General features: G+C 43.8%; 1 long non-coding RNA gene across 2 annotated transcripts; it reads right to left on the reverse strand.

Annotated features, from left to right (window-relative positions):
• Positions 1-7,497: 7,497 nt before the first annotated feature.
• LOC101693847 lies at positions 7,498-60,444 on the reverse strand. Of its 2 annotated transcripts, XR_199700.3 has the most exons (6): positions 55,627-60,444; positions 52,217-52,356; positions 51,546-51,778; positions 50,485-50,559; positions 42,809-44,442; positions 7,498-9,396 (listed from the first exon to the last, which is right to left on the reverse strand). It is a non-coding gene; the product is annotated as an uncharacterized LOC101693847 (long non-coding RNA). The 2 variants fall into 2 exon arrangements; XR_001180051.2 differs by having other exon boundaries at positions 50,485-51,778.
• Between the last annotated feature and the right edge of the window lie 11,645 nt (positions 60,445-72,089).

Genomic DNA, 72,089 nt, shown 5'->3' on the forward strand with positions numbered 1-72,089 from the left:
TACCTACTACATTCATGAGTAAGAACAAGAACTTATTCAATACCATGATGCTATCTCCCTTACCACTGGCTAAGTAGTGCCACGTCTTGTAAGACTGCATTATCCATCTTGATTACTCCCTGTTGGGCATCATTTGCACAAGCAATCTGGCCCAGGAACAAGAAGACACAAATTCTGAAGTTTGAGGTCCTATTTGTATTCAAAGAAACAGACGAATATATATTGTCATTCTTTATCCAACCACTTAAGAATGATTAACTAGCTGGAGGAGCAAATGAGAAGAAAAAGTGAAGCCTCCATGCTTCTCAAAGGTTATCAGTATGAAGCAGAGAAGGGCCTTGGTTTATGCTGAGGGCAGAAGCATTTGTCTCCAAAGCTGAAATGATCTAACCGACAGGTATAAAATTTGATCATGGGAAGTTTGTGAAAGAACTCAAGCAGAAAGAAAAATCAAAAGCGGTAAAAATCAAGCCAAAAAAAAAAAATTTTTTTTCAGGGCTGGTCATTCCTTAAGAGGTTGCTCTGAGAAGTTTCTTGTTCTTCATAGTAGAACTAACCAGCTCCGTATTAAAAGACATAGTCACAATGTTACAGGAACCCATGGAGTCTGGAACTTTGCAAATGGTAGTCATTGGGAAAATGTTTCAAGTACCCTCACTTGATCCTGCATCATTTCACTCCATTTTCCAAATGGCTATATATTTTATCCTACTGGGGAAATTGCTTTCTGTCTCTCCCTCTCCTTTACTCTCACTTCCTGCCACAGTATAAGCAAAGGAAGAATGAATCCCTACCCTCTGTATGGTTTCAGGATCTGGACCAGAGGTTGAACCAAGGGGGAAACAACGAAATTCTCAAATGAACACTATTGACAATAATATAAAAAGACTCAAATGAGAAATGCTATCATCCAACAAAAGATATATATGACTCCTATTCAGAAAACTACCAAATATTATTATCCGAAATTTAATAAGGCCTAAATAAATCGAGGAATATTTGGCTCATGGATTGCATGGCCCAATATTAATTTGGCAATCCTCCCCAAACTGACCTGTAAATCTAATGTAATCTATATTGAAATCTAAATCCAAATCTCAGCAGCTTTATTTTGGAAATTTACAATCTAGTTTTTAAATTTACATATAAAACAAAGGGCTAAGAATAGCCATGATAACAACAAAAAGGAAGAACACTGCAAAACTTATACATAAAAATAACTATTTATATAACAGTAACAATATTTATAGTTATTATAAAATATTATAAAAATAAAAATATTTATATAACAATAACAATAAAATAATATATATAAGAATAAAATAACCAAGACATTTATAAGGCCATAGTAATTAACGATGTGGTATAGATGCAACCACAGAAAAAGAGAATAATGAAAGAGAATATAGAAACAGACTCTGTGTCCACAATCACTCAGTTTGACAAAGATGACATCAAAATGCAGTAGAGTATCTTTCCAAAAAAGGACATTAGGTCCATTAGGTATCCATAAAGAGAAAAAGTGAAGGTGTAATCATAACTCACATGATATAACAAAAGTTCACTGCAGACAGTCTATAGGTACAAACATAAAAAATAAAATAATACTTTTTTTTTAAAAAAGGACAATATTTTCACAATCTTGAAGTAAGTGAAACTTCTTAAGCAAAACAAAAATGTACCATAAAGATGAGGAAAAAATTGAAAAAGTGAATGCCATTTAAACTAAGAAATTCTGTTCATCAAGAGAGATCACTAAGACAGTGAAAAGGTAAGCCACAGAGTGGGAAAAAATAGTTCAAATACATATATGCTACAAAGAACTCATATCACATATCACACTTAAAAAATATTTGCAAGAAAGAAGTTAGGTAATCCAGTAAAAAACCCACTTCACAAAAGATGATATCCATATGACCAGTATGCACATGAAGAAATGCCTGTATCAATAGTCATAAAAAATGTAAATTAAAACCACAACATGGCTAAAATGGGAAACATGGAAAATGCCAAGTATTGGTGAAGGGTTAAGCATGTGGAGTATCCAGAACTCTCTCATACACTGAGAGATGATACAATAACTTAAAACACACACACACACACACACACACACAAACAAACACACACACACACACACACACACACACACACGGCTGTTTCTACCAAATATAAACAAATACATACCCTCTGATCCAGCGGTTCCATCCCCAAGTAGATATCCAACAAAAATGAATGCATATATTCATCAAAAGACACAGACAAGACCAATCACAAGAACATGATTCATAATTCCCCAACTAGAAAATCCCCAAACACTGATCAACAGCATAACTCGTACATTGGAAAACTGTATTATGGTGTTAATTTTAAGACAGCTATTATAAGAACAGTGATGACTGAAAGGGAGCATAAGGGAGACTTCTTGGATGTTAGCAGAAGGTATGCTCTTGATGTGGCTGCTGTTACACTTTGATCTCACTTGTGAAAATTCTTTGAGCAAATACACATTCATTAACTATGTATTTTTCCATTTTTATGCTATATTTCATTAAGAAGTTTTCAATACTGGCAATAAAAGGGGCAAAGAATGAAGAGGAAGCAGTGCTTGCAGATGCTCAGAAAATAAATGAACTGAAACAAGTCCAACATTTGCCACTATTTTTCTGCCAACTGGACATGACTTCACGTGATGTGCCAAACAGAGAGCAGCCCCGTCCTGAAGCAGTTCAGACATCAGTACCAAACTATGATAAGGCCCACAGATGCAAAATTCTCCCATTCTCTCTTGGGGTTTGGGGCAGACACTAGAAAATGTTTTCCCAGTCTGGTGAACAGGACTGTTCTGCTAGCATACTGTTTTTGGTTTGGAATGGTCTATCTACCTACACACATATTCTCAATGACATCATCCAATCTCATGGTTTCAAATGACATCTAAATGTCGATGACTCCAAAATGTATAAAACCAACTAAGAACTCTCCACTGAACTTCAGATTTGTACAGGTTAAGTCATACAAAACTGCCATTTCTTAAAGGTCAAAACTGGGCGATTTCATGTAGCTCAACTTAAAAATCAACTGCTTAATTTATATTTATAAAACTCATCTCTAATACAACTTACCCAAAACCAAATCTTTCCCTCCTACATGTTGCCACTGACATACATGACAATCTCATCCTTCCTTTGCTCTGGCCAAAAACCTTAGAGTCATCATGACTCCTCTCCATCTCTAAGACCATATACCCAATCCATCAATAAGTCAACCCTGTCAGGCCTACCTTCAAAAGAGACCCGGAATCAGACAACTTCTCAACAACCTGCACACTATTGCCTCTTGGTCTAAGCCACCATCACTAACTAAATGACTTTTTGCAATGATTCTCTCTGTGTCCTCCTTCCTCCCTCAACCTCTAACTTAGTTCATCCCAGCAGCCAGAGTCATGCTTCAAACTGTTAGGTCACCATAAACAAAGGAAAGACAACCACAGGCTAGAAAACCCTTGTGTGTGTGCGTGTGTGTGTGTGTGTTTACATTGGAAAAGATGAATATTCAAGATAACTAAAGACCATTGCCAAAACAGGTAAAATTTAAAATAGATACATAGAATCCTATGCTTTGTTTAGTTTTTAAATGAAGGCATTGGCTCAGGATAGGGAGTTCTTAGAGCAAGTCTTGGATTAAAGACTAACTTAGGAGCAATTCTTAGATAAAAGACCACAAACTTAACTATAAATCAATATGTCATCTGCCTTACAAAAGAGAAGCAGATGAAAATTTCAGTCACAGTAAAAGAAGAGCACTATTAAAAACTATACTGTTCAGATTATACCCAGAGCACTGAGGTTTTTATAATTAGCAAATACACAATTTTTTAACTAAAAATTTAAAAAAGAAAAAAAAAAAAAGGAAAATGTACCTGAGCCTGAAATCTGTCTGTGTCGAGGGGCGAGGTGTCCAATCTGTTAAAACACTTATTATCCAACTTGCAGAGAAAATGTTAAGTCCCATTGTGTCATTCTCCTGCTAAAAATCCTCCAGTGTTTCCCTATCCCAGAGTAAAAGCCAAAGCCCTACAAATGCCCACAAGGCCATACAGCCTCAGGCCCTCCCCGCCCCTCCAACTCAGACCCCTCCTACTGGTCCTCTTATTCACTACACTCCAGCCACTCTGGCCATCTTGTGGTCCTCCAACATGCCAAGCAAACTCCCACCACAGCACAGTATTTGCTGTTGCTTCTGCCTGGAAACACTACCAGATAACCACCCTACTAAATCCCTCCTCTTCATCAGTTCTTTTCATCAAGAACTTTCCTAATCACCCCATTTAAAATCCAAAGCACCTCTTAACAGACACTCCTGAACAATTTCCCTATTCTATTTTTCATCATAGTTTGTATCAACATCTCACATACTATGTATTTGACTTGCCCACTGTTCTATTATAAACAAATTAAAATATAAGTTTCACAAGGACATGCATTGATTTTTTTGTTTTCTGTCATATTTCCAGTATCAGGAGCATTGCCTGGCATGTAATAGACATGAAATAAATATTTGGCACATGAATAAAGAATAGAATAAGGAAAGAACACCTCCGAAACCAGGCTCCTCCCAGGTTCCCACTCCATTATCCTTAGGAAGTGACACTTGTCCTCATGGTCCCAGATGGCCACTCAATCTTAGAACATCACATCCACATTCTAAGCAGCAGGACTGAAGAAAGAGGAAGAAAGGCATGTCCCTTTTAATTTAAGGAGACATCCCAGAAGTACCACTCGTTATTTCTGTTTATATTCCACCATCCATAACTTAAGCCATGGTTCCCCAACCTCAGCATTGCTGGCACTTGAGCCAGGTACTTCTTCACTATGGGAGGCTGTCCTTTACATGGTAGGATGTTTAGCAGCATTTCTGCTAGCATTCTACCAAATGCCAGTAGAACACACCCCTCATGCTGCCCCTGAGTTGTGAACAACTAAAATGTCTCCTCACATGGCTAGATTTCCTGTGGGAGGAGGCACAGCCTTTGGTTGAGAGCCACTGGCTTAAGCTAAGAGGTGGTAAATACCAGACGGGTAAATATCAGGTGGTGAAGTCAGGATTCTGTGTTTTAAGATAGAACAGGAAAATAAATGGTTGGTAAGTAGCTAGCACTCTCTGTTCAGAGAAAAAAAAAAAAAAAAGACTCCCTCTTCCCAGAGACAAGCACTGTTGCAAGGTTTTGGAGATAAGGTCAGAGATATTCAACGCATTTAAAAATAGTATTTTATGTACATAAAGTATGGCCTCTGTCATACTAATCTATCCTTGCATTTTTTTTTTTTAATTTAACAAGGCCATTTTTTCTGGGTGGCAATATGTCCTTTCTACCCATAATTCAGATTTTCTTTTATTTCCAAAAGGATTTCTTAAATTACATCTTCACATACTAGTTCAGTTTCCTTATTTAATTTACCCTCAGCATTGACACCAATTATGGATATAACTTCCTGTGTCAATCTTCTATATCTGTTATTTTTACTTTCATCTTTGAAGAAATGTCCACGTTAATTTACATTTCACTTTTCTGTACCTTATTTTCACTGGTGTCTATCCTTTTTAGGATATCATTCATTCCTGTGTTAAACTTATTTCTTTTTTCCATCTCTTCCCTGACCAGTGCCAAATCTTGCATCACCTCTTTCTGGGATCTCAGCTTTTTGATCCTTGTTTTCTAGCACAATTAATTCATTGCGTTATTTTTTATTAATGGTGATATATTTGACCAAATTTTTGCTTCTTGAAGGCAAGATTTTTCTGAATATTCTTTATCTGCCGTCAGTTTTTCTCCTTTTTTTTTCTTCTAGTGTCTTTGTATTGATCCTGTGGTCATTAGTTCTCCATTGTTACTCATAAGTAAGATTCAGTCCTAACCAAATTAAACATTTGCAGAACATATCTAGGGGACTCACCATGGACTATGCACCAAACTATAAAGAATCCTCTTTGTTATACGAAGTTATGAGTGGAATTAAATGTCTTAGACTCTTCTTTCCCCCAGTCAACAATGACTAGAAACCATCTGGTCTTTTCACAATACAGATTCTCTTTCTCCCACTCTACCTCCTCCGCAGTTTGTTTCCTGTCAATATGCCTCCTCTCTATAATTTCTCATTCAGTCCTGCCTGCCATCCTCTTTACCAGCAAGGCCTCGCAAAGTTCCTGCAACCAGTTCTCACATATCCTCCCTTTTCCAAACAAAAAAGACCAATACCGCTAGTTGTCATTAACATCCACTCTCTTTTCCTCTTAAAACTATCAGATTAGTAAAGGTGGCTTCACTATGTGGCTTCTTTTACTGCTTCTGGCAATCCTTCCTCAAATATTATGGTTCAGAGTTACAAATGTCTCCTTGTGTTCTTTAAGATGGAAGTTCACGGTTCTTGTTCTCCTTTTTTCGGAAATGCAAGAGTAGATACGGGAGCTACTTCACTCTATTTTAAAACTGGAAGGAGGAGATTTTCTTTTTTAAGATAGGGAAGAAATAGTTTGGAAACAGAAGGAAATATGAAAGGCGCATTCTCTACTTCCAGGCTCTGATTTATGAGCAATATAAACTTCATGTAAGAAGTCTGCAGAGTAAGCGATATTATCAGGGGACAAGTTGTTTCTTTTAGGGTAAAAATACAGCACTCAAAGATGCTGAGGATACAGAAGCATTAGCTAATGATAACCTGAGAGTTCCAAAGTCATAGATAAAGGGAAGAATTGAAAGGGCAGGGAAATGCATCGAGTGGGTCTGAAATATGTGATATTTAAGGGTCACAGTGACAATGGGTTACCTGGCAGACTAGGCTTTTGTTGTGACTGAGGAAAACTGCCAAGTGTCCTAATAGCTTCCAGAGGAAGACAGATTCATCCTTTCATACTCCATTTGAGATTAAATATATATGTATATATAACTTGGATCCAAGTTCTTACGTGCACAAAGAGCTATTGTCTTCCGAGGTCTTACCATCTCTTAGAGCCTTAATATTCAAGGACCTTCAGTTTCTCATCTCCTAAAGTCTACAGAAATCGCCCCTCTACTCCCCTCCAGTGTATTCCAAGACACTTTACTTAACTGCATCGACTAGATGAGAATAACGGAAAACAAACGCCTGGAAGAAATGTGCATTATAGGCAGCTTCTGCTTTTCACCTTGACACAACCTCTCCTGAGGTAAGGAAACCTAGCACATGGATTCCAGCTTCAGCGGGGAAATGAAAGGGGGAAACACAGGGAAAAATTCAAACTATTATGTCAGATATTACCCTGCTGCTCCCAAAATAGCCCCTTCCCTTTGATACGGCATAGAAGGTAACCCCTCCTTCCTCTGCTAGGACTACAGACAAACCCTGTATTTCATGTCTGCCGAGTAGCAACAATTTCTTGGCGGAAAGCGGGGGACCTCAGAACCTCTCTACCCCCAGACATCCTCCCTTACAGATTCCTTTTGACCCACAGTCTTTGAAAGCAAGGCTTCTCAAATGCCTTTCAGGGGAAATCTTACCCACAACTTCAAAATGTAAAACATATAAAAATTGTTGCTCTTTTGACTGAAACTGAGACTAGGACCCCAAGCTCTGTGTTCAGCGGTCCTCACCAGACAACCCCCCTCATACCCTCACCTCTCCTAGAAAACCTAGATTAGGGTGACCAACTCATCCCAGTTTGCCCAGGAACTGGTGTGTGTCACCACTAAATCCCCCAAATCCTGGAAACCCCTCAACTCCCTGCAAACTGGGATGGTTGGTCACCCAACCCTAAATACATCTTCATAATGGTTTAAAACCACTGGTTTAGGAAAAAAAAAAGTGCATATTCCTTGTCAAAAATATAAGCACTTCTAATACAAGTCACACTTTAAGCCATGATTGGTTGTTGCCAACTTGGTATGAATTAGTTCATCAGCTGCTTTCCAGATGGTAGCCAGGCAGAGAACAGGATTTCAAGAAGAAAAGGATGAGTGTGGCTGCCCTGAAAGCATGCCCTGTGGTCCTCTCATCGGAGGCCAATTCATTCACAAAGGTCTTACATCCAGTTCCCTACAGGGACACGCTGGCTGAACACCTCTGTAATTCAAACGGTACGTGGAGCCATGCCTGCCTCAAAGGAAGAAAGGAGACAGATGGTTGGGACGTGAGTACTCACCCCAAAGCCTACATCCCCTCCATGCCCACGTAGTGTGTTCTCTCCCCACAGGAGGAAATACACAGTCAGAAATGTAGACCAGACTAAAACTAAGGGCCCACGTGGGGATTGGCCCGCACTGTGTTAGAACAGTGCTCTAACTGAACTAACCAGCCATAGAGAAGCCTGTGTAATTGACTTGGAAAGACTTTCAGGCACAGGAGTCTCTCACAGCAGCTGGAACCGAGGCCCAACCCAGAGAACGAGCACCCAGCAGAGAAAGAGACCGTTCAAAGACACCCAGATGATCCCCTTTGTTGGCAAAGTTGTCCAGATGCTTATGCAGCTTTAATTAAGCCCACTTCTAATTAATCTGTGACCTTACTCAAACCAACTGTTTCCCTGAACCTCTAGCCTCTCTAGATTCAAATGCCCTTTCCCTCCAAGTAGAATTTGAGGTCTGTTTTTCTTATTAAGTTTAATTGAAAGATGACTGAAGCGTGGTCTTTCATAAACAGGGAATTCTGCCCCCCAAACAGAACCTGTAGTACAGAGGGGTGGCTAAAAGGCAGCAGAGACATGATACAGCTTCCACAGTCTGAACACTGATGAAAGATGGGGGCCGGCAAGGGCCACTTCAAAGACAACCCGTCGGAGCTCAAACACTTGACACACTGAAAGCAGCATGCTGTGTTTAGAACAGACACACTCCGCGTGGCAGCAGTGAGGCCACAGGGAGAGGGGCCGAGGCCATGAAGTCGTGGGACAGAGAAACAGCACAAACAAGAGAGCAGCAGGCAAAGGGTTAAAATTTACTCCCTGCCCTCCAACCCAGAGCTCCCCAAGTCCAGCCAGGGCACACTGTGTGCTGCAAATGACTTACCGGTGTTTTCAGGGGGTGCCTGCCCCCTCCACACAGGCTGGTGCCCGGGGGAGCTGCAGACCCCTCCAGCTGTGAGCAGTCCTCCTCGTCCTCAGCATGCCATAGGAATTTAGTTATCAGGGCATGTTACAATAAATGATGTTTGAACTGGTGTTTAAAACGTTGGGAATAGAAATAGGAACCCATGATGATCTCCACCAAACTCCAAAATGGCATCTGGGCTCCCTCTCCATCAAAACCAACGCCCCCGCCAACCACAACTTACCAACAGGGTATGGAACACATGCATGGCTCTGGCTCTTGAATCACTGTGTCTGGTAGACACCAGCAGTCTAGCATAGGGTCTGGTCTTCGAAGATCTGTTTGCAAAACATGAATGCACTTGGGTGTATTCGAGTATGTCACCTTCCCCCGAAGCTTCTATAGCTTCCTACCATTTTTAGGATGAGGACCAAAGTCTTCACTAGGACTTGCAGAACCTTCTAGAGTCTGGCAACTGAAGCAGTTAAGGAATCTTCGTTATTCACCACAGACCCCCCCCTCTCACCAGACCTGGCGGGAAATGGATGTACAGGAGGCGGTTCGGTCACTCAAAGAGCCTCTGGGAGAGACAGGGAGAGGGCTGAACAGCCAAGGCACCTAGGCTGCCACACGAAGCCCTCCCTGACCTCAGCCTCTCACACAGACTGCCCAGTTCACCCTCCCTTGCAGAGCCTGGGTTCAAGCACTTCCTCCAGCCCCGCTCCCGAAAGCTGCTTCCCCTGCGGCCACCTGCACCGAAGCTTGCGTGCTGCCGGCACCCACGACCTCGCCTCGCTCTCCTGAGGAGAAACCGCGCTGACGGCCGCCACTTACAACACGGCTGTGTCCCAGCTGCAGGGCAAGTGGGGAAACGGGAATGCTGGGGTCTCCTGAGACGCTGCAGGGAGTGATGTGGGAAATTCCCCAAATGTAGGAAGGATGACCAAAGAGCGTGGACAGGACAGTTACAAACTTGACAAATGCCCATCTGCTCCACTGCAAAACACTCCGGCTTCACCTGCCCTGATCCTTGGCACTCCAGGCTTCTCTCAGCTACTCAGAACACCACCGAACCTCCTTCAGAAGAATCACCCCCACCCCCAAGGGTGCTGCACGCCAGTCCCTGAACCTGAGCCTATCTTGCCTCCCAGGCCTAGAGCAACTCTGTAGATATAATTAAGTTAAGGACCCTGAGAAGGAGAGGTACCCTAGATTATCCCCGCGGGCCCAGTGTACTCACAGGAGGAGCGGGAGGGTCAGAGTCCAGAGATGGGACAAGCTGAGGTAATGAGTAGAGACTGGAGGGACCTCAAGGAAGGGCCACGCGCTAGGAAACGCAGGCGGCCTTGGGGAGCGGGAGAAGACGAGGGACAGACGTCCTGCTGGAGGTCCAGGAGCAGGGCAGCCTCCCAGTACTTTGACATTGCCCCATGACATCCACTTTCTTACAACCACAACTGAATGACAAGAAATTCGTATCGTTGTTTCAAGTCACTGAGCTTGCGGTGATCTGTCCCAACAGCCAGAAGGAACCAACACACTCCTGCCCTGCACACGCGGGCCCCTCTGCCTGGAGCACCTCCCCTCAGCTCACACTACTCTCTATCTCAGCTCCTTTACCCCCTCTCAGGGAAGCTGCCCCAACCTCCCAGACTAGGTCAGGTCCCCCAGTGTCCCTTCTTATAGTCCACGAACTCATACTTTAAAAGTTAACCACAGTTATAAATTTTTGTTGAAGTTACTATTCAATTCTATGCCCACCAGGCTGTCAGCTACCTAAGGACAAGGACACTTCTGTTCCGCTCCCCACTGCATCCCCGTCACTCGGCACACAACAGGTGCTCAAGCAGTGTATGCTGAAAAGATGGACAGACCTAGCACACGTGCCATGGATGTGGCAGCGAAGCATGTACTTGGCTTAAGAAGCTGCTTATTCAGGCTAAAATTAACAAGTCAGGAAATGACAGATGCTGGCGAGGATGCGGAGAAAGGGGAACCCTCCTACACTGTTGGTGGGAATGCAAGCTGGTGCAACCACTCTGGAAAACAGCATGGAGTTTCCTCAAAAAGTTAAAAATAGAGCTACCCTATGACCCAGCAATTGCACTACTGGGTATTTACCCTAAAGATACAAACGTAGTGATCTGAAGGGGCACGTGCACCCGAATGTTTATAGCAGCAATGTCTATAATACCAAACTATGGAAAGAGCCTAGATGTCCATCAACAGATGAATGGATAAAGAATGGATAAAGAAGAAGTGGTATATATATATACAATGGAATACTATGCAGCCATCAAAAGAAATGAAATCTTGCCATTTGCGTCGACGTGGATAGAACTAGAGGGTATCATGCTTAGTGAAATAAGTCAATCGGAGAAAGACAACTATCATATGATATCCCTGATATGAGGAAGTGGAGATGCAACGTGGGGGGTTAAGGGGGTAAGAGAAGAATAAATAAAACAAGATGGGATTGGGAGGGAGATAAACCATAAGTGACTCTTAATCTCACAAAACAAACTGAGGGTTGCTGGGGGGAGGGGGGGTCAGGAGAGGAGGGTTGAGCTATGGACATTCGGGAGGGTATTTGCTAGGGTGAGTGCTATGAAGTGTATAAACCTGGTGATTCAAAGACCTGTACCCCTGGGGCTAAAAAATACATTATATGTTTATTAAAAAATTAAAAAATCAAAAAATAAATAAAGTACTTGATTCTACTTATAAAAAAAACCTGCTTATTAGAAAAAGAAACGTAGACAAAGCTTATAAAAGTAAAGTGGCAAAGAGCAAGCATTTGGTGAACACTGGCTGGATGGACACATGGACGCACGGGGCCAGAGACGCCTGACTGGCTACACGGACAGACTAAAGAAGGGATGGAGTGCCCTAATAACCATACACACATTTACACACCTTGCTGGAGGATTTGTTTTACTAAGAATAACATTTGGATCAATAATTGCCCAGCTTATAAAACAATGAAGTCATGGGGAATAATGTAGAGACATGGTGACTACGGTTAATAATACTATTATTGCATATTTGGAAGAAACTAGAGGAGTGGATCTTGAAAGTTCTCATCACGGGAAAAAAATTTCACACATATATATAGTGATGGTTGCTAACTGGACCTACTGTGGTATCATTTTATAATATATACAAACATCGAGTCAGTATGATGTGCATCTGAAACCCATATAATGTTGCATGACAATTAGACCTCAAAAAAAAAAAAAAATAGATGCTATCCTCCAAACATGACCTTGACTGCTAACTGAGACTCCACTCCCGAACTGTGCTCCCAGCTGTCATTTGCTCACTGCGCTCAGAAAACCTTTACTGAACTCCTCGCATGTGGCAAGCACTTCAGAGACGCCAAAAAGAACAAGACAAGGATCTTCTGGCTGGTGAGATGACAATAACCCAGTCTTCTAGGGCAACATGTCTCATTCTTCCCTTCCTTTACTCCTCACATACTCTGTAAAAGAGACCGTTTCCTGCCTTTGCATCAGGTTGACAGCCCAGCCTCAAGGACAACTTGCTCCTGGCCCCACTCGATTGGAGAAAGAGTATATATAGGATGTTATCAGTTGGCATTCTCCAAACACTCTTTGAACAGGGATATAAAATTGTGATTCTCTTCATAAAAAAGACTTGTCCTTTCCTGAAAAAAGGACTGTTTTGCCATATAGTCCTTGAGTGTCTGTATCACAGGATCTTTAGCCCTTTCTAGAACTTTCCTCTGTTGACAGCTACCATTCTATAAAATGGAGATACAAATATTATCTTCTGTGTCCTTGCTTCTCCTCTAGTAACCCTCTGATGCCTGTCTGTGCCTGTCTGTGCCCAGACGCTTGATCTATATTCCAGTCCCGAGGGCTTAGGGAATTCTCAGGGGTTATGACTGATAGTACCTTAGGTGTTCATCCTTAAATTTTTTAATATTTCCCTAAACATTAAAGTTCTTCAAAGTTTAAAGAAATGAATGGCTAAGGTTGAACACTTAAGCATGATACCTGATGAAGAGAAAAAGACATTTTAAAGGCAATAAGTCTTCATCAGTGCCTCAAACTATCTGCCAAAGCGGACCACCACTTCCGGCACATCAGTGCACTATCCACGTCCCTAGGAAGCCCAAGGCTGAGCTCAGCTACTGGCAAAGAGGAGAGACACAATGGGGCACATGCTAGGAGCTTAATTACTAACTGGTGATTTGCTAGCAACAGAGATGTACACAAGCGAAAGTTGAGAGCACAGAAGGGCAAGGTGTGGCATCTGGTACTGGCAGACTCTGCAAAGAGCTGTGGCCTTGAGCTCTGCAGGATCAGCCTGGCTTAGGGTACTGGGGCAGGAAAGAGCAGCCAGCTCCACAGGCCGTCCTCCAAGTTCCTGGAAGGTCTTATCTTCTTTTCAGGCTTTTATAGCTAGATATTGAAGATACAGTGAGAAAATGAGACTCTATCTTTTTAACAAGGCCTTTTTAAATCTGGAAGGAACAGTCCCATTGATCAAGAAATTATTCTCATTAGTCACTTTCTATCCCATTGCCTCAGGATGACACTAGGCTGCCAGCAGAGATGTAGGGCCACAATTAATAAAATATTATTACAGATAAAGGCTGCAACCACAGAGGGTACAATTAAGATTCACACACAAGCGTGTGCACACACCCTTCCCATCAGCGTCTCCAGGCTCCATAGGAACCCTCCAAAACTAATCCAAAGGAGATTTTAAGCCTACAACTAGTTAGAATAGGTGAAATCATTTTAGCAGCCCCTTTATGAAACACACTCAGAAGACACCAGCTGAGTGAGATATGCCAGAAACAGCAAAATGTGTAAGGAGCTTAGGCTCTGAAATCAGACATAACTGGCTCTGAACTGGGTGTCTCCATTTACAAGCTGTGTGACCTTGGGCAAACTGCTTGAAGTCTCTGGGCCCGGGTTTTCTAATCACCAGAACAGGGATAATCATATTAACTTTGGACAGCTGTGGCAGAAGTTAGAGGAAATGTATTTAAAACACATATCCTAGTGCCTGTCACTTAATAAATGGTAGCAATTACTACTGGTAATAATGAGTACTGGGGAAAAAACGAGCACAGTTGTGCTTGCTCCCTCTCTGCCCCTCCCCCTCCCTCCTCCTCCCCATCTCTCCTTTTCCCTTTCCATCTCTCTCTTTCTCTGTCTCTCTCTTGTCCTCCCTCCCTCCCTCCCTCCTCCATTTCCTCTCTCTCCCCCTGAAGCGGTACCTACCACCGTCCCACTGCTATTTTCCCCACCGGATGCCTACACGACCAGTCTCTCAAAAAGAATTTATCATCCAGGACCAGGTGCTGAGCAATAAACTAGGTCATGTTCGAGACACCACTATTACTGTTGTCAGCAATAACTGATTTCAGCTTTCTGACATAAATTTGGCTGTTTTGTGTCCTGCTGCCATCAGGGAGCAATCTTATAATGGGGACCCTCCCCACCCTAATGGAAACGTTTGGGGGAAGTGGGAGGTCATCGCTACAAAGTGGGCATAGAACAGAACAGCTGGAAGCGGCCTCCCTAATTGGTAGCTTCCCGTATTATGACAGGTTTGAGGCAGATTATGACAACAAAAAGGGCACATGCAGGGAGTGACAGACAGCACTTCCTTGGATGGAAGCTTCTACAGGATTCCAGATGTAGCTGCTCCCTTTAACCTGCATGTTCAGAGCAGCTCCAAAGTACCCTTCCCTGGGACCCCCAGGGCCATAGATCATTGTCAGTTTGGCTGCCAAGTCCAGCTCTACAGAGGCACCTGGGGGAAGACAGGACAACTAATGAGAGCAGGACAATCAAGGGGAAAGACACCTGGGCTGGGCGCCAACTGGCCTGGGGTCTGGCTCCTGTCCTGCCACCCGGGGAACTTCTGGCAAGTCCTCATCCCTGCAACTGAAGGCTGCAGTTTCCCGCCAACAGAAAGGCCGTTCTGAGCTCATCATCTTTCTACGAAAGGAATGTGGTCATGGGTGCTCACTTGGCTTACCTGTAGTTTCTACTTCCTCCACACTGAGATAGATACATATATATACACGTGTGTGTGTGTGTGTGTGTGTGTGTGTGTATGTATATATATGGCGGGGGAAGGGGAGGATGTAATTTTTGAGGTTTCTTCTGATTATCACTCAGTTCCTGTCTGCCCCAGGGCTAATACACATACATACACACACACACACACACACATACACACACACACACTAGAGGTACAGAGAGAGAAAAATAACTAAAATACTACACTTTGGTTTTTTTTTTCAATTGATTGATTTTAAGGAAGAGAGAAGGGACAGAGGGAGAGGGAGACAAAGAGAAGCAGACTCCTCACTGAATGCAGAGCCAGACAGGGCTCAATTTCATGACCCCGAGATAATGACCTGAGCCAAAATCAATAGTCGCCCGCAGAACCAACTGAGCTACCCAGGTTCCCCTGAAACTAATGTTAATTAGGCACATCCTACATGTCAAGCACTGTGTTAAATGCTTACATTCATTATCACATTTAATCCTGCCAACAATGCTGAGAAAGAGTTGACTGGACAAACCTGCTATTTGCTGCCAGCATTCATTTCCCCCTGCCTCCTGGTAACAGTGCTCTTAACAACTGATGAGAAACCAAGATGGCTACATGCCTCACCATCTCCCCCCAAATGGTTTTCTGGCATTGCCCTCAGCCCCAGCTGTAGAAGTGAATCTTGACTGGATTCATTGGTCAATATATGCCTCCTGCCCACAGTGATTACTTCAAGGGCACACAAGACCTGAGCAGTACAGTCAGAAACCTCAGGAAATCTGTCAGGGATGTAGAGATATGGTCTCCTTCTATCCTGTGGGACTTGAACATAAGCACACAGCCCCATTATGTGCTGTCAGACATTCTGGACACATAAGAGAATATACTTCCAAGAGCAACTGCTAAAGAAATAGAGCCAAGGGAAAAAAAAAAAAAAAAAAAAGAGTAACAAAATGAGGGATTCAAGATGCTAGATCAAGCCCTGCCTGAAGCTACATTTACTCCTAGAATTTACTATTTAAACGATTTGATTTGAATTTTTTAGTTTCATGCAACTAGAAGTATCCTTTCTCAATGCAAACAGGTGTTATTATTATCCCATTTTACACATTAGGAACCTGAGGGTCAAGGAGGTCAAACAACTTGCCTTTGGTCACACAACAAGTAGGTAACAGAAATATCATCTGAACACAGGTCCATTTGGGTTCAAAAGTCCACACTTTTGGGGCGCCTGGGTGGCTCGGTGGGTTAGGCTGCTGCCTTCAGCTCAGGTCATGATCTCAGGGTCCTGGGATCAAGTCCCGCATCGGGCTCTCTGCTCGGCGGGGAGCCTGCTTCCCTCTCTCTCTCTCTATGCCTGCCTTTCCATCTACTTGTGATCTCTCTCTGTCAAATAAATAAATAAAATCTTTAAAAAAAAATAAAAATAAATAAATAAATAAAGTCCACGCTTTTGAAGCACTCCACTCTGCTACCATGTAGTAGAAACAAGTGAAAATGTTTATAAAATGCAATTTTTTTTAATTTTAAAAGTAGGCTCAAAATTGTAACCTCAAACCCCCGTTGAAATGAATTTTGTTAGTAACACTTTCACAACAAGAAATCTACCCATCATGTTAATCTCATGTGGCTGTTCAACAGCGACCATCAAACCCTGGGCAGCCCCAACTCCAGTGTCCTGGCCACTGTCCCCACAGATAGCACCCTGCCCAACCTGGCCCCTCCACTCTCAGCTTGTTCCCACCTTCTTAATCACTAAGAAACTGAAGATACTGGGTATTACACCCCTCAGTTTTCCTCTTAAAACCCATTCTGGCTGTCTCTGACCTATCAAGTAAAATCTAAGTTCCTGGTCTGATAGAACTTCGTTATTAGCCTGCAATTCATGGAAACCTAACGCTCACATTTTAAGCTAAAAGGAGGTTTTGTCTGATATGACTGGGAAGTCCAAAAATGAATCTTCAGGAAGGTGGATCCAGGGACTCCAACAACATTACTGGATTCTGTCTGTCTCCCTCCATCTCACACCTTGTCTTCACCCCACCAGCAGCCTCTCTCCAACAGGGACCCAGTCAGTGGCCACAGGTCCACCTTCTTCCCAATCCGTCTGCTGCAGAGCAAAGAAAGCATCTCTTACTCGGTGACCATACATCAATCTCAGAGAAGACTTCTTGGTCTTGTCCCCGCCATGTGTCCCTCCCAACGCCAATCACACTGGGATGAAGTGGGACATCGTTACTGACAGTGCCACTGGGGCCTCCCAGGGCTGGACATTCACCAAGGGCTAGCAAATGGGCAACAGAATTACGGAGTGATTAAACAAAAGTCTAGAAGGACCCTCCTCTCCTCCGCTATCCTGACAATCTCATATTCTGTCCTAAAGATGGGCATTGCAGAGACACTAAACATCACAGTCTCCCCTAAGTTATGTGAGCTTTCATCCACCCGCACTTGGGCATAAACTATGCACTGCTGGGAGTGCCTCCAGCGCCTGGTGAATGTCCGGCTCAGATGTTTTTCCTCCAAGAATCCTTCTGTGATTTCCAAAGCAAGGTGAATCATACCCTCTTTGGGGACACCTCTGCCCCTGGCATGTGCTCTCATTGTTGCGCTTCCCACACCACACTAATATTTTGCCTACATATCTGTCTCCCAACAGACTCTAGTGTCTGTGAAGACAGAGACTGTGACATCCATCTTATTCCCAAAACGAAGCAAAATTACCCACACAGAAAAGGCACTTACTATTGTTTACTAAATGAATGATAAGTGAATTAATTAATTAACAATGACTGACTCCCCTTGGGGAAACGATTAGCATGGCTGAAGATAAGGAACACTGAATGGGAACTAGGGAACCCAACTCCTCAACCAGTTCTTCACTTACTGAGTATGAGGCCTCGAACGAGTCATTTACTACTGCTGACTATTCCATGCCTCATTTTTTAAAAGATTTTCTTTACTTGAGAGAAGGAGGGAGAAAGAGACTGTCAGGAAGAGAGGCAGAAGGACAAGAAGATGCGCCGCTGAGCAGAGAGCCCGACTGGGGCTCGATCCCAGGACCCTGAGATCATGACCTGAGCCGAAAGCAGACGCTCAACTCATCAAGCCACCCAGGCGTCCCATCTGTGCCTCATTTTTAACACAGAATAATGAGATGAGATCATCTTTACAGGAACCAAGGATCAGGATGCCACTGAGGAAAAATTACAACTTCTGAAGACTTTCAGGGAGTATTAATGACTAACAGAATTTTCCTCATATGGTTGAACAGATTCCTCTAAAAATAGGGCTGGATGGTAGTATTAAATCCAAGTTTGTTTGTTTGGTTTTTTTTCATCTTAATTGTCTCTACTTTCTAAACTTTCTACATTGACTATGCATTATCTCTGTAAAAACATTTTCGGAAGAGTAAGGTAATCAGTGAAAAATGACCTGCCTGGCAAAACATAAAAACCATGAGAAATTTCACAAAAAAAGAAGACTCTTACAGTTGGGGCATGTTAATTTGTGGTAGGCTGAGTAACAACCTCTTCCCCAACATGGGCACATCCTAATGCTCAGAAGGCGTGAGCCTTACCTTATACGGCAAAAGGAATTTGCAGAAGTGAGTAAAGATCTTGAGAGGGAGAGATTTTCTGGGATCATCCAGAGGAGCCCAAAATAATCACAGGAGTCCTTGTAAGAGGCACACAGGATGGGTCCACGTGAGAAGTGATGCTAGCAGCAGAAACTGCAAGGATGTGCTCTGAAGACGGAGAGAGAGGCCACAAGTCAAGGAACACAAGTGGCTCCTAAAAGCTAAAAAAGGCCTGGAAACATGTCCTCTTTCTAAGAACCTCCAGAAAGAACCTCCCTGACATCAGTTCAGTGTGAAGTCAGACTTCTGACCTGCAGAACAGTAAGAGTACAAACTTAATTTTAGACTACATGTTTCTTTTATTTTAAAATAAATGTTATTTAAGCCACTAAATTAATGATAATTTGAGATGACAGCCATGGAAAACTCATATGTCACTCTAGACAAAAAAGACCAACCAAAAAAGAGGGGGAAAAAAGAAGAATTATCTCTATTTTCCAAACGTGGGAAAGGAGAGAAAGCGGAGATCTTCAGCTAGATAATGGGGGGGGAGGCAGAAGGTCAGTAGTTTTCCTTCTCTCAGCATAGTGAGGTGGGGAGGAACTGAACCCAAATGAATCCAGAGAAATCCTAATTGGACATAAAGAGGAACTCGCTACTAGTCAAAGTTGGTAAGAGCTAGAATGCATTTCCGAAGGTGATTGTGCAAAAATTTCTTTAATGGGCTTCCTGAAGGAGAGTACTGGCAACAGTTAGGAATTTAATTAGATTTGCTGAAAGGCAAAATGGTGCCCTGGGGCACACTGTGCAGTTAGAGGAGGCTGTAAGTGTGCGTCTTCTGCTGGGAGGGCTGGGGAGCCAGAGCTGCCTGCGGTTTGAGTAGATGTGTTTCTCGCATAGGCATGGAAAGGGCTTGCGTAAAGCTGACCTGTCTGGCTTCTGTGTGTGGTTAGGAGAGGAAGTGTGAGCTACGAGAAAATGACCACCTATAAGGACCAGGGGGAGTTTAGGATGTTGGGAGGGGCACCCATAACTTCTTCAGAGGTCTGTGTACATGCATGTGTCAAGACCAAGCAGGTCAGTGTAAGCCCATGAACAGTATCCTCTAAGTCAAGCACAAGGGCTTCGAGGTCAGGCAGTCCTGAATCTGAACCTCAATTCTGTCGCTTACTCACGGTGCAACCTTTAGCAAGTGAACAGCTCCATGCTTCAACTTCTTCCCCAGCAAATACTACGTAATTATCCCATGAGGCTTAAATGAGGTATTACATATAGAGTAGAATGCCTAGAAAACAACAAGTCGTCATTAAAGAAAGAGTCATTATCTTTTTTACCTAGGTGTGGTCAGACCTAGCTGTGAGCTAGAGTAAGGTAAGCAGACAAGAGTGTCTTGGGGCCCGAGCAGCAGAAGACTCCCCGGGCAGAGAGAACGCGCAGCCAGGAAACAGGCAAGCGAGCAGCACCAACACTGAACATCCGTCCTCGAAGCGCCAGCATCCTGGGAGGACTCACATCCGAAGCTCGTGCAGTATCACATGCAGCCAGCTGCCCTGGGCTTGGAAGAACAAGGTGGGGATTGAGAAGCAGACCCAGTGCCCACCTGCGGCTGTTCTGAGGGCCTCCTAGGCGTTCTCATTGTGCTCTGAGCTCTCTACCGGGAGCGGCAAGTACATGACGTCGATGCCATCCTTTCCTCTCTTCCGATGCTCGTTCCCTTAACAAGTATTTGTGTGCTGTGTGCAGGGACCTAGCACTAAACACAACAGACATGAACAAATCCCTGCCCTAGCAGACTCTACAATCGAGTCTCATGGCAGACGTCACTCATCAATGAGTGGCATACTGCCCTTGTGAGCTCCAAAGCCCCTTTAGTCTTTCCCAATGCAATCTAGCTGTCCAAAGAGCCACCGCCAACCAATTAGAGTCGGTACTTAAGACGAAAACTCACTCGCATTCCAGCTTTGAGCTTATGTGATTGCTGAAGAGACACACTGATCCCTTCACAGGGGATGTCCCTGTCTCACAGCCGGGTGCTGACAGGGAAACGAGACCCCAAAACCAACCACCACCAGTGCAGAAATCGAGAATGTAATGAAATGTCTACTCTGATGACTAGCACTAAAATGGTCTTGCATATTTCACTGGTTATTACACCAGTCTAGGCTGAACTGATGAGGGCTTTATAGGTCATAATCCCAATTTCAGTCATTATATTCATGATCTCTGATTTTATAGCTCCAATCCCAGCCTTCATTCCACTACTTCACATTCTCCCCAAACACACACACACACACACACACACACACACACACGTGCTTCATCAAGGAGAAGGACAAAATGGGTGTACGCATGCACAGCTAGTGGTCACATGATGTCACAGGAAATCATCCATGACACAGAGGAGTCGGTGGGCCCAACTTCTAGACTCAGCTCTTCCACTGACTCACTATGTGGCTTTTAGATATGTTCTCCTCTGAAAAATGGGAATAATAAAATTCATATTATCGTAACTTTGCAGCTTATCTCACATAGTTCTTTCCAGACTCTGATATGATAATATGTTACACATCCAGACTTCCCACTGCCCTGCTGACACTCAGGTGCTAAGAGGAAGTAAGTCACCTCCTGCCTCCTCACTGAGCCAGAGGGACCAGGGGCACGTCAATGGTCACCGTACAGGTGGGCACATAGCATTCCCCCCGAGACAGCCCACTGAGGATGTGCTTGTCTTATGGCATCAGAGGGAAAGGAATGGGCCAGACAAAGAACATTTTAACATCCCTCTCCATCTATGAAGAGGTAGGTCCACGATTAAACCACAGAAAAGTAAAAGAGGAACATGGTTCCTGTACAGTGAGTCATAGGAAGTAGATTCACGACCCCATGGTTCCACTTTCTTGTGAAACCAGCTCTCAAGCTGAGCCCCCTAACAGCACAATACATGCCCCAACCTCCATGTGAGGATGTAATCCGGTTGCAGAAAGGAGGGGTGAGGAAGGTGAGGAAGCTGGCCTGGGACCAGGGCTTCCTGACACTCACTCCAGGTCCACACAAGCGGACCTGCCATTTGACTTTGCTCCTCTGTCTTATCTTTCCCTTCTTAGGCTTAATAAGAAACTGTTGCTCTGTTAAGCCAGAAGGCAAACAGAATAATATAAAAATACAGTGGCCAATAGCCATGAGTGGCTACTTAAATTAATTTAAATTGAATAAAATTAGATATTTTTTCAGCTGTACAGCTCAGTAGCCATATGTGGTTAATCATTGGACAGCACTGGTCTAGACCCCCTAGAAGTGGTGAACGTACCACATATATATTTCAATTGCTTTACAATGAGCTACATTTTTATTAGAAAAATCTGTGGAAAACAAGGAAGACACTCCCCGGGCACAACAAGAAATATTGTTTAAAGGGAAGTGCAATTGCAGGAGACAATATCTACAAAATAGATTAGGAGAAAATTGTTAATATGCTTCATAAATTAACCTAAGTGCTGGAAAAACCTTAATGATAGATCATTCAAGGTAAAGAAATTAAAATGACAACAAAATATATGAGATGATCATCAGCATATCAATAATTTTAAAAATGAAAATAAAAGCGGGGCACCTGGGTGGCTCAGTGGGTTAAAGCCTCTGCCTTCGGCTCAGGTCATGATCCTGGGGTCCCGGGATCAAGCCCCGCGTCGGGCTCTCTGCTCCGCGGGGAGCCTGCTTTCTCCCCTCTCTCTGCCTGCCTCTCTGCCTGCCTCTCTGCCTACTTGTGATTTCTCTCTCTCTGTCAAATGAATAAAATCTTTAAAAAAAAAAATGAAAATAAAAGCAATGAGGTAAAATACATGAAACCAGCAGGTTACAGAAGTGGTTTTACCAGGTGAAGACACTTTTACAAAGTAGTATCTATTGATATCATGCACATAAAATGTGAGACAGATTTAGAAATTGACATTTTTTCCAAAAACAAAGGTTTAACGTGTTCTACAAATTTTGTTATCGTGCTTTCAAAGGATGACCTTGCTTTATTTTCCTTTATCATCAATATTATTTCTGTATTAAACCTCTTCCCCACAGCCAACAAAATCAAAAGAAACAAGTCTGCTAAGCTTCTCAAAGAGCTTCTTAAAGCTACTTAAAAAGAATGTGGGATAGTTAATACGTGCGAACGTTCTGCTGGGCTTTAATTTTTTTTCTTTTCTTTGGATTTTCACATCCCATCCAAGTTGCTCAAATCCACTTGTCTATGAGAACACAGTTGAACTTGATTGGAAAAAGTACATTTTTTGATTCATAGAATTGATGAGTCTAAAAATGGGTCTCACTTCAGGTTCAGTTGGATACAGAGGCTCAAAGTATGTCATCGAGGTTTCTTCTTTCCAGTCCTAAATTGGTTTCCTGCTGGGCAATGTTTGTATCCTTTTCTCTAACAATGATCTTCCTATATACAGTCAGGAGGACGATCACCAAAGCCCCGTTTCCCAGCACCCCTGTTTAGTGATCCCAGTGAAAAGGGAGATTTTTCTCTCCTACCTTCCACAGATTAATTCTAGGTATAAAGTCTGATTGGTGCTATGATCTCATGCCTCCACACGAGGACACTTTAATTTCCAGGGAAAGGTTGTCCTCTTACACAACACCAGGGAGCACTGATCACATTCAAGTCTAGGTCAGTGGTGGCATTTGGAGTTGCTACAGTTGTGCTACAAGATAACCCTGTTCCCAAGGACAGGCCATTATGAACCTACATCATATAGGACTCCTGTGTCCAGGAGGGCAGGCTATGTCTCCAGAAGAAAGCAAATGATGGGAAAATGTTCTAGAGAGCCAAAATAAACCCATAATCCACCTCAACATATCACCCCAGAGTGAGAAGAAATGAAAAGAAAATTCTACACCGACCCTGCCCCCCATGCCTTCTTTGTGTATGTGAGCAGGGAGGGGCAGACACAGCATCTTTCCACCCTCAGAAGGAATCAGTATGTGTCTGCAAGATACTGCAGTGAGGAGCTGCCTTTCCTTTAAGGAAACAAGAACACACACACACACACACACACACACACACACACACGAAAAACCTTCCACTGATTTGTGATACAAATGACAAAATGCAGTCCATCTCGAAATACGGCTAGTGTCTGCTTCAGAAGCCACTTTCAGACCTGAGAACATTTTTTAAAGAGCTAAGACTCCAGAAATAAGGCACAAAGACTGGCTCATGTTCACAACATCTCACCTTTTCCAATTCACAACTCTGATGGACTCCTGGGTTTCAGAATGTGCCCTCACAAACCTGTGAATTAACCCACACCAACCCACTCCAGGGGCTGCCCTGGCAGGCCACCGGGGAGGCAGCTGGGCGAGTACAGGCCATGTCCTTGCAGGCTGCTCCTCCGACCCCAACAGTCAGCCCCTCCCACCACCACCCCCAGCTCCCCCACAGAGCTGCTGGAAGAGGTCAGCAGGCAGGGTGAGGGCAGGCACCCTCCTGTGCTTCCTGTCTCTCCACAATTAAATGGTATCTTGTTTTTGCTCCTCTGCATGTTGTGCAAAGACACACACCTAAAGTACCTGTTTAAAACTACAGATTCCTGGGGCTTTTCTCAGGCTTTCTCATACAAATACTTAGGGGCAGAGGCCCAGGAACCTATACTCGCACCCAGTCGTCTAAGTCAATTTTGACACAAGGCACTGTGTTTGAGTTCGTTCGGCCCTTGTTTGAGACTCGGCATTATGGACAGAAAATAAAATCTCAGAGCCACTCTATGCCAGGTGTCCCTCTGGGAACTCTTGCTGACTCACATCACTATTTTCTGCTGGGGACCGTTGACACTCTCAGAGCCTACTGCTAGCAACATCCCTGAGTAACTGAGTAACAGAGCTTTTGTTCATGTGGGCTGTATGTACTGATGTGTAACATATTAGCAATGGAGACGCTTCAAAATATTCAATAATCTCTTTACATGTTTACATTAATAATATATTTTCTAAAAAAAAAAAAAAAACTATACTTTCCAGAATGTAAAAAAAAATGGTGAGAGCATGGCACTGTTTGACATCTTTAGAAATCTCTTTAAGGTGTGGTTCAATAGTAGACAGCCTTCCTATATTTGCTTTTACATTTAGTCTGTTGCTACAGCACGCATCATGTTGCCTCCGGAAAACTACATTGGACACTCATGAGAGAATGAGATCAAGAAAAGCAAATGATTGTTTAGTATTATTAGAAAAGTAAGTTTGACCTTATGATGGCTTTTGAAAGGCCTTCAGGGCCCCCTGGTTGTCTCCTAATCACACTGTGTGGACTCCTGTTCTGGCCCATCTCTCACACTACGTCCCCTCCGCCTTCACACACATGCTCGTTTTTCTAATTTCAGTGTTTGTGTATTTTGATGCCTTTTTAATTTTTACAAATGTTTGACTTGTTTCCCTAATCATGTGTGTGTGTGAGTATGAAATCATTAGCTTTTAGAAACAGAAAGCCACTCAAGCTAGGTCAAACCAAGGGATTTTTATGGTGAAGATACAAGGAAATTTCCCAAAACTCCACATGGGAGGTGCCACCAGGTCCCCTGTGTTTCTTCTCGTGGCTCTGTGGGTGGCCCCGCTTCCATATTGGTATCCTCTGCCAGGCTCTTACTTTCTCAAAGGTAGACTTAGGGTTACCATAAGGCTATCTCTAATGAACCCGAGTTCCACCCGAGTTCCATGTCCAACAACTTACTAGCGAGTCTTGATTTTAAAATCCTAGATGAGAAAATCTGATTGGCTCACTGTGAAGAAGTCCCCAGGAGGAGTGGTGTAACAAATCTGATGTTTTTATTTGTATCCATTGAGGACCACACAAGTAACCAAATGGTTCTCAATTCAAAGGTGGTCTAATTAGAGATCATAAACCAGGGTTCTTGGCACACTGGGCTGTCCTGCTCAGGTTGTGTGGGTCACAAAGAAGAGAAGATGTGTGGCAAAGAGGTAATGGACATCCTTAGCAAGACAGCCAGCACTGTTCAGTGGAAATATCATATGAGCCATGTATGTAATTTAGAGATTTTTTCATAGTCACATTTAAAAAATAAAAATAAACTGGTGAAATTAATTTTAACATATCTTAACCCAACATATCCAAATATTATTTCAACATATAATCAGTATTTTTAAAAAGCAATAGTGAGAAATTTCACATCTTTTTCTACAATAATCTTCAAAATCAAGTGTGCATAAGATATACCCTCAGTGGTACACTAAAATTTTCACCAGAATTACCTGATCTGTATTTAGAGCTCACAAAATTTACAACTGAAAAAGCAAACCCATGTACCTAAGTTGTTCCAGACATACTTAGAACTTCCCTTGTAGCTGCATCAAATATCAGTTTTAAATGTTTAATTAATTGTAACATAATTCAATTAAATTAAAAATTCAGTTTTTCAGCTGTATTAGCCACATTTTAAGTGCTTAATAGCCACATGTGAGTAGGGGCTACATTTCAGACATAGCACATGAAGGCTGAGAGCCAGAACCTGTTCTCATCCATTCTTTTGTGCCCCCAAAGCCAGCAGAGACCTGCCTGGCCAGGTATACCCAACAAGCACGGGGGGATGGAAACTGTCCAAGTTAGAAGCACTCAAGTCTAATTGCGGAAGAACCCTTAAAAGCTGCATGTCAATGTTTTGCTTTAACAAATCACATTATTTCAAATTCATTAAAGAACCTTGTTAGTTAAAGGACTCCTATTGTGATTTAACTCATTTATCAAATAAATCACCTTTCAGTCATTTGTGTAAAAAAAAAAAAACTTCTTATATCAAGTTTAAGCAACGCATAGACATACAGAAAAACCAACTGAAGGCTCTTTGACAAGTGGGTAACCTAAGAAGCCATAAGCCACATCCTACACCTTCATGAAGTTGAAGTGAGTTTTTACAAAAGTCCTTGACAACCTGAAACAAAAAGGTGTGATTTCTGGTTCTGGTTAGCTGGTGCTGGCTCTACAGCTTATGCGAGTCCCCCCACTCTCACCCCCGCCCAACCTCGCCTGCTGTGAGTGGGGATGAAAAACATGAACAAAGATTGGTTGGTGAGCTAACAGCCTTAAGCTCTTTCCAACAGATGGCACTGTAATCAAAAGGACTGCTCCACGATGCCACAAATCAGATTTCCGCAAGGATCTCAGAAATCTGATGCCTTTACATCTGTCCATTATATTCCAAAGCTGGCCTATAGGTACATAGCCCATTTTGACTGAAGTGAATTATTTAAAGCCTCCCTTTGCTCAATCAAATAAGCATTTGAATGTTTAGGGATACCCGAACAACCTGCTCCTTTGTTCCTTCCGTCATTCATTTATTCATCAAACCCTCTTTGAGTGCTGTCAATGGCAGACGCCAAGCCAGGGGGATAGAGACACGAGAAAAATAAGAAAAGATCCTGACTGTAGGAGCTCACAACCAGTTAGGAAAATCAGGTGTACACATAAATAACTGAAAAACACTGAGATTTAGTACTGTGAATGAGACAGTTCTGTCAGGAAGATGGGGAAGAGAATAGAGGAAGGTTTGTGCATAGAAATAATCTTCAGATGGACGTAGAGATGTGGAGAGCTGTCTCTAGACAGACGGGAAGAGGGGAGTGGAGGGTGAACATCCCTTCAGTGGTTACAAGAGACAAAGTCTCCTGCCTGGTCTCCCTGCTTCCACTCTAGCCCCACCATGGTCTGGTCACCAGTCACACAGTTGAAGGCATGATCCTTGTAAAAAGTCCATCAGATTCCATCACTCCCTGATCTCAAAGTTTCAACAGCTTCCTTACACACCTGGAATAAAATTCCAAGTCCTTGCCACAGACCAAGGACCTTACATGATGGGTCCTTGCTATATTAGAAATCTCCCCCCTTCCTTCCATGCCTCCTGGGCTCACCACTTAGGCCACAGTGGCCTCCTTTATGATTTTCAAACATGCCCAGGCAAGCTCTCATCTCGGAACCTTCGCTAACGGCCTTCTTTGGCAATCCTACATAGAACAGAACTCTCCCATCATTCAGGCCCCTTGCCCTGCTTTATTTCTCCACACAGCACTCAGGACTATGACATTAGATCACAAATTTGGCTATTTTCTTGTGTACTATCTTCCTTCCCTCTCAGAATGTAAGCACCATGAGCATAGGAGCTCGATCTCTTTTGTTCACAAGTTATATCACCAGCTCCTGGAAGGTCCCTAGCACAAGTCAGGCTCCCCAGAAGAATTTGTAGAATGAATAAATAATTGAATGAACTGAGGGGAAAATATGCACATTTCAAGAGGTTGCAAGTACCCAGCATGACCAGTATACGAGTGGGGAAAGTGGCAGGCAGGAGCAGCTAGAAAGGGCTAGGTGCTCAGTGACCAGGTCAAGAAGGTTCCTGAACTCCTGACTAAGGGTTAGTGCTGTATTCTGAGGACTAAAGAGAGCTTGTGAAGTAAAGCTTGTGAAGGAAGAAGGACGCCTGGGTAGCTCAGTTGGTTAAGCAGCTGCCTTCGGCTCAGGTCATGACCCCAGCGTCCTGGGATCGAGTCCCACATCAGGCTCCTTGCTCAGCAGGGAGCCTGCTTCTCCCTCTGCCTCTGCCGCCATTCTATCTGCCTGTGCTCGCTCTCTCCCCTTCTCTCTCTGATAAATAAATAAAAATCTTTAAAAAAAAAAAAAAAAAAGCTTGTGAAGGAAGAGAATGACACAATCACAGCTGCAGAGTTAGAACACAAGTCAAGCTGCCATGTGGCAGGGAGGGACCGTAGGCAAAGAGGCATCAAGTTTGCTCATCTGTAAAATGGACATAACAACATCATCCCGGTCAGCGGCTACGGTGGATAGCATTAACTGAGCATTAACTACAGCAGCTACATGAGCTGAGGACATTAGTGCGTGCAAAAGACCGAACACAGTACCCAGCAAGAGGAAGCGATCAATAAATGGTATCCATCGCCACGCATGTTGAGGAAGCTCGGAGAATGATGTCCAGACTTCTGCTCAGGTGACTGACTGCTCAGAGCATGGTACCTCTGATCCCGATAGGACCTACAGAAGGAAAAACTCATTCCTCGGAACAGAGAATAAATCCTGTTTGGGGCAAGTGCCGTTTGAAACAGCTGTCGGATATCCAGGAGGTGAGACCCAGTGAGCAGTCTAATGTAAAGGTCTCCAGCTCAAAGAGGAAGTTTAAACCAAAAAGCCCCAACAAGAAATCATCTTACTGAGTTTTGAAAAGCAAACTACCATTGCAACAGTTGACTCCAATTCTGAGCCTCTCAGTAACTCCTGCAGATGTTCACATCGTCCTCCTTTGCATCTCGTCCAGACACAGAGGAAAGAGTTCCATGCACTCAGGCTCCTCCACATCCTTCTCCAAGCCCTCTCCACTTCCCTATTTTCCAGTGTGCCTCTGTAAGAAAGAGCCGAATAAGCTCCAGGAGTCTACACATTACAGCTAAGAGACTTCTTAGCTTTGAAGGCATTTTTTTTTTCTCTAAGCTGAGTGAATTTTAAAACTCACCATGTTCCACTGCTACTCCTGCTTCTAGAATCTGAGCATGTGTGCATGAAGTAGGGTCTAAGGTGCTGGGGGATACGAGTCTGTGTCGAGTGCCCTGAGGCTACAGGTGTGAGGAGACCAGGAAGGGTAGAGATGTGGGTGGCTCTGGAGGTGGTACAGAAAAAAGAGGCTTGGCTCTGGGCCACCGAAAGAGCAGTGGAACCAGGGCCACACAAGCATGTATGCATTCATGCAGTCATTCAACAAACAGCACGTAAACCGTGCTTCCTGCAGAGGAAGTAACAGTAAACCAGAGAGACCGTGGTCCCTCGTGAAGCTTTGTGTCTCATCCCATTTCCCAGACCCACAGAGTTACTTAAAACACAGATCCTTCCTGTACGTTCTTCATTTTCATTTGTTCATTCAGCCAAGATTCATTGAGAGTGCGGTGCTGGTCTCTGGGGTTACAATGCTGCCTGGGATTGGACAGTTAGAATTCAGCTTGACCGTCACAGTGAGGAAAACACACTATGCCAGGAGGGGTTGTAGAAAGGGCCCCGTGATAGAATAAGTTTGTCCACACATTTCTTGAGATTGCAATCCCCATTGGTGAAAAAAAATGTCTATGTTCCCTCCCCTGAGTCTGGCCTGGTTCTGGGATTGTGTCAACCAGGACAATGTGGCAGAAGGGAAGCTTCCTCTAGGCTTTAAAAAATGGTGGTATGCTCTCTTGTGATGCTTGCTCTAGGCAACTGCCATGTGATGGGCCTGACGGGCCTCAGACTGCTGTGCTGTGAGGAAGCCCAAATTAGCTATGTGAAGGGGCTGTGGGGAGAGAGAGGCCCAGTGAGCTCTGGTTCTTCAGCCATTCCAGCCAAGTGACAACATTTAAGTGAAGAAGCCATCTTGGATATTTCATGTTGAATGGTAATTTGGCCTGAATGTTTATCTCACCTAAAATCCATAACTTAAAATCCTAATGTCCAATGTGATGGTATTAGGAGGTGGATGTTTGGAAGGTGCTTAGGTTATAAGAGTGGAGCCCTCATGCATGAAATTAGCATTCTTATAAAAAAACACCTCACAAAGCTCCCTAGCCCTTTCCACCAAGTCAGAACACAGCAAGAAGGAATCAGCTATGAACCAGGCAGAAGAGCTTCTCTGGACCTTGCTGGCACCCTGATCTTAGACTTCCAGCCTCGGGAGCAGTGAGAAATGAATTTGTTTATAAGTTGATCAGCCTGTGGTATTTTGTTACAGCATCCCAAATGGCCTGAAACAGATGGAAAGGGCCTCTCTGAGGATGTGGCATTTCGTCTGAGATCTGAGGCATGAGAAAGATTCTGACATACAAGAACGGAGAGAAAGAGCACTCCAGGCAGTGGAAAGAGATATTTGAGATCCAGAGTTGGGGCAGTTCTTGAGGTGTTCAGGCAGCTGATATCCAACCTGTGGGGCAGAATATAGGGAGGAAAGTCAAGAGCTGAAGATTAGATTGGCGAGAGTACAGGGACAGACTGGGAAGGCCTCCTCAGCCCCGGCAAGGTGTCTGAGTTGTGTTCTAAGCAGAAAGGGAACGCCTTAAACCACTCTAAACACAAAGGCAACACAATCTACGTTACATTTTTCAGAGGATCCCTGCTGCTGTTAGGCTGGCTCTGTGGGTACCAGCTCCGTGCCTTTGATCACTGCTCCACTGCAGTCCCGAGAATAGTACCTATAGAAGGTGTTCAAAAAACAAACGTTAAGTGAATGCCTTAATAAGAATAGACTGGAGAGGATAAGAGTAGATAAAGGGAGACAGTAGGGAAGCCATGCAATAATCCAGGCAAAAGACAGTGGCCGTGGCTGGAGATGAAAAGAGGAGGGGAGTGTTGAGAAATAGAGGCAGAAGAGATAAGCCGCATCTTCAGGCTCTGAGATGTATCAGTTATATCACCTTGAGCAAATCAAACTCCCTGCACTTCTAATTCTTCACCTGTAAAACCTCCGTATAAAAATCTCTAATTCACACTAGTGTAAGAAGCTCATGAAAAAATACAAAGAAAGCACTCGGTCAAACTCTGTGTTGCAAATTCACGTGAAGAGGCAGGACTATAATTATTCCATTCTTCCCCTAAGAGCCTGGTGGATTCATCAGAAACACAGTCACTGGTTTTCATCAAATCTCCTAGTGTTGTAGGGTAGCAACTACAAGAGTCCAGTCCCTCTGGTCCCTGAAGCTGGCATCATGATTTCATGAGCCTCCTGAAGCTCCCCACCATGGTCACGAGAAGCCCCTTTCCATTTAGAGCAGCAGTTCTCAAATCTGAACACGCATCAGAAGCTTCTGGAAGGCTTGTTAAAATGCAGACTGTTGAGCCTCACCTCTAGAGCCTGATGCAGCCCACCCAGGAAAAAAACCAAGAACTGGCATTTCTTTTTTTGTGTTTTTTTTTAAGATTTTATTTATTTATTTGACAGACAAAGATCACAAGTAGGAGAGATGCAGGCAGAGAGAGAGAGGAAGCAGGCTCCCTGCCAAAGCAGAGAGCCCGATGCGGGACCCGATCCCAGGACCCCGGGATCATGACCTGAGCTGAAAGCAGAGGCTTTAACCCACTGAGCCACCCAGGCGCCCCCAAAAACTGGCATTTCTAACTAGTGCCACGTGAGGCTAAAGCTACTAACATGGGGTCTCCTTTGAGAACCGAGTGAGCATACACTCAATTGCCTTTTCTGCTTGGAGGGTCTCCTATTCTCAGAGACTCCTGAGACTGCCAGGAAAATTCAAGAACCGAAAGAAAAATTTCATCCACATTTCCTCCATATTTCTTTTTTTTTTTTTTAAGATTTTATTTATTTATTTGAAAGAGAAAAAGAGATAGGGAGAGAGAGCATTAGTGGCGGAGGGCAGGGGTTGGGGAGAGAAGCAGACCCCCTGCTTAGCAGAGAACCCAACATGGGACTTGATCCCAGGGTCCTGGAATCATGATTTGTGCCAAAGGCAGATGCCCAACCAGATGAGTCACCCAGGCGTGCCTCCTCCATATTTCTTAACGAGATCTAGTGGTTCTTGTTTTAAACAACTATTTTTAAGATTTTATTTATTTATTTGACAGAGAGAGAGATCACAAGTAGGCAGAAAGGCAGGTAGAAAGAGAGAGGGGAAGCAGGCTCCCTGCTGAGCAGAGAGCCGGATGTGGGGCTCGATCCCAGGACCCTGGGATCGTCACCTGAGCCGAAGGCAGAGGCTTAACCCACTGAGCCACCCAGGTGCTCCCAAACAAATGGTATGTTTAAAAAGCCTGAAGCCGAGGGGGAGAGGGTGGCTGAGTTACGGACATCAGGGAAGGTATGTGCTATGGTGAGTGCTGTGAAGTGTATATGCCTGACAATTCACAGACCATACCCCTGGGGCAAATAAGACATTATATGTTAATTTTTTTTTAAAAATCTTTTTTTAAATAAATAAAAGCATGAAGGCAAATTGCCTAGCTTCAAAACTGTGTTGCATGACCTTGGCCTTGTACCTACCTCCTAGAATCAACACAAGGATTAGAAGTTAATACATGCAAAGCACTGAGAGCCATAGCTGGCACCCAGTAAGCACTTGATAAATGCTTGCTGTTAGCATTATTATTCCAAAGTGTGACTCATGTAATTGGTTGTTTTATGGTTTTCACATAAAAACCAATAGGAAGTTCAGCTTCACCTCTGAAAAATGCATAGGACTGCACAGCCAGCGTTTCAGGAACAAACCTCTCTCCCAGCTTCATCTCACTTGTTAACCTGTCTCTGACTTAGAGGACTCCGTTCCCTCGCGTCACTCTGTCTTATTCAATCGTTATATGACTCTCTGCTCCACGTTCTTAAACAAGGTGAGTCCTACACATAAAAAATAGTTCTCCAGTCATTTATGCAGCTTCTTGACGAATAATCAAGGTGTTTCAGGTTCAGGATCCCTACACTTCAACTTCTTTGGGAATCTGGTCATTATTGCTTTACGTTCTCAAGCACCTTAAGCCCCCAGGAATAAACGAGACGTTAGAAGCACACATAAGAATCCAGATGTGTTTAAAAAAAAAAAAGTACAGGTGTGTACACTTATTCTCCCAACCATCTTCCTGTCCTTTTGATTCTTGGAATGATGGAGAGTCTGCCATGCAGTTTTCACTGCCTTTCTCTTATGAAGACATGATTGACCTTCCATGGACAGAACAGTCTTTCCGTTGATTTTGCGGCATTCCCTCATTCAGGAAGAAGCTGAGTGTCTAGCACGTGTCACACGCTGTGCAGGGCACTGGGCAGGTGATAGCGCTTAAGACACTCTGTCCTCAAGGAATTCGGAATGTGACAAGCAAACCCATAAACAGGTAGCTATTACCATACTGCAAGACACACGCTCTGAATAAAGGTCAGCGACACTTGCTGAACACTTGGCTACGCGCCAGGCACGGTGGTAGGCATTTTACCTGAATGATCTCTTCTATCCTCCCGCTGACCCCACGAAGCAAGCACTGCCATTTCCCTCACTTTGTAGCTGCGGACGTGCAAGCACAGAGACGACAAGGTCAGACTGTAAGAGGCAGAGGCAGACTTCAAAGTCAGGCAGTCTAACCTCAGGGTCTGCACCCAGAATCTCTCTATTATGCTGCTTTTCCACAATGTAACAGGAACAACAATTGGGCAAATAAAGGTTTGAGAGATCTTTGGACCCAGTAATGCAAAGAAGTAGCAGTAGACAGAGAAATCTAATTAGTGAGGAGAGAGAGGGCAGGACCCCTGGCAAAGCAGGTTAGGTGGCAGAATTGGGGAGCATTCCCTGGCATGGAAGCATGCGCTGAGGAAAGGCTGAGTAAGCGGCCTGTGGTAATGACCCGTAGAGCGTTTGGAGGCTGGCCACTGTAGCGAACTGCAGTACCAGCTCCCAGGAGGCCAGCCGGCCCCACACAGGTAGCCGTTTAATGTAACGTTCAAAATCAGCACTTTCCACAGAGTTCATCAACAGAGCAAGGACTGCTAAGACCTAAGGCCTAAAGAGGAGCTCACCTCCAGCCCTCACAGGTGAAAAAAGACGATGGATTTCGCAGACAGGGGCTGTCTGAGACTTTGGTGTCTACCGTGTTCTGTGCTTTAATGTTGGATTTGTGACCTATAATTAACAATCTTCAAAGTCTAGTTTTGGGTCCTATTTCAGCTGCCTATTGCTACAAACCCTACCACCCCAAAGCTAAGTAGTGAAAAAGCCACCATTTTATGAAGCTCAGAGTTTCACAAGCTAGGACTTTGTGCACCCCAGAGCTGGAATGGCTTTGGGGTAGCTTGAATAACCGGAGACGGCCTGGACGATTCGCGTGGGGCCGCATGTCTGAGGCCAGAATTATGGATTCCAGATTAATTCCTAGGTTCTCTCCTACATTATACAAGCTGAGATTAAAACACCGAAGACAGCTTCTTCGTTCAGATATTGGCACTTGGCGGAAAGGCTGAATAGTCAGAGCTCACTGGGCAGCTCTCCCCAGAGCCTCTCAGGGCCTGAGCTTCCTCACAGCGTGGCAGTCTCAGAGCACTCGGACCTCTGACATGGCAGCTGGCTCCCCTCAGAGCAAACATTTCAAAAGAGACGCTGCTACTTCTTTAGAGCCTGACCGAGGCATCACGTCTGCCATATTGCACGGTCAACGCATTCTCGGAACCGAGCCAGGTGTAAGGGGAGGGGACAGAAACGTTTCCTCTTAATGGACAAGAGGGTCAAAGAATTTTTGGACATACTAACTCCCTCACAAGGCCCTTCCTCCAGACTCCACTGGTACATGCACTTGCCACACCATGACCTGTAAACTGAATTGTAACTGCCAATCTTAGCATTATAACCCCAGAGGCCAGCACAACACCCTCAAAAAAGTTCTGCTGAAAGAATGAAAGGGTGGGTGACAATTAAGAGGGCCTGCCTTATGTTTTAAATATCCCAAGGAATCTGAGGAACAGAAAACAAACTACCCAGAAATATTACTTGAATGAAATTACTAACGTTTTACTCAGGAAGGTGCCAAAGAAATGTATATTTACACTTACACTTGTATAATAGACACATTTTTGTACAGATAAATATGGTGGTTTTGTAGCTACATGAGAAAACAAAAATAACTATCCTGTAATTGTATAACTTATTATTCATACCGTGCTTGCCGTGTGCCCAACATTACGCTAAGCTCTTCACAAGAATCACCTCAGCACAGGAGGCTGAGCTCTGTTATGGACTGAACTGCACTCCCTGCCCCCAAATTCATATGTTGAAGTCCTAAACCCCACTACCCCAGAATGTGACCCTATGGGTTCTAAGATGGGTTCTTAGAGAAGCAACTGAGTTAAGATGAGGTCATTACGTGAGCACCCGTCTGATATGACTGGTGAAAAGGCAAGTATGGCACAGACACAGAGAGAAGACATGTGAAGACGCCCGTCTACAAGCCACAGGAGAGACCTTGGAAGAAACCAATGCTGCCAACACCTTGAGCTCAGGCTTCTACCTGCCAGACCTGTGAGGAAATAAACGTCCAGCGGAGAGACCACCCAGTCTGTGGCATTTCATGATGGCAACCCCACCAAACTCCTCCAAGGTCCCCGAGGCAAAGGGCAGTAATACTTACATCAAGCAGGAGAAGACCTCACTGCTTTCTCTGCCAAATGCCTAGGGAATGAAGGGAGGGTTGTGGTTTTTCCCTAAAAGCAGAAGAGTAGAACATAGACTGCAGAAGGAGATACTGGACATCAAAAAGAACCTCAGCGAGCCATCTAAGCTGTCAGAGCAGAGGGAGAAAATAAACCACTTCCAAAGTGTCAGAGGGCACGAAGGCCTATGAGCTGAGGATTGAAGGACGTGAGGACACTGGCAAAATATGGAACAAAAGGGTTTTTTTTCCCCATATAGTGGGGAATCCTGCCAATAAAACTTGCTTCTACAAAAGAAAGAACTTCATGGTTCCACCGTGGAGTGTAAAGTTCCAGAAAGCCAATATGGCCCTGATATGGGCTCAGGGATGCTTGAGCTCCCCTAGGCACCACCGGCCCCATGACTGACCCCAACAGGCAGGTGGTTCCACACCAAAGGGGGGGTGAAGAGGAAGCTGACAGTGGAAAAGGAATATGAATCAGGTTCCTGTGGCTGCTGTAACAAATTACAACAAAACTGGTGGCTGAAATACAGAAATGTATTCTCTCACTGGGCTGGAGGCCAAAAGTCCATAGATCACTGGGATGAAATCAACGTGGAGGACCTCTGGAGCCTTTAGAGAATCTGTCTCTTGACTCTTTGGCTAGTGGTGGCTTCTGGCATTCTTTGATTTATGGCTGCATCACTCCAATCTCTGCCTCTCGGTCACACTGCCTCCTCCCCTCTGTCTCTAGGTCAAATCTCTCCCTGCCTCTCCCTTACCAGGACACTTATGATGGCATCTAGGACCCAACCAGTAATCCAAGATAATCTTCGCATCTCAAAGTTCTTAACTTACACATTCTTAAGTTCTTCACTTTATACATCAGCAAAAACCCTCTTTCCACCTTTAATGTATTTTACTGATATAAAAAATGTGTAACCATAGGACAACATTTACAGGTTCCCTGTAGGAACCTGATATCTTTGGGAGCCATTACTCAGCCTACTCATCCTTCACCTCTGCCTAGCAAACAGCATTCCACCAGCTCTGGAAAAGCCATTTTTAAGGCTGGTTGGGATGCTTTTCTTGACACGTTTCTCCGTCTGCGTAGACATTTGGTGGAACACCAAAATGCTAATTTTTCTAATGATAGGATTCTAAACACCTTTCACTCACGTTACATCTTCCACCTTTTAATTATTTATCTCTAGCAGGCAGGCTCTAGGATGCAGTTCACTGTGTATACAAAACATGCGCAGCTACGCAACTTCTAATAAAGGTTTGCAAAGAGCTGCAGCTTCTCATGTTCGAATCCTCTGCAGGCTACTCCTGAAACACACAGAAAGTCGAGAAGAGTGAAGGTCTGGCACTCCGAGGCCTGAAGCCGCAGGATGGAGAGGATAACATAGGTGTGATTTTTAGGACATCAAGATGTGTCAGAGGGCGCCACGTCCATTTTACCAAAGCTAGCAACTATATCCTCACATAACTTCCTCTCCTTATGGATCTGGCTGAGAGCTGTTCAAAAGAGGAACTTGCCGGAGAAAAGAAGAAGTCATTCTCAGAACACATTGGACAGACTTGGTGACAGACAGATGCAGGCAGAGGTAACTGGCAACCTCCCAGCTTCCGGCCCCTCTTCTTGCACTGCCCCCCCCCCCAAACAAGGGTAGCCTCTAGCCAATATCTGGAGGCAGCAGCTGCCCCAGATTTCTCTCCTGGCCTCCTTTGCAGGTTCACTTCAGCATCCAGAACTCACAGGCTCTGTGATGTCCTGCAAGCTGTGTGTGACCTGCTCCCCTGTCTCCATCAGGTTCCGTGACTGCTCCTCTGGTTCTCCGATGGTGCCCTACCCTTCCACACTTTCACTTCCTCAGCTCCTCCCATGCTGTGTCACCTCTAGCTACTGTGGTCAACCCCTTGTTCCCACAATACTTCTAGTGGCCCAACTGATACACAAGAGATGGCTTTTCCCAAGCACAACTCAGCTTCAGGTAATGAACCAATAGTATTTCTCAAAGTTTAGTCCAAGACCCTCCTACAACCAGAAATACCTGGACAGCTATTTTTTTTTTTTAAGATTTTATTCATCCACTTGACAGACAGAAAAAGAGAGAGAGAGCACAAGCAGGGGGAGTGGCATGCAGGCCGAGAGGGAGAAGCAGGCTCCCTACTGAGCTGGGAGCCCAACGCAGGGCTCAATCCCAAGACCTCCCAGTCATGATCCAAGCAGAAGGCAGACGCTTAACCAACTGAACCACCCAAGCTCCCCAAGAGCCTTTTTTTTAAACTTATTTACTTATTTTAGAGAAAATGGTAGAAAGAAAGAGAGCACGGTGGAGAGGGGCAGAGGGAGATGAAGAGAAAAACTCAGGCAGACTCCGTGCCGAGCATGGAACTGACACAGGGCTGGATCTCACACAACCTGAGCGAAAACCAAGAGTCAGATGCTTAACCAACTGCACCACACAGGTGCCCCCTACCTGAAGAGCTTTTTAAAAATAAAAATTCCTGTTGCACCTGGGTGGCAAAGTCAGGTAAGCATCTATCTGACTCTTGATTATGGCTCAGGCAGTGATCTCAGGGTTGTGAGACTGAATCCCAAGTCAGGCTCCACACTGAGTGTGGAGTCGGAGATTCTCCTCTCCCTCTACCCCTCCCCCCGCTTACATTTCCCACCCCCACCTCAGTCAAATAAATAAATAAATCTTAAAAAAAAAAATTCAAATTCCTGGACTCCCTTTTAGACCTAAGACTCAAAATCTCAGTAACAGGGCCCAGGATTCAGCACTGCAAGAAGGAAAGAAGGACACCAGGTGGCTGTCGGGCACCTCCAAGTGAGAACAATAATATTACCACTCAGATTAAAATGTTTGAGATCACTGAGAACAGTAATGCAGTGTACCCCTACCAGCAGCATCTGTGAAGAAATACTACACTGTACTACAATTTTAGGTTGCACTTTCACGGCTTGTATTTTATAAGCATATTCTTGCCATTGATGGGAGGCCCCCACATGTCCACATTTTCATAGGAGCTAAGGGACAGGTGCAGGCAGGGGTCCAGATACGTTCAAAAGTCTATTTCCTTATTCACAGAACCTTCACTGGCCTCTTGTCACGTGCTACAGACTGTATGAAGACGTGGAGATAATTAAGAGCCTCCCTTGTCCTCGTGGAGGGTGTGTTCCAATATGGGAAATGTAAATGTGATAAAGCTCACATTTATTGGATGTTTACCGTGTGGCCATTTACAAGCACTGTTTCATTAACACTTTAGGAAGACAGACTCTTATTGAAGTCATTCTCCAGGCAAGAAAGTTGAGCTCAAGCTTAATAAGCTTAAGCCCCAATGTCAATAACCCAAGACTCCTGAACTCTGAGCCTTCCAGCATCCTACAGAATAATGTAAGCTGGTCACGATTTACAGGCATCTTGGGTGTGAGGACTGAAGAGTAAATCAGGCTGGCAGAAACCATAAAGTGAGGAGGAACAATTTAAAACCCTAACGTGATTTTGGAACAATCTTGAAATCACCCATATCTCTTCCACCACTTGGGCTTTGGTAGTTAGAACACAGAATTATTTCAATGCCCTACAAATCTGCAGATAAATGCTTGATTCCTTCTGTTAGGAGAGAGAGATCTGTTAAGACACCCTGACAATCCTCCATGTTCCCCTATGATATGTAAAAGACAATTTAGATATTCAGCAACCTGATGCGGGCCTTAACTGTGGAAGGCCTGAGGCAGTAGGAATCTAGAAGAACTATTTGCCTTGGTTATCTAAGTTTCCATATCAAAACTCTTCCCTCCTATTAGGGGAAAAAGGTTTCTCCAGTGGAGAGATACTTCTGTGATTGCTACAAACCTGGGTCCAAAGCTTGAGACATTAGACTGCCCTCTCCCCGGGAGGCTCTTGACATTCTGATAATAATAATTGCCAGTTATGAAATGGCTTTTTCTTTGTATTTGAGGTTACTCTGGAAACCGCAGTTGGCCATGGCTCTGAGAAGGCTCTTGGAGCTATGAGAATAATCATGAGGTTAAGTAAACTAAGGTTTCCAGTCCTGGGACCCGGGATCCAGTCACAGCTGCCTCACTCCTTCGGAGCTGCTGGAGACTCCCACACTGCCAAGTTCCCAGGAATGTCCTCAGAACCTGTGACACACAGCACTCCCTGGGCCCTTCCCAGCTGAGCCTCTCCTATTTCCTATTACCTGACCAAGTCCCTTTGGAACAAAATACTTGGTACAAAAGACCCAGATTCCGTTTCCCTGCCAAATACCTTAGTATACAGTTGGTTACACAGTCCTGATCTCCACCTGGTTCCACCCTCTGACGGCTGGATCTTACCCTTCCTTGTAGGCCTCCAGGGCTGGTCTTGTTCATTTGTTCCCTTTTCTATGTGACGGCATCCTGGAATATTATTGATCTAGACGGGTCCTCGCAGGATCAAACACTGTCTGAAACACGTCAAAGATGGCTACAGCCGTCACATCCTGAGCCTTACCCTCTCTCAGGTGGACAGTCGCATGAGACTCCGGCGTTTCAGCAGGCACATATGGCCAGAATCTCCTCTTTCCCCCACCAGATTCACTCAGCTTCATCTTTCTCTCCCATTTCATTCTCATATGCCTTTGTTGGAAATACATTAGTCCCTATTCAGTGGGTGTTTGACATTCTAACTAATAGAATTCAAAGTAGAGTCTTTGGTATGAACAGAACTGTGTCCACACCCAAAGAGAGTGCATATGCTCAACTCCAATGTGACTCTGTTTGGAGATAAGGCTTTCAGGAGGTTTAAGGTTAAAATTCCTAAGGCTTATGGTTTAAACGGTTTAATAAGGTCATATGGTGGAATCCTAATCCAATAAGATTGGTGGCCTTATTAGAGGAAGTCGTGTCTCTCTCTCCCTGTCTCTCCAGGCACAGGCCCCAAGGAAAGGCCATGTAAGTGCACAGAGAAGGCAGCTAACAGCAAGCCAGAAAGACAGCTCTCACCAGAACTCAACCACATTGGCATCCTGATCTCAGGCCTCCAGCCCGCAAAACTGTGCAAAATAAATTTCTATGGTTTAAGCCACCCAATCATGATATTTTGTTATGGTAGCCCAAGCTAAGACAGTCTAGTTCTTAAATTGTAATAAATTATGCTAACAAAATATACCATGATGGGTGCTATCATACAAATCAATACAATGCAATGTTGGACTAACCCAGCCTTGAGGGTAGGAAATCTCTCTAGAAGAAATGATGTCTAAAAGCTGAATCCTAAAGGATGAGAGGGATGGAAAGTATCTTCAAAGCAGAAGTGGCCCTGAATGTGCAAAACTCAGAGGATGAGAGTGACCATGGTTTCTTTCACTAGGCACTACAAGTACCTCAATATGGCCGAAGAGGAGAGTAGAAAGATTTAGAATGGCCAAAATTGGGACTGAAGATATTAGCAGGGATAGGTTGAGAAAGCCTTCCTGACCACATAAAGAAACTGAAATTTATTTTGAAAGTACAGAGAAGCCACCTGAGGATTTTTAAACAAAGGACTAACAAAACGGGAAGTATATTTTAAGAATGGTCATGGGAATAAGCAGCATGCCCATGTCAGGGATGCCTTCAGCAACAGCAACAGTAGTAATTCAACTAATATTTATTAAGAACTTATTATAGACCAGAAACTTTTCTAGGTACCAGAGATATAGAAGTGAACAAAACAGACAAAAACAAAGCAAAACAAACAAACAAACAAAAACCTCACCCTGCTCTCATAGCAACTTATTCTAGTATGCATAAACAAAGAAAAATAAAATGTGTCAGATAGTAACTGGAGTACCAGATGAGTATGGGTGAGCAGGTTATAGAGAGAATTTGCTAGTAAAATGACATTTGAGCAGAGACCTAAAAGAACTGAGGAATAGACTGGTAGAATCTGGGGTCAGATCACCTTGGGAAAAAGAACAGCAAGGGCAAAGGTCCTGAGGTAGGAGCAGCCTGTCCCAGAAACAGGAGATGGTGAGAGAGGGGAGAAGGTGCAGAGCTGATGCCAGAGAGGCCAACTCATGTGGTTTCTTGGGATATACTCAAAACCCTCAATTCTTGGGCTGTCAGAGCATTGCTACAGCCCATGAAAAGCCGCACAGGATATAAATTCTGCCCCATTTCTGTTCCACACTTTGGACCCCAAAGCAGCTCTTCTTGGATCCAAAGTTTCTCTTGGACAGTTCTGCCATCTATTGACGACAGTCCCTCCACCAGATTCTCACACCAACAAGTCCGTTTTCATTCCTACTCCACTAACCAGAGAAATTTAAACCCAAGGAATTTAAATTCTAAGGAATCCAAAGGAAACTGGTACTAAACCATCACTTCATTTTTCATGCCACCTTTTGTTCCTGCGCCCAACCAAAATTCCCCCTTTCTTTCCCACAACCACACCCATGCGTCTGCAAATGTTGGAGAATTCCAATACTTAGAAGAAAAGATGGACCTATCTACACCAATGGTTCTCACACGCCTCCCATGAACCTGCCAAGAGCTGGATTTTCACTAAATCCTTAGTGAAATTAAAAAAAAAAAAAAAATAGTAGTAGTAGAATGGGTTTTCGTGAAATTAAATTTCTTCCACTTAAATTTCGTTTGGGGATCTGTTTTGATTAGCTATTGTAACCACCACCAAATACCTTAGCTATGTAAAACAATAAAAGTATATGTCTTACTGTGCTGACGATTAAGCTACTGTCTTTCTTCTCAAAACCCACCTTTCCATACTCAGCTATAGGGTGCTATGGCTGGAACTCAGCAAACCACATTCTCCTTTTTCTGGCTGTTTCCTGGAGGTTTTGCCAGGAGGGAGTGCGGCAAGGAGACTGAAAGACTGGACGAGGGATAAGGGACAGGTGCTCTCTTGGGCTGTTTTTGTTTCATCGTCTGTGTTTCTGCGGGTTGCTCTGTTTTGCTACAGCTACTGATGCTACCTGAGCACCAGTTCCTTACCTGGAGGATGCAGCTGATTCTGGAAGTAGCTGGCTCCACTTTCCAGGGTTTTTTTCCCCCCTGCTTTCCCAGAATGAGCCTCATCAGGCTCCCAGAGAGGGGGACGCCGCTTCACCGGCCAGTGTCCCCCCTCCTTATAGTCTGAGTTTCAGCTCCGCGCTGGCTCACTTGGAGTCCAACAGAGTGAAGATGTTCTGGGTCGGCAGTGGCCATTCGGGCACACAGGTTCCTGCCTCCCCCGAAACAGCCCGGACTGGAGCTTCGGGACCTTAGCGGGAGGCTGGGCATCTGCTGAACACGTGCAAAGGAAGGTGTGGGGGGAGGATTTCCGGACCGGGAGAGCAAGCGCAGACGCTCACTTCCGCCTCGCCCAGCGCTCACCGGCAAGGCAGCTGGGAAATGTAGTCCAGCTTTTGTGGCCTGCGCAGCAGCCCTGCCGCAAGGTCCTTCCTATACCTCGGGTGAAACCCTCTTTCATGCGTTAGGGTGCTTAGTAGAGGATAGGTTTTCATGCCGGCAAAATAAGAGGTTACTCGTCCCCCAAGCCCCAGCGCTCAATAAGTCAGTGAAACCCAAAAGTTCGAGAACAATCCTCCCGGGATAACACCTGCTTTCCGTTGCCTTCTTTATGCTCACAGAAAGGATCTGTTTAGGTTTATTTCCAAGTTTGACTTTCTTTCCTCCTGAACGCAGTGATGCATAAAACTTCTCTCCCACTATAGTATGGAAAATCTATAGTCGTACCTCATCCTTGATTTCTAACATCAGGGTTGTAATTGTTCTTTAGCAAACAAGTATATTAGAGATTCCAGATGAGTGTTGAAACTGAGATAGCATTGGCCAAATTCGCTGAGCTCCCTAGAAGTAATTTTCTACTTAAAAAAGAAGAATACCGAGTTTAGTTTAGAACAAGCTCAAAGTTAGTTTTGTACTCGTTTCTACCTTTTCTTAAACTTGCTTTCCAACTGGTTAAGTTAACGTACTTACACTTGGCTCTTTCATTAATCTTTGCAAATTATGGAATGTTTTGCATAAACCTCCGCCTACCCATAAATTGCTGTTGAATCCATATTGGGTAAGATCACTGTAAAGATAAAGGTCATCTGACCTTTAGAAGGTGACACTGACTATGAGGCCCTGAGGATATCATCCTTTTGCCTGCAAAATGAAAACAAATTTCGTCTTCAGTGCCATTTCTTTTTTTTTTTTTTTTAAGTAATTGAACCAGAAGTTTTCAGGGTGAGCAGACAGAACCCTTAATTAATGCAGGAAGAATGTTTTACACCCAAGCCAGGACTGTGGGAGGTAAAGAGGCAATTAATAGTCTGTCTCTCTCTCTGTCTCACTCTCGCTCTCTCCCTCTCTCTCTCTTTATATTCATAACAAAACATTTAAAAGGAAAAGCATTATGCCAGCAGGGTTTTTTAAAGACAACTACTATTTCTTTTTCTTTTTCTGTAACTCCTGCACGTCCAGAATGAGCTAGACTGTGACTGACTATTGCTGGAAAATCTTAAGTTCTAACCACCCAGTGAACATCGAAACCGATGCATTAAAGACCTCCAGCAGCCTACTCCTCTTCCGTTTTCCCTCTCCTCTTCAAGAACACATCAACATTCACCAAGTCACTGGAGCTAAAAAAAAAAAAAAAAAACAAAAACTTAGAATCGTTCTTGGCAGGTTCTTGTGTACAATTTCAGTGCACGTGGCATTGCATTGTGTGTATTTATTATTACTCGCTTCTCCTTCCAGCTACTGAAACCCAGGAACCCTTACTTGGTTTTGGATCTCTAGTGCTTACGTGATGCTCACACAGAGTCCACACCACGTAAATGAATTTTAGTTCTTCCTCTTCCCTAGCTCTTTATTTTTGGTCACCAAAAATGTCTCCTGATTCTGTCCTCTCCCCCAGTATCTACACCCCTGTCACTCTCACTTGAACTATCCAGAATCTTCACTTGATTATTCTCTCCAAGTCCAGGCTCACCCCCTCTTCTACCTGCCCTCCCACAGAGATGCCAAGTTACAGTTCACCAACACAAGTCTAATCTACTTATCCTTTTGTCTCATACTTTCAGTAGTTCCCTAGCAACTGGTATAAGGTCCAAATTTCTAAGCATAATTTTCAACACAGCTTCCCTGCCCCAGTTCATTTCCAGAGACTTGCCCACCATGTATCCTAAGCTCGAGCCATTCCAAACAACTCATTATTTAATCAAGAAATACTCCTTTAGGGCTCTGAGTTTGTTCTTTCTCCTTTTCCATTCAAAATGCCTTTTCTACTCTCCTCAGAAAGCTCCTACTCATCCATCAACACCTAGAGATCCTGTTCCTCCACTAAAGTTTGTGCCTGTCAAAGGTAGGGACCAGGTCTAATTTATTATTGGGCTTCTGGTGCCTAATACGGTTTCTGACACCATCGGCATCAACAAATCTTTGTGAAGAGTAATTGCCAACAAGTATCTGGGAGTCTTTAGTATTCTGAATTCCTAATTGATATCTTCACTTCTATAAAGGCTGCATTCCTGCTTTTCAGGATGGCTCCCCAAACGTATTATTTTACTACATACTGGAAACCCTTCAGGACCTCTGCTCAAAATCACAGACATGATAATGTTCCTTTTTAAGTAGCTGAAGAAAGTGGATTTACTTATTTGACAAAAAACAGCTGGTGCAATAAACCTGAGATAGCACAAAGCTAGTCCTTTTTTCTAAAGATGATTATGATAATCTCATCTCACTATAATTTTCAAATTACTTCTATATACATTATCTTACTTGATAACATATTGACATGGCCGGCTAATGGTCAAATTCATTAGCAAGTCATCATTTGGACTTTGACAACAAAACGACAAAATCTAGCCCCAGCTCCTCCTCCTACTAACATACTTGGCCTTGGGAACATTACTCAACCTCCTTAAGCCTCCTCAAACCTGTGTTTCTTTGCTAGCAAAAATAAAGATACTGACAGTAAAAGTAATCGGTGTTTTTTCAAGGAAGTTTCTTTTGTTGTTTTTTATTTTTTTTACAAAATTGCATATATTTAAGGTATACAACTTGATGTTTGGATATACATGTTCTTTGTGAAATAATCACCATAATCAAGCTAATTACCATGTCCATTACTTCACATGGTTACCGTGTGTGTGTGTGTGTGTGTGTGTGTGTGTGTGTGTTGAGAACCCTTAACATCTAACCACTTAGCAAAGTTCAAGTATATGACACAGTGTTATCACAGTCAACATGCTGCACATCAGATCTCCAGAACTTACTCATCTCACATAATTGAAACTTTGTACCCTTTGGCTGACATGTCCCCATTTCTCCCTATCCCCAACCCCAAACAATCATCATTCTACTCTCTGCTTCTAGGAGTTTAACCTATTTGGTCAAAGGATTGTTACAGTAGTTTCAGGTTTTCGTGACTTTTAGATTAGACGTGTAAGTGAGCTCAAGCAATGTTTGTCTGTGCCTGACTTATTTCACTTTGCATGATGTCCCCCAGCTTCATCCAGGTTGTCCCAAAAGTTGGCTTTCCTTCTTTTTGAAGGCTGAATAATATTCTATTGAATATATACCACATTTTCTTTGTCCATTTATCCATCAATGGACACTTAGATTGTTCCCACATCTTTGTCACTGTGAATAATGCTGCAATGAACATGGGAGTGAAGTATCTTTTCAAGACCCTGATATTATTTCCTTGGGATGAATACTTCTGGACATGGGATTGTTGGATCATATGGTAATTCTGTTTTAAATCTTTTGAGGAGCTTCCATTCTGTTTTCCATAATGGCTGAACCAATCTACATTTCCAGCAACAGTGTTTAAGGGTTCCTTTTCTCCACACCCTCACCAACACTTCCCTTTTAATAACAGGCACTCTAAGAAGCATGAGGTGATATCTCAGTATGTTTCCTATAGGCAAACACTATTCTAAATGATTTCCACATAATTCATTTAATTGCATAAGAAGTGAAATAAATACCATGAACTGCCTTTAATTAGGGAACTGAGGCACAGCTAGTAAATGGTAAGGCCCGGGTGGAGACCAGTATTCTTACCCACCATGGAAACCACCTCAGAGATTTTACCCTAAGTACTAAAAGAGATCAAGTATATGCAGCCCTCAGTAAAATACTGGCACACAGTAAATGTTTAATAAACATTGGCTGTTCCTATTCTTATTAGCTGGAGAGGACAATAACGATCCTTCAACGAAACTCTAATGTAATCTAATCACCTGCCTACACCAAGCACCAAAATAGAATTATCCACTTCTCTTACAGCCTCAGTAGGAAAACAAAGAGGGGAGTAGAAGTAGCAACAAAATAAGAGTATATGGATGAAGGCAACTTAAAAGTCAAAGGTACTGTAGAAATGAATGGAGGTGCTGTGTCAGAGGCCGGAATTTTTGGAAGGGTGCCACAACACTGACATTTAATTGTTCTGTTGCCAGTATGGGGACTGCTCATCTTCCTCCTTGACAACCAGCCCAAGCCTATGAAAAAGTGAATAGGGCCCTACACTGTATTTTCCTGTGGAAACAATTCACATGATAATCTTGTCTGTGTCCACACAGGAACCAGCATGATACAGGGAACCCCTCCCAAATCCAGCCTTCCTCACTCCATCCCCATAGAACCCCTAAATTGGGCTCCCTCTTCAAATTCAGCTATCTTCTGTGTTTTACTATTTGACCAATTTTCTCCCCTCGAGACCACATGGATTCATTTCCCTTCCTCATGGTTTTACTGAAAGCCAATTAACAACAATTATCCCTTACAATAGCAGATTAATTAGAAGGAACTTTGTTGCTATAAGCATATCATATATGTCAAGTGAACATCTCCCTTTCTGGAAAGTTCTATGGCACGCTGTTCAATAGAACTTTCAGCAAGGTCATTATCTTCACTGTCTAATGACAGCCACTAGCTACATGTACATACTGGGCTTTTGAAATATGCTTACTGCAACTAAAGAAAGAGATTTTTTAATTTAATTTACTTTTAATACATTTAAATAGGCAATTTAGGGAGTACCTACCATATTGGACAGAGCAACTGCACACTATTATCCACTTCTAGTAATCAGTGTGGTATGGGCTACTCAAAATTAAGGATCTGACCTCATAAGACCAAAAAAAGTCAACTTGGAGGAGGCCGGTCCTCTAAAGACATGATAACATATAGAGCTATAGCCCAAAACCAAGTATTTCTAAAATTTGCTTTTAGAAGAACTAGAAGGCCTGACTCTCAAACTGGCACTGTGCCACTTTATCGTTATTCAGTACAAGCACATAAAACAATTATTCTATCAGTTTTACAGAAAGATGAACAGTTCAGTGGCAGGAAAAGTCCAGGATGGACTGCTGGCAATCACAGCAAGTCCTGAAAGAAGAAATTAAAAATCAAGTATCAGCCAAAGAAAAGTCAACTAATTTGTCTCTATTCTTTCTCCCTCACAGAAACGTATCCCCAGCCAGGCGTCGGCCTGGGAACTGTAGTGACTTGCCTTCCTATGAAGATCAATTTGCTAAGGAAGAGAGGGAAGGGACAAACTACACAAGGCAGGAAAAGAGCAAATGCCAAGGCTTTGTGAGAAGCCAAGTGTGTGCAAAGGAATATGGGGCGTGGATATTGAGAACAAGAGGAAGTCGTTGGACTACGTGGAGCAGGGAGGAGACGGGACCCACCCTGGGTTCTATAAAGATGGCGGCAGGTGGCTGACGATAAGAGAGTTTGGAGTGGGGCAGCACAGCGCGAGAGACCAGTTAGGAGGTCTTTGCCATTGTTATGGCAAAAGAGATGGAAATTAAATAAAGTAATAAACAAACAAATAAGTGATAGAGCTGAGGACGGTGGGTGGCAGAGCCTAAGAGAAAGGGGCATGGTCAACAGGGAGTTAGGAACAAAATTACCAGGGCTTCATAATGGCTGCTACGGGGTAGAAAGGAAGCAGGTAATGAGCAAGAGGTTCTTCTCATTCACAGCTGAATGGAGGGAGAGGCTCTTCCCCGAGGTAGATGTTGGAAAGGACTGGATTTGAGGGAGGACCTAAGTTTCATTTGGGGCACTTGTCTTTACAGTATCTTTAACACAATTAGGATGGCAAGTAGACAGTTGGACATGGACCTTAGACACCAAAGGAACAATTTAGTCCATACCTCTATTCTGTTTTGCCTTTTTTTTTTTTTTTAAAGATAAGCTGGTAGTTTGATGAGATGTCTCATTTTTCAGCTCATAAAAGATGATGCCCAGGGGCGCCTGGGTAGCTCAGTGGATTAAAGCTTTTGCCTTCAGCTCAGTTCATGATCCCAGGGTCCTGGGATCGAGCCCCGCATCAGCCTCTCTGCTAGCAGGGAGCCTGCTTCCCTTCCTCTCTCTCTGCCTACTTGTGATCTCTGTCTGTCAAATAAATAAATAAAACTTAAAAAAAAAAAAAAAGATGATGCCCAGAAGTCACATAAGTGCTTAAATAGACCAAGGAGGACTCCACAGCTCCATCCCTGTAGAACTTCCAACTGCTAACCCCTTCAGAAAAGACTGCACTCAAATTCATTTTGGAAATGCTGCAAACATGGTCAAGTCCTCACACACTCTGTCAAATGGCCATCTTGTATGGTCCTGCATGACGTACTCCAGAGTCCACAGGGGTCAGGCGAGAACTGGACCACTACCCAACTCCATCCCGTTGTTACATAGGAATAATTAGTATTGCTAAAATTGAAAGTTTTTAAGAGAAGCTGAAAATGTGAGGGCTTTTTTTTTTTAAGATTTTATTTCTTTGAGAGAAAACACATAAGCCGGTGGAGGGTCAGAGGGTGAGGGAGAAGCAGACTCCCCGCTAACCAGGGAGCCCAATGAGGGGCTCGATCCCTAGACGCTGGGATCATGACCTGAGCTGAAGGCAGACACTTAACTGACTGATTCACCCAGGCACCCCTTAATTTAAATCTCTAAATGTTTTGTTCATATTTATTTTTTTTTTAGAAGACCATCTGGGTTAAACAAAATCTCTCACAGTCCACACTTACTCCATGGGCCACTAGTTTGTGACTTTATCTCAGGGGCGGCACCTACAGAGAACTCATGTATCCCTGAGTTAATCCTCCCTAACTGATAGCCTTTCCCACTGAGTCTGAATGCACCCTCAGAATCCATCCCAACACAACGCTCCAAGGGAGATGATGTTCCAAAGTACTCAGAGCTATGGAAGTTGAAATTTATCTGCCCTGTATTTTCTGGCGGTAACCAATGTTGCTCCACAAAAACGTGAAGACGACACAAAATGCCCTCAATTCTTCCCCTCCCTTCAGGAGAAATTGCCTTGGGGCATGCACACACAAATGCCAAAACTCTTTGGTGCCTGTTTCTATTAGTGCAAATCATGTTTCCTGAACCTACAAACAATGTATTTCCATTTCTTCTGCAGCCGGTCTCTTTGTATGGCCTTTTAAATACCACTGTAGCTCAGCAAAGTCAACATCTTTTTCTTTTTCTATTCACTCTGGGCCTTCACCTCTCCTCGAAACTTTTTTTTTTTTTTTTTGAAATCTCTACAGCATTTCCCTAAACACCTCATTTTGCTTGATTAAAAACAAGACCTGGATGGTTTTCTCTGATTCTCTAATGTGATGATAACTGATGGAAAAGACTTTTCAAACACTGACCTCAGAACTCAAGTGCAGTGAGAAGATTCTGCAAGGCCTTTTTACTTCCTGCAAAGCCATTCGCTTTGTTTTCACCTGTGTTTCAATAAATGGAAGAAAGAGTTCCCATTCGTTCCAATTAGTTAAAAAAATAATCATTTTCTCATGCAAAATTAAAGCTTAGCAGGCACCTCTCTTTGGGAAGACATGAAGCTGAACACTTTTAATTTAAGCCAAACAAGCGCATTAAGAAGATGTATTTCTCTAGAGCTGTAGTCCTTCAGGGTCCTTGAATGCCAGTTATTGGCTTACTTTTTAGCCTGAGTAAAAGATCTTTTTGCTGCTGTCTTTAAGGATCACCATTAAGAAAAGCAGCAGCAGTTACCGCATTATTGAGTTTTCTTTGTCAGGGGAAGAGGGAGCAGGAATTAGAGTCTCAGACGTTGGATTGCACTGGGACCACCATAACAAAGCATCCCAGAAGGCTTCCACAACAGAAGTTTATTTTCTCACCGTTCTAGAGGCTGGAGGTTCAAGATCAAACTATCAGGAGATTCAGTTTCTCCTAAGGGTCTTTCTCTTTGGATTGTAGATGGCTGCCTTCTCCCTGCGTCCTCACGCCGTCTCCCGTCTGTGTACATCTGTCCTAATCCCTTCTACTCACAAGGACACCCGATGTAGTGGAGTGCAGCCCACCCAAACGATTTCATTTCAACCGAATTATGTCTTTAAAGACCCTATTTCCAAATACTGTCACATTGTGATGTGCTGAGAATCAGAACTTCCACGTGTGCACTTGGCAGCCAGGGACGGGGGGCGGGAGGGGGCACACAATTTAACCCATAATGATGACCCTGAGGATAATGTACACAGAGCGGAGTGTGTGTTTAGTGACAAACAATAGAAACTAATTCCTGCTGGTAAGTGCGAAGCAGCGGCAACAGCAACAGAAAGAAAGAAAAAACTCTAAGGCAGGAATGTAATCATGACCCATGAAGGGACAGGAACCAAAGACCGAAAAACTCTCAGAACTTCTCCCCCTCCACTCCTTCTGCTCATAGGTTTCTTCCCTGCCCACCTACCTCCTTTTCCTTCTCCCCATTTCACAGGATAGAATACGGTCCGTAGGCTTACAAGCCTACACAGGACAAATTTTACTATTTATCCAGATGAACCAGCAAGAAAAACCAGCCCCAATTTCCAGGGAAGAGACTCTGTCCCAGCTTGGGTCAGGTGTTCACCATGGTCCCATTATAACGGGGCGATGTGGTCATCTGTTTCCAACGTGGCTGTTCCCCGTGAACTGGAGTGATCTCTATAGGAAAGGAGAGAGACAGGGGAGGTAGAGATACGTGATCATGGGCCTGCAAATAGGGCAGATGCTCTAACACTTGTCGCTGTATGGGTAAGAATGTTTGCATGTCCCACTCTTTTTTCAGACCCCAGGATATTGCTCCCCTGCTCACGAGCCTACTTAGATATTTCTCCTCTGGACGTGTAGACAAGAGGTAACTATAGCAACTGGATGTACAGGTAATTGCTATAAAACCTTGCCCAGGGGTTGGAAAGCCACGGAGAAACTGATCCCTACATTCGACCGGGGCACTAGTTCACAGCTAAGGTGAGTTTCTTGTCCCCAGAACAATCAGTGTTTTACCTTTTAAAAATAAAGAAAAGTGTGTGTGCCACAATTCTGTCTGAAAGCTCGGGCATTGAAGTAGACCCAGGAGATGCAATTTCAAACAAGACTCACCTTTTCATCTTCCAGGTCTGTGACTTGGCTAGGTCTCCGTTGCCTCTAATTTTTTTTTGTTCTCTTGGCTTCAGCTGCCCACCATTTCCAGAAGCGGGCTGACGGGCAACGACCCAGGTTTAATGACACCACCCTTGGATCTAAAAAGACATCATTCCTTCAGATGTGGCCAGTTCATCCCCTAAAGGACCATTCAGCCTGTTAGGCATCCCAGAACCTGGGATGATCTCCCTCTTCCTTAATTGCTTCTCACCTGGAACTCACAGACACAAGAACAATACCCTTCCCTCTTTCTCTCTTCTAAACTAAATATAGAATTGGAATGACTCACTTTTGGAATTGTTGAGATAAAGAAGCAGACGTAATGTGGGGTTTTAGGAGCTCAGCTCTCCCTCTTACCAACAGTTTGGGAGACAGCTCCGTGAGGAGCCCTTGGAACCCGGGGCAAGGCTGCTGAGGTTCAAAGCCACGCTCCACCACTTACTAGCTCTACCTTAGGTAAGTTATTAACCTCTCGGAGCTTCGCTTTCCTCACAGAGGTGTTGGGATTCTTAAACAAGCTACTGTACCTGAGGTGTTTAGAGTTATGCAATTGATTGCTCTTACTATTGTTATAATACCAAATCTGGCCTGATGGGCTAAGGAGGGTTGGTCTCTGACAAGACACAGCGGCACTCCCCCTCCATTCCCCATTCAGGGCACTCTGCTCTCCTGCCTCCTCCTTTTTTTTTTTTTTTTTCATCCTCCCCAGCACCTGAGCATCAGGGAGCCTCCTGCAACCTTCCCCATCAATACCCACCCGGAACTCACTCCCAAGGTAGCAGCCCTCTCCGAGAGCACTGTCTTAAGAGGCAGTTCCGTTTTCTCTGAGAAAAATACCTTCACTATCTTGTTTCCTTTTTTTGGATTTTTTTTCTACTTTTTCTCCCATAATGTGCATGCATCTATAACCAACGAAGTTATGCCAGTTGTACAAAGGAGTAGTAAGATGCCAATGTCCTCAAGCTATCTCTGCCCCCACCATACTCACTGCAGCTGAGTTTGGAGCCCCTCCTCTCTCACTGGACCATGACATCAGCCTTCCTACTTGGTCACACTATCAATACTTTAGCCAATCCACTGCCCATAGCATTAGGAGTGAGCTGGACAGTTAGGCAGTCAGGGCCAAGGTCTCCAACAAGAAAATATGGGGTCAGGACAGTTAAGATAAAACACCACTGACATCCTGTTTTGCAGCTTAGACAGGACCACACTAGCATTCTGCTTTGCAGCCTTTGCAGAAATGACTTCTGCAAAACATCCTAAAATAAGACCATTAACCACAAAGCATTTGTCACCATCACGGGCAAGGGGCAGTTAAGACATAAGTCCCCAGATGTCAGCAAAAAAGACCATCAGCACATAGACATTAACCTAATAGGTACACAGATGTGTGACCCAAAGCCCTGATGGGTACAACTCAACACACCCTGGTTGCTTAAGATAGTTCTGCAAAAGAGCTCCTAAAACCACTAAACTTAGAAACTCCAATGGCAACCCTCTTGGGTCCCCTCCCTCTCTGAGAACTTTACACTCTTGCTCCATAAAGTTTGCTTGGCTGCCCACCACTCTTCGTCTGGTCTACCTCTTCATTCTTCCAAGTGGCATGACCAAGAAATCCTGCAACGATAGTCCTAGCATAGGCTCTTCCTAAACATTTAATCACAAAGTAAGTATTTCCAGATTAAAAAACATTTAAAGATCCCTATTACTTAAGAGGTATGTTCCAAAAATTCTTGGCATGGCCCAGAAGCCTGCTTCTAGCCCCAACATACATTCTCCGTCTCGTCGGCTACCATCCCTCTTTCCCATCACCCTACACTCTAGCCAGTGAAAATCAGAAGCCATTTTGTGTAAATCATATGTTTCTTCCAGCAGGAATATTCCAGCCTTCTACTCCTCCACCTAGCTAGCTCTATTCAATAGAAACCTACTCTATTGAAATATGACTGACATACAAAAAGTATAAAGAATTCCTACAACTCAGTAGCAAAAAACAAAGAGCCCATCTAAAAGATGGGCAAAGGACCTGAACAGACATTTCTTCAAAGAAGACATGAGATTTGAAAAGATGCTCAACATCACTAACCATCAGGAAAATGCAGCTCAAAACCAAAATGTGTTATCACCTCACACCTGTTAGGATGCCTATCATTAAAAACAACAAAAGAGGGGCGCCTGGGTGGCTCAGTGGGTTAAAGCCTCTGCCTTTGGCTCAGGTCATGATCTCAGGGTCCTGGGATCGAGTCCCACATCCGGCTCTCTGCTCAGCAGGGAGCCTGCTTCCTCCTCTCTCTCTGCCTGCCTCTCTGCCTACTTGTGATCTCTGTCTGTCAAATAAATAAATAAAATCTTTTAAAAAAAAATATAAGTGTTGGCGAGGATATGGAGAAAAAGGAATCCAGGTACTGTGTTGGTGGAAATGTAAGTTGATACAGCCATTACGGAAACAGTATCAAGCTTCCTCCCCACTTTACCATAAGTTCTTTGAAGTCAGGAATCATGTTCAATCAATCTTGGTACCTCCCTCAGCAGCAAGCTCCGAGGAGAGTAGGAGCTGTTAGAAAGATGTGATGAACGAATGAACGCGGCAGGAGGAAGGTGCTATTCTTTACATATAAAGATGACATCACCACAACCCTACCAACAGACTTCACTGTGGCCCCCGTTTCCCAACATTGGCATGGATCATATGGATAGGTCCCTATTCCCGCATCCTTGGTAACTGTAGGCCCAATGATGACAGAATGGCTACGTGAGAGCCTTCAACTAGGCACAAAGGACTAGGGACAAAACTAGGCTCTACCCTTGAAGAAAATTCTAATCTCGGTCTCTATTAGTGTCACCCACTCGCCGGCTGAACCCGGCCCTTGCTCAAAGTTAGCTCACAGCATAGTCTGACAGTGGGGTTGAGAAATGGAAGGACATATCTTCACCAACCTACAGTAAAACTGAAAAAACATATGTGCTCCATCTCAGTGGATGAAAGACCCTCTTCCTCCCCACCTGCCTACCTTTCTGCTTCCTTCTTTGCATAAAGAATAGCAAAGACGCTGGTATAAACATGAACATAACAACTCTGGTGTTGATTAAACTCTTCATCTTCACTCCCTTGCTAATCAACTACAAAAGCCTTCGATACACACACCAACCTCAGAAAGGTTTTATCACTTAATTACTATAAAACAACCCCACAGGTTAACGCATGCTTGATCTCAAAGGAGTGGCAGTAACCATTATGTTATTAATATCAATTTCACAGCTAGAAACAAGTAGAGAGAATGCAGGCCCAGAAATATGGCACAAAGTCTGAGTTAATGGGATGTGCTCCCTGCCCCCGCCCCAATACTACTCCCCAAAACTCAACTTACCATTTTGTTATGGTCTGAAATTCTGGAACCAGAAATGTATTCCTCTGGGGTTTTTGTTTGTTTGTTTTTTTCTGTTAAATGCAAACACCATATAGGTAGATCACATATCAAACCACGGTCAATCATTTATGCCTAAGAGAAATCTAAATAAATTTAGCCACTTTTCTAGGGCATTGGTGGTTACAGAGGATAGAGAGGGAATGTGAAGAAGCAGTGACTTGAGTAACTGAGGCGGGCCTATCATCCTGTATTGAAAACAAGGATAAAGAGGACTGAGGGTTTGAGAGCAATCCTTACCCGGTTCACACGTGTACTTCCTGCTTGGCATTGATAAAAGTGTACGTAGGCAATTGTGTGGCAGTAAGAGGTTGAGGGGTCTGACTGCAGCTCAAATCCCATTCTGTAGGACTGAGTTACTGAGATCTGCTGCCTCTAATTTTACATCATCACTGGCATCCAAAGAATGAGGCAGCGTGAATCCAGCTTGTGTTTCACTGTTTACGGTGTATTTGTTTCTGACAGGCTCTGGGTCAATAATTTTTCATAAGTCAAATCACAATATAGGTACTCCAGGAGAGAATTTGTGAGATCATCTTGAACAGTGAATATGTCTTGACTATTTTGTATAAGTGCATGCTTTTTTACATCAGGCTTGCTTGCTAAGAGGCACACTCACAGTGTATGCTACCTTTCCCTTTGGAAGGCAGAATATTTAGAACTCTATGGCAACTTCTGATTTAATTTACAAAATGCCTGCTCGGGTGGGCAAGGTTCTGCAGAGAGTCCTGGTGATCTCCATATGCCTGTGTGGAATGCACAGAATAAATATGATCATCCCCAAACCGCTAAGAGATTTGCTCACCTGACAAGTTGGTAGAGAAACAAGCAGACAGACTCTTCTCTTGGGAAACCCAGAGGATGCCAGGAACGAGGTAAGAGACTCCTTATAGCTACAGGCTCTTATCATAAGAACAACTGATAAAAAGGTATTTGAACAAAAGCCTCAGTTTCATTGAAATAGTTAATGGAAACTCAAGAATCATGACGTCTACCATTGTGTTACATAAGGCTAGACACTCAAGATTCTTCCAACACAGGTCAACAAGGTAAAGATTGTTGTGAATAGAAAAGCACACCTTATATCTCAACAACATAACTTGGTTTGCACATGATGATCCTTAAGAATATTTTCACTAACAAAAATAATTGGCTTAAAGCAGTACCAGGAGTGAACAAAGAACTTGGAAACAAGGGTGCCCACTAACAGACAAACCAAAGAAAGGGATCACTGAATAGAAGAAAGGAAAAAGTCTACGAGGCCCTTCCAGAAACACAATCAATGATGTTGGCACATTGGGACCTCAGCTGGACCCCAGGCAAATACTCCTCAAAAGGAATCTGCCTCCTTTTGCTTTGAATCTGCACTCAGCCATCTACTGATTAATAATATTGCTCGACACCCAGAACAGGGGCCACCCACGCACATGCAGGAGTTTTCTCTTGTAAACAATCACGTTGGCATCCGAGTTTATCTGCGAATCTCATGTGAATTGACAGGTGAGTCTTCACTGCTTTAAATCCGATCAGTTCTAAGTATACCGATAAAGCCCAGTCCTTGCAGTCCGTGGACAGTGAAAGCAGCTGCTGCATTTTACCACGGAGACTTTGTGTCTCTATCCTTTCCTTTCCCACTGATCTTTTTCCATTTCCCACTGTTGTTTGAAAGGCTAATTTTCTTCAATGGTAGGACGCATATGCAGTATCTATCCCACACCGAAAGAGCTAGTTGATCCCTTTTAATTGTGCGATTAAAAACCTATTCGAAATGGTTATGTAGCAGTGCAGAGATGCAAGACCAGACTTCATGATTTTTAGAAACACCAAATCTTAAGCTTTCCTAGTGCCACTTTAAGAATCTGAGAAAAAGCTACGGCCCCTCTCTCCACTGAAATGCACAATCACAAGATTTGGAGTTTGGGGGTGGCCCACCAATCCCAACTATAGACGGCTACTTCAGAAGCCTAATCTCATGCAAACCCTTCATTTTGTAGATGGAGAAACTGAGGCTCAGTGAAAGGAAATGACTAACTCAAGGATTACACGACTTGTTACAGGCAGACACAGAATGAGGTCTTTAACGTCTTCCCATCAACATGCGTAGGACTGAGTATTTTTTCACTTTATAATGAGGCTTGTTGACATCCAGTAGACACGGTCGTCCACAGAAAAAAGTCAGTCCATTCTGCTCATGCACCAGCCTATCCTGGGCCCTGGAAAGATCTCCTCACCCAGCCAACCCCCATGGAGTCGTCCAATTCCTGAGTCTTCATTCATATATTTTAAAAGGGTCGCTGAAGGAGGGAAGTAGAGCTGGCCAAACCAAACTGGAGAGGGACCCAGGAATTACCAGAGCTTCCTCAAGCAGCAACCTGAGCTACACATGATGCAAACTTCTGGTTTGCACAGTGATTTCGGTCAAACAGATGTGAGATTATAGAAAGAAAACAGACAATTTTCCTGAACTAACCAGGCTGGCCATGAGAACAGACCATGTAAGAGACCCAGGGAGGCTTCCCCTCAAGCCATTCCTCTGTAAAACATGAACTAATGTGTCTTGGAGATTTTATATTTCATGAAGTGCTTTCGGGTACAGAAATCAACTGAAGAAGGAAAAATAAAAGGGAGGGAAAGGAGCAGCAGATCCTTAACAGTAAATGTTTTACTTCTAAAACAACCCTGAAACCAACACCTCTTTTTTTTTAACCCATGAAGAATCAGACTCAGAGTAGTTAAGTAATGTACAAAGCCACAGAGTAATTATCAGGATTCAAGTCCTGGTCTCTGAGGAAAACCCTGTTCTACGGAGGACAGATTTCGATTCTAGAAGGGGAAGCTGCTGTCCTCGCTCATGCAGCGCCTGAATTTTGGAGCCTGAAAACTCGCGGGTTCACGTCCTACAGCAAGCTGTTGATTCCATGGGGTCCATGGGTCTCCACACAGTAAGCAGGGCACGAAAATGAGAATCACGCGATTGCCCATTCTTTGAGAAACACGGGTCTTGAGTCGGGACTCACAGAGACCAACCGCATTCACCACACCCGGGAGTTTGTTAGAACGGCAGCTCCTGGGCGCACCCCTGACCTAGGAATCAGAAACTCCATGGTGGGGGCACCCCACACTGTTTGACCAAATTGTCCAGGCGGTGTAAGACCCACTTAGCCAGTGGCATACTCTCCTTTCTCACGCCCTGCATAAAAGAAACTCATTTACACTTGAACCCTTTCTAGAACAATTCTAACACCTGAAACCTCAGCTTAGGAATCGTGGCAAGACATTCAGTAGGTCCTCCAAGTCCCTCAGACTTGGCAGGAATCCAAACGCCACAGCATTTGATTGTGCCTCATAATTCATTTGGTCCCTTTCCCCCAGGCACAGTCAAAACTCCCAGGGCTCAAGAATGGTTCAAAGAACTCAACCCCAAAATTGTCCTCAGAGATCGCTTCCTACTCAAGAGGGAAACAATGCCCAACAATATCGTTTGCTTAGAAACATTTCACCACTCCAAATTTTTTTTTTTAATTTTTATTTTTTTTTTTATGGAGGAGCTTATATTAGAAAATAGAGTTTCCTCCAAGAAACCCAGCAGGGTAGGTTGTAAGACTCTGCTTCGGTGCTGAGCTTGGCAACATGATGTTGGTATGTGGGCCTTTCACAGTTTCCGTATTTCTTGGTGGGTGGTTTGTTTTATGACACTAAATGTTCTTCTCAAACAGGTGTTGGCTGGATGGAATAAAACTAATTAGTTCGATCTTGGGGAAAACTGAGCCTATATGCTGGAATTCAGACTCTTGTCTGCATTTGTTATTTGCTTGAATTACAAGAGTGTTCTAACAAGGGGTGAAAATGTATTACTTTTCCTGGAGTATGCTATATTTTATCATGGAAAACACAATCAGTGGTACCAAATACAAGTATAATGTTCGCTGGTTAAACCAACACCGTCCTGTGTCTCCCAATTTATTGCTTAGCAATTGAATTTACCTGGAGCCCAGCTGCCGGTGAAGGTTTTGCAAGGAACAATGCAAGATGCAACATTGCCACCATGTGGTCCCTGGCTAAAAATGGCAGCGGCAGAAAGAAGATCCACTCCCATTGCCATAGAAGCCCTGCTTCCCAGCCCTCCCTACGTGCTTAATCCTTGTGTTTGCAGCTCAGCAATCAGCTGGATGAGGAGAGACGAGACTTATTTCCAGATGGACACAAGGCATTAATCAGACGGTGCAATAGTACCGGGTAATCAGCTTACCCTTAGGAACTCCCATTTTCACCTCTTGTTCAATATATTCTGTTCTTTCCCTCCCCTGTTCCTTTTCTCCTTAGTAGCTATTATAGGACTCCTGCTGAATTGGACTCATTACCATTCCTGAATCTCAGCTGCTGTTATTTAGTGCCCTCTCCCCTATAAGTCCCCCCACCACACACACACACACACACCCAGCTCAAATCGTGGGCCCCACAACCATTCTGATCCTCCAGGCTACACAAAGTCTGTGCCCAATGATTAGGAACCAAATCTCACCCTGGTCTGTAGGAGGGAAAGGAGGAGGAGGAGGAGGAAAAAGTGGAAAACTCCGAAAACTTTAACAGTGATCCCTCCAGCAGGTAACCTGCCTGTTCTCTGACATTTCTTACCTTTTTATGAATCATGTGGGAGTTTTGAGTTAGTAATAATATCAAAGAATCTCACGAGCCACCTATAACTTTAGGAGAAAAAGAATTATTTTTCCAGATGAATCAAAGACCTATATGGGTAAGCTTTTTTTTTTTTTTTTTTTTTTAATTTATTTGTCATAGAGAGAGAAGCGAGAGCAAGCACAGGGAGACAGAGTGGCAGGCAGAGGCAGAGGGAGAAGCAGGCTCCGTGCCAAGCAAGGAGCCCGATGTGGGACTCGATCCCAGGACGCTGGCATCATGACCTGAGCCGAAGGCAGCCGCTTAACCAACTGAGCCACCCAGGCGTCCCTGGGTAAGCTTATTTATGTGCAAAGAAGAATTCCCAAGACTTGCATTAGGTTTCCAATATCACATGATGACTTACAATCAGCCAGTGAAAACCTTGAGCATGTACCATGTGTACATGGTACCATGTGCCACATATGTTTTACAGGTAATAACCAGAACAGACACGGTGCCAGCTCTCACGTTGTTCCCCGTTCAGAAGGGAAGACACGTATTTAATTTCATCTTTTTTAAGATGTTGTTTATTTATTTTACAGAGAGGGGGAGAAAGGGAGGTCGAGCACAAGCAGGAGGAGTGGCGGGCAGAGGGAGAAGCGGACACCCCACTGAGCTGGGAGCCCGATGCGGACTCGATTCCAGGACCCTGGGATCATGACCTGAGCTGAAGGCAGACGCTTAACCAACTGAGCCACCCAGATGCCCCTAATGTAAAAAAATGGTAGATGAGATCCGTTCGACAAAGGAGAAGTACAATATATAAGGGTTAGCTCCCCCCTAGGGGATTTTCTCATCTCTCCCAAGTGGAGGCAGTACAGGATCGCCAGAAGAGCATGGCTTTTAAATCAGATCAGATTTGAGTTCAAACCTTCCCACCCATCAAGCTGGGACCTGGGAAGGTCGTTTCAATTCTTGAAGGCTCAGTTTTCCTAGCAATAGAATCAGTTCATAATCCCCCCTACTTCGTGGGGGGATAGTAAGAGGATTAATGGTGATATTTCTTGAAAGCATGCACAAGTTTTTGGCACAGGATGATAAATGGTAGACTCTCCCCCACTTCAACCAGCACACTTCTAATAACAAGGGTCCCTTCATAGCACCTTCTCATGCAATTTGACCTTGTAGCTGGTGTGGATGTAAAGACTGAAGGCTAACTGAATATCCCAGAAAAATCTGGTCATCCCATATTTCTACAGTTACCCCCATATTATTAGGAACCCTATTGCCTATCAGGACCTGGCTAGGTCCTCCTTGCCCATGCAATTTCTCATTCTCAAAATTGGCTATTTCTAATTCTCAAAATACTTGCTTTCAAAGCTAAATACACACACACACACACTCCTAGTGTCTGGGAAAGTGCACTATTTGCAATGGGAGTTGAAGAATCTCTTTCACTCCCATACTGTGGCTGACAGCTTTAGTGTTTCTTTTTTTTTTTTTTTATAAGTTAAATTCAAAGTGGCTTTTACCCTCATGCCTGGAGATGAGTTGGCACTGAATGTAAATTGAGACATTTGGGCTGACCTGGAGAAGGCAGGGTAGGGGACTGTTCTATGGGAATAAGCATGTTTTGTTTGTTTGCTAACAGCTCTAGCCAAACCTCCTGCCAGTTGGTTCAGGCTCCCAGACGCTCTGAAGCAGCTGGGAAGCTTTTCTCCCACATTCCCTCCACCTTGGGAGGCACTGCCTCCTGCGGACACTTTTGTAAACAGAGGTCTGAGCTGGGAGCTTACAGAGAAAGCTGGGAGATACTCATTCCTACAGAATTCTAAGAAACACAAAACACACACTGTAGCACGATCAATATTCACTTACACTATACTCACATGTACAAAAACAAATAGCCTTTTTATTCCTCTGTAATTGATCTGGCTTCCTTCACAGACCCGCACCCAGTTGACAGCAGGGGGCGGGGGGAGAAAAATAGAAATGTTTGTCCAGCCTAGTAATCTCGTTTTTGTGGGTAGCACCTCTCTGCTTGGATGACTTGGATAACATGCTCAGTGTTTCAGAGGCTGATCCCCTCTTCCTCCTAGGATGGCTCCTTTGAGGATGGGAAGATCCATGGGACTTCTGTGACCTCCAGGGACAGAGGGCAGGTGGCTGGGGTCCTTAAAATGTGGGTTGACCTCTGCTGCCGCGGGCTCAGGCTGGGCTGACCCCGGGATGGAGACCACTGAGGCCTGACCCCATTCCCTGATCATTCTGCTGATGCCTCTGAAGTCTATGGCTGGCCTGACCATCTACATTCAGAGCTTGCTGGCGTGGCACACATACCCCTGAGGCCTGGCCGGAGAGCCTTGACCTGCTGTCCTCAGCAACACTGGCTGCTCTGCCCACTGAAGCAACCCCTTTCTACCAAGCTCCTGAGTCAAGCTCTGTAATCCAGGACCAACTGAGTGGCTCGCTTTGGGGACATGAGGAATTCTTAGGTCCCTTCAGGCCACTTGAGAATTCCAGCTGGTTTAGAAGAGCCAGGCCCTCCTCCACCTAACCGGGATGTGCTGACCAGTGCCCTCTAGTGATCATACCCACAGGATCCTGCAAACCCAGGATGGGCCAGATAGACCCAGAATCCCAAACCCACGGCAAGTGTTATACTCTCTCTCTCTCTTTCCCCAGGTCTCCAGGTCTCAGGTCCAGAAAAGAGAAATTCAAAACCGTGTGTTTCTACCCCATGCCTGAGGGGTAGACTGTAAATTTTCCACTTTCCCTGCAAGTCTACCCTACCTGTCCAAGGCAGAGGGAAGAGCCTCTGGGTGTGGAAATCTCTGTGCTTTAATCCACTGAGGCCTCCTCTTGATGGGGGGCGGAGGGGCTCAGGAAACCTTCTCCTTGCTCAACAGAGGCCTTATCTAGCTGCAGAATCAAAAAATACTACTTTAAATACCAAATCCAGAATATTAACTTTTTCCCTTTGCAGGCCTCTGGTAACCCCTCTAAGAAGTTCAGAGGATGCCTCAGTCATCTAGGGAGAAGATGATGCATAGAGAAATGCGAAATTAAGTTAAAACAAATTTCAAAACATCACCCTGTCCTGTAATATTCCCCCAGCTCTTCGGTTAAATTCTCCAGATCTTTCCCCAGTACCTGCTACCATCCTCAAGATTAGAAGAAGTGCTACAGGAAGTACAGGAGAAACAGAAGGCGCGGTGCCAACCTCAAGGAAACTTCAATCTAATGGTAAGAAACCCTCTTGAATAGTTATAAAAGGTAAGAGCTGACTTGCCTGAACGAGGGGTAAAGTCAATAAAAGCTCTAACTGGCAGTTCAAAAGGCACTCTCCCGACCCCCGATTTCCCTTCCATTTCTGCTATTGTGAAGTTCTTTATGTTTTTAATCTCTCCACTGCTTGAAAGCAAAGCACTGAAGCAAAGAGAAAGCCAGCCACTGCTCGCGCATGTCTGCAGACAACCCTATTGTCGGGAAGAGAAATTCCCCAGAGTAGAAGCCGAGTGGCTAAGGACACCTACCCCCCGCCCCGTATCAGGACTGCATATGCAATTTGTGCCTATAATTATTTTGATGACTTCACGGGTCACATAAGGCTTTACCAAGCAAACAGCCACTAATTAAATATTATGCAAAATGTCTCCTTCCCATGCAGTCTTCTATATGCGACATAGAGTCCACGGAAAGAAAAGTCTTACATCGAGGATTTTGACCTGTCTGCTTTAATTTCAGCAAGACCCCTTCAGAGAATGGTAGAGGTTGATTTTTTTTTAAAGTCAACTTTGGTAGACCGAAGACTTAAAAGGACAGAACCAAATGTTTCCAGGAGTTACCTTGGCTCGTGTGTGTGTGTGTGTGTGTGTGTGTGTGTGTGTGTGTGTTTTCCTTCGTGCCTTGTTTAGGATTAGCCACAACACGTAATAAGCCAAAGAGAGCATGAAAAATCACATTTGGAAGCCAAAATATCTTTACTGGATTTTCCACAGTAGTTTTGAGGATCACTTAGATTTCCACCAAAAGGAAAACAACAACACCACGAGAAGAACAGGAGACATGCTGACAGGGTACCAAGGACAGATGACAGACAGGAAGAAGGGAAGGTCACTGATCAGGGACTTCCAAAGAAGGTTTTCTATCCCCAAACTCTGGTCTTCACAGGCTTCCCTGGTTTTCTTTATCCTTTTGCTCAATGACCTTCTCCAGCAAACAGATCTCGCAATGGTCTCAATGTCCGGGTCCCTACCCCACAGTGTCATGCTATTAGGAAGTGGGACATTTGGGAGGTGATTAGAATTGGAGGAGGGCGGGGTCCTCCTGAGTGGAGTCAGTGCCCTTGGAGGAGGTCATCCTCTACACACTGTTCTAGCGATTCTGCACTCATGGGATAGCCTTTGATCACCTCCTTTTGTTTCCTTTGAAAAATCAAAGACTGACTTATCCATGGAGCTCCCATCTGCAGTAAGGGGACCTTTTTCTTTCAAAGAATTTTGACTTTGTCAAGCTCTTCCTGTCCCGGTGTCTCCTTCATCACGTGGTTAGGATCCCTGTAAACCCATCCGCGATCTTTTCCCATCACCAGGCATCTCTCCCAACGCTGCTCATACTTGCTTTTCCATTCCAAGTTCTCCCTTTGCAGGACTTTCCCCAGAGCATCTAGGGCCTCTGGCTATTCAGAAGCACCTCCTTCCACAGGGGCCACCGGGCCGAGCTAGACCCCGGCCTCAGGGCGCCCAGCGAAATGTCCCCTACACAAACAATTTCCACTCCTACGAAATCAAGCTCCATCAGCTTCATTTCCAGTGGGAGGCTGGTTTGCAACCCGATTTTGTCTCAGGGGCCACAGGAGCCCATTTATTAGGGCTGTCTTTCAGGAATGGGTCAACTTTGAGGCATAAAAACTATTTGCTCAGGAAAAACAAACAAACAAACAAAAATATTTGCTCAGGGCAGACCCTTTAAATGAGAAAGTTCTAAACTGCTCCAAATAGTCCTCCTAAGTCCTGTGCCTAGAATATCAACAAAGCGTCTCAAGGTCTTCTCTTTAAGGTCCACGGAGGCGCTGGCCCTTGCTGAGAAGGGGGGACACCTGCTCACTGCCCAGACTGCTCCCGGGAATTCAGGAGCCAGAAAAATTCACTTCCCACCTTCCTGGCTGCTCTTCTAGCCTCCACTGCTATTTTGGCTTTAAATATATCCTCGGGAGATTCCAGTTTGCATCCAAAATTGCAAAGACCGATGAAGAATAGATTTGGTCCCCAGGAGAGAAGCAGGTGAATTGAAGAGGGGGTGTATATAAAAGGCGTACATAGTCATCTCATTTCTCTTGAGCTCAGCTTTTATGGCTTCATTTAAGAATTTTGTGATTTGCCAGAAAATCAGGCAACTCTTCATAAATTAGAGAATGCATGCTACAGACAAAAGAACATAAATGTTGGTTGTTGGTGTTTTTTCATAATGTTTTTGCTTTTGTTCCCCCTCTACTTTGCAAATTGTTAATATTTGACTCTCTTGGTTCAAGTTCATCTAATATCTTTGTGTCAGATGTCTTAATTTCTTGCCAAGTAATGGAGGGTAACGCGCTAGCAGAACAGGTGACTGTCTAATGCAAAGTGCAGCTGAATTTTACTTGAAGTATATTTTACTCGAATTATAATTCAAGTAAGATAAATCCTTCACCATCCCCACGTCCTTTTCACATGACCTGCTGTCCGCAGTTCTCTGCGAAGATCCTCAGGTTTCAAGGAACCTCAGGAGGTCATGAAAACAGATTGCTGGGTCCATCCCCAGAGCTGCTGGCTCAGGAGGTCTGGGTTGGGATCTGAGAATTTGCATCTCCAACTTAAGTTCCTAAGTGATGCTGATGTTCTTGTAACAGTAAATATGAATTTGAAATTTTTTTTTAATTAATTCTCGAGGTACCTGGGTGGCTCAGTCAGTTGAGCATCTGCCTTTGGCTCAGGTCATGATCCCAGGGTGCTGGGATCGAGCCCCACATTGGGTTCCCTGCTGGGTTGGAAGCCTGCTTCTCTCTCTCCCTCTGGGACTTGTGGTCACTTGCTCTCTGTCTCTCTCTTTCTCTGTCGAACGAACAAATATAATCTTTAAAAAAAATTAATTTGGGGTGCCCGGGTGGCTCAGTCAGTTAAGCGTCTGCCTTTGGCTCAGGTCATGATTTTAGGGTCCTGGGATCGAGCCCCACATCAGGCTCCCTGCTCGGCGGGAAGCCTGCTTCTCCCTCTCCCACTCCCCCTACTTGTGTTCCCTCTCTCACTGTGTCTCTTTCTGTCAAATAAATAAATACAATCTTTTAAAAAAAAATTAATTCTCCTTGAGGGGAGGAAAATGGAAAAAGACCTTCCCCCACTCCCTTGTTCTTCCCTTGTTCTGTCCCTGGTTCTTGCCAATTTTACAACCCAGAAATGTTTCCTCAAGGACCAAGGAGTCATTTCTTTGAAACGTAATCATCAAGAAAGATAGGGCCCCATCTCACGTTCCTGGAAGGGTAAGAGCCTAACTTCATGGATCCATATTACAAATCCACCTTCTGTCATAAAGATATTAGAAATTTATTTTTCCTTTGAATAAAGGCACCTAGCGAACACAAATCATCATCCCAATTATCAGGTGGATTTGGGATGAACTATGTGTGGCAAAAAGTGCTGTCACATCCTCTTACTTGAGGACTAGTTATCATTTCTCTTGAGAACATGTATGTAATGGGTTGTATCTGCTTGGCTATATTAAAGGGTGAGTTCCCAGGGCACATGGGTGGCTCAGTCAGTTAAGCGGCTGCCTTCCACTCAGGTCATGACCCCAGCGTCCTGAGATCGAGTCCCACATTGCTGCTTCTCCCTCTCTCCTTGCCCCTCCCCCCACTTGTGTTTCTCTCGCACACTCTGCTCTCTCTCTCGCAAATAAATTTAAAAATTCAAAAGTGTGAGTTTTCTTTCTGTCTTTGTAATTTCTTAGCAGATTGCCTGTGATGCACATCACATTCTAGTTTAATACTTAATTTAAAAAAACTGTTTTCTCTTTTATCTTTGTGGAGATGTTACTGGATTGCCAGGAGGCTTTGTTTTTCTTTCTTCCTTTATTTTTTTTTTTTAATGTTCCAAACTCTCTGTTTTGAATACTTACCATGTTTTTGCTTTTTAAAATATTTTAATATTATACCATGGAATCAATGTAAAAAATTAAACACAACTGAATGCTATTTAGTTGTTCTGGATTAAACAAATAGGGATTAAATCAGGAAGGATGGGTAATTCTGGAATATTCTGATCCTCTTCAACACAACTGATTATTATAGACCTTGGTTTCTCCATCAGAACAAGGAGGATTATGCAACGTATGTTAATCAATTACAGGATTCAGAAGATGTTTAAACATCTTCTCAGTATGTTCCAAAGTACAGTAAACATCTGGCTTAATCACACACCAACTATAGATAGGCCTTCCTATCTGTAAAGCTTTTTTTCTTTCAAAAATAAAATAAAATATAATATAATAATAAAATAAATAAAAAGACCATAGATTTGGAAGCAAAGAGACTTGGTTTTAAAACTGGGATAAGCCATTAACAGTGGGTGTTTGGTCAGGTTATTTAACCTCACTGCAGAGGTTCCTCAAGTGAAAGTGAGTTAAAATCAGAGAAGCTACTACCGTCAGGGAGGAGTAGCATCTGGTACTCTTTTTTTTTTTTAATATTTTATTTGTTTATTTGACAGCTAGAGAGAGAGCACAAGTAAGCAGAGTGGCAGGGAGAGGGGCAGAGAGAGAAGCAGGCTCTCTGCTGAGAGCCTGACGCGGGGCTCGATCCCAGGACCCCGGAATCATGACCCGAGCCGAAGGCAGCCTCTCAACCAACTGAGCCACCCGGGCGCCCCAGCATCTCGTACTCTTAACATAACTTCCCCATCCAGCTCTGTCATTCAAAGGGATCAGAGTTCTTAGCTGCACAGTCACCAGCGTCTCCGTTCGTGACCTCCATAATTTGTCCTCTTAAAGCAACAAAACAGAAGTTGCAAATGATCGTACAACCAAAAGCCAATAAAACTCATCCTGGCTTCCAGATAAGAAACAGACCTTCTGGTTTGTCCCTTTAAGAAATGAGAATTCTGGGGCGCCGGGTGGCTCCCTCGGTTAAGCTGATGCCTTCTGCTCCGGTCAGGATTCTGGGATCCTTGGACTGAGCCCCGCATGGGTCAGGGCTGCTTCTCCCTCTCGTTCTTCCACTCCTCCCTGCTTACATTCTCTCTCTGTCTCTCTCTCAAATAAACAAATTAATCTTGAAAAAAGAAGAAGAAGAAGAAGAAGAAGAAGGAGGAGGAGGAGGAGGAGGAGGAGGAGGAGGAGAGAGAAATCAGAATTCTGGATCCACCACACAGCCAAAAATAAAATAAAAACTCAACAGCAGCGCGCTCCTATCAGAGAGGCTTACTGCTTTCACCCAATTCATCATTCTGTGGGACAAATCAGCATCACGATAGCACGTTTCAAATTAATTAAAAGACATTTCTTTCCATCCAAGGTATAATCAAGGCAATTTACTTCCAAACATAATCAAGAAATTATGTAAAGGAAGATTAACCATATGAGGAATTTTTTCATGTATGAAGTTAATTGATTTTCATATTTTTTTTAATGTTTCCAATAAGGATTCCGAAAGACTGGGTTTTCTAAAATGTCTCAACTCAGCGGAGTTTTGAAATACTTCTCCAAAGGAGATGACACTTTTTGCCAAAAAGTGCTCCCAGGCTGTGGAGGACACTGGGGCACTTAGTGCGTTTGTCACGGACCTGCTGCTACATTCAGGGTTCCTGGAACTCTTGGTCAGTATTCCTTCTGAACATGCCGAAAGGGGCAGGAAGAACAATGAAAACATATCCTCTCAGGAAAGCTTGGAGCAACGCATCTGTACCATCCAGGTGGAGGCGAGACCCTTAGCAGCTCTTAGAATGGGAGAAGAACCAGGGATGAAAGAGGCTAGCCGTGTTTGCTCATCTCTGATTTTCCGGGGCAGAAAAACAAAACTGTTCACCTGCAATTATCAGGAGGACTGGTACCCTCTGCCAAGAGCCAAATAAGAGCTTTATTTAGACAGCAGACACAACTGTCATGACAATGGGGATTTGAAAAGGTTTCCCTGGTCCCAAATCTCTAGCTAGCATTTCCATAACCCCTTAAATTTACTTCTGAGTCACTCTAGGGAAGCCCTCTCTGACCCAAATATTGTGGGAGGGCAACATTACAGGACCATGAACAGTCTTCATGCATGTTTGCCCGGTATCCTGACAATTAAGCATCCCTTTTATTATAGCTTCTACACACCTCTGTGGAGTCCATGTACCGAAGGAGCTTGCCAATCAAACTAATAGCATTTATTAACAATTTCTCTGTTCCCTATGTTTTTTAACTAATACAGGACAAAGAAAATGGCAGTGTAAGCTATGGTCAGCACAGAGCTACCAACATCACTACAGTGATTTGATGTAATCCCAACCAAAATCCAGAAAGAGCAGTTTAGAGACAAAATTCTTGAGCCAGAGCACCTGGACTAGAATCCCAGTTCTGTCACTTGCCAACTGTGTGACTTTGGGATAGTTACACAACCTCCCTGTGCCTCAATTTTCTCATCTGTAAGCTGCTAGTAATAATAGTACCAACCAATAGGGTTGTTAGACTAAATGTGTTAATATGAAGAACTTATAACACTGAAACATAGTAAATGCTAATTTATGGTAGCTCTAAATTTTTTTTAAACAAACTTATTTCTCAAAATATCTCCAGGAAATGCTCCTAGAAACTTATGTTCCTGGATATTTGGATCTCGTGAATGACTTTACATAGAGGCCTTTTAAAAATTCACCTTGGGGTACCTGGATGGCACAGTCAGTTAGGTGTCAGACTCTTGATGTCAGCTCAGGGTTGTGACCTCCGTGTCCTGAGATTAAGGTTGTGAGATCAAGGCTGTGAGATCAAGTCCTGTGACAGGCTCAGCACTTAGCATGGACTCTGCTTGAGTTCTCTCTCCTTCTTCCTCGGTGCCCCCTGCTCGAGCATGTGGACTTGCTCTCTCTCTCAAATAAACAAATAAATCTTTTAAACACTTTAAAAAAATAAGTAATTCATCTTGTTTTCACATGACTCTCACCAGTGTAATTAATCATACCATTAACACCATCTCTCTGCCCCAGGTGAGATGAAAACAAATACAAGTTATCTGCAGCAGACTGTTTCAGTAACACTGATCTAGATCTTTTAAAATGACTATTTCTTCATTCAATAATGTTCCCCCCATTTTATTTGGAAACTCAAGATATGACCTTTTGTCTGATAGAAGACATGCAGTTGGAAGAGAGAGCAGTAATAGAAGAGCAGGAAAAGTCCATTGGTTCCAACAGATTTCTGGGGGAAATAGGTCAAAATGTCCTAACTGCTAAACTATGTTACTATGCCCAGAGAAAATGAAGTATCCAGTAATCTTGGCATAAAGAAAGATCTCTGAAATTGACAGTGGCCTGATCTTTCTAAGTGCTGATATGGATAAGTATCCAGAAGATGAGACAGCTGGGCTGTGCAATCCCCATGCCAGCCAAGCTTAGGGCCACAAGCACTTGGGAACAGACTCTGTAGACAGACACCCCCTGCTTCCATCAGTTTCCAATACTGGCTCTGTGACCTTTTTCTTTTTTTTTCCCCTGGCTCTTTATTCTTAAGAAGCCACTCTGTGGCATGATTTCCTCATTTTTAAATTAGAGAAAATACCTGCACCTACTTTATAGGATTTTATAAGGATTAAATGACTTAATTATGTAAAGCTCCTAGAACAGTGCCTGACACAGACTGTGTTACCTAAGTCTAAACTATTATATTTATTTAAAAAAAATACAAATTCCTAGGTTTCACCCCAGTTCTAGTGAATCTGAATCTGCCATTCTCCCCTGAGTGATTCTGATGTGGAACAGCTTTGGGAACTACTGATTGGTGACTTTATTATTATTTTAAATGAAAATATCATTTGGTTATTTCATTTAAAATATCTCCAAATGGGGGATGCCTGGGTTGCTGAGTCCATTAAGTGGTTGCCTTTGGCTCACGCCATGATCTCGGGGTCCTGGAAGTGAGCCCCACATCAGGCTCCCTGCAGGGAGCCTGCTTCTTCCTCTCCCATTCCCCCTGCTTGTGCTCACTTTCTCTCTCTCTCTCTTTCTGTCAAATAAATAGATTTTAAAAATCTTTTAAAAAATAAAATATCTCTAAACAGGTCAAAAGTTACAAACTTCCAGTTGTAAGATAAGTAAGTCATGGGAATGTAACGTACAGCATAGTTACTATAGCAAATAATACTGTGTTGCCTATTTGAAATTTGCTGAGACAGTAGATCTTAAAAGTTCTTGTCCCAAGAAAAACATTGTAACTCTGTATGGTGATGGATATTAACTAGACTTACTGAGGTGGTCATTTCACAACATATACAAATATCAAATCATCACTTTATATACCTGAAACTAATGATATATGTCCATTTTACCTCAATTAAAAACATTTAAAGAAACAAGCCATTTAACAGGAAGAAGGAAAAAAAAATATCTCCCAATGGCCCAGAAACAGAAATATGAAACAGTTTGATGGATCTAGACCTGCAGTTCTAAACTGAGATCAACTTTGCCCACCCCACCTTGCCCAGCCAGGGCACTCTTGTCAGTTTTCAGAGAATGGTGCCTGTCGTAATTGGAAGGGGAGCGCTCCTGGCACCTAGTGGATAAAAGCCA

This window comes from Mustela putorius, unplaced genomic scaffold, assembly GCF_011764305.1.
Source record: "Mustela putorius furo isolate JIRA1106 unplaced genomic scaffold, ASM1176430v1.1 tig00003859_pilon_pilon_pilon, whole genome shotgun sequence".
NCBI classification, from domain to species: Eukaryota; Metazoa; Chordata; class Mammalia; order Carnivora; family Mustelidae; genus Mustela; species Mustela putorius.